The 72089-nt window shown below is 33.5% G+C and overlaps 3 protein-coding genes and 2 long non-coding RNA genes across 6 annotated transcripts; 1 reads left to right on the forward strand and 4 right to left on the reverse strand.

Annotated features, from left to right (window-relative positions):
- Nucleotides 1-15566: 15566 nt before the first annotated feature.
- LOC120179227 (RNA-directed DNA methylation 4-like) lies at nucleotides 15567-18382 on the reverse strand. Its single transcript, XM_039184873.1, has 10 exons — nucleotides 18200-18382; nucleotides 18013-18093; nucleotides 17810-17898; nucleotides 17585-17656; nucleotides 17422-17460; nucleotides 16666-16802; nucleotides 16461-16579; nucleotides 16101-16179; nucleotides 15937-16007; nucleotides 15567-15857 (listed from the first exon to the last, which is right to left on the reverse strand). Exons 1-10 carry the CDS (start codon nucleotides 18306-18308, stop codon nucleotides 15619-15621), a joined length of 1035 nt encoding a protein of 344 aa, XP_039040804.1. The 5' UTR covers nucleotides 18309-18382; the 3' UTR covers nucleotides 15567-15618.
- On the forward strand, nucleotides 16745-35380 carry LOC120179229. Its single transcript, XR_005521598.1, has 3 exons — nucleotides 16745-16888; nucleotides 16939-17098; nucleotides 35370-35380. It is a non-coding gene; the product is annotated as an uncharacterized LOC120179229 (long non-coding RNA).
- Nucleotides 19114-21876, reverse strand: LOC120179226 (putative tRNA pseudouridine synthase). Its single transcript, XM_039184872.1, has 7 exons — nucleotides 21636-21876; nucleotides 21472-21507; nucleotides 21185-21297; nucleotides 20955-21103; nucleotides 20677-20821; nucleotides 19939-20370; nucleotides 19114-19820 (listed from the first exon to the last, which is right to left on the reverse strand). Exons 1-7 carry the CDS (start codon nucleotides 21853-21855, stop codon nucleotides 19389-19391), a joined length of 1527 nt encoding a protein of 508 aa, XP_039040803.1. The 5' UTR covers nucleotides 21856-21876; the 3' UTR covers nucleotides 19114-19388.
- LOC120179228 lies at nucleotides 23505-30890 on the reverse strand. Of its 2 annotated transcripts, none has more exons than XR_005521597.1 (4): nucleotides 30645-30890; nucleotides 29855-30538; nucleotides 25161-25233; nucleotides 23505-23752 (listed from the first exon to the last, which is right to left on the reverse strand). It is a non-coding gene; the product is annotated as an uncharacterized LOC120179228 (long non-coding RNA). The 2 variants fall into 2 exon arrangements; XR_005521596.1 differs by having other exon boundaries at nucleotides 23505-24822.
- A 23485-nt stretch (nucleotides 35381-58865) lies between the features above and the next one.
- Nucleotides 58866-59652, reverse strand: LOC120179217 (LOB domain-containing protein 15-like). The gene is made up of 2 exons (XM_039184868.1): nucleotides 59350-59652; nucleotides 58866-59270 (listed from the first exon to the last, which is right to left on the reverse strand). The coding sequence occupies exons 1-2, from the start codon at nucleotides 59635-59637 to the stop codon at nucleotides 58866-58868; spliced, it is 693 nt and encodes a 230-aa protein (XP_039040799.1). The 5' UTR covers nucleotides 59638-59652.
- Nucleotides 59653-72089: the final 12437 nt, after the last annotated feature.

Below are 72089 nucleotides of genomic sequence, written 5' to 3' on the forward strand. Positions count from 1 at the left end.
AGAGTCTATACACGTTGTTTTCGATGATAATCCCCTTCCGAGGAAGTATTCTTGTGTGAATGATGATGTAGGTATTATAAATACAAATGAAGTTAGACATGACGTTGAAGAACCATCATCAAAGGAAGAAACAAAAGATGAGGTAACTTATGATCCTCTTGAGAATCCAACCATTGAAGAAAGAGAAGTATCTTATCCAAGAGAGTATAACTTTGTCAAGGATGGTGAGATTATAGGTGATCCATCCAAAGGGGTAACAACTCGATCTTCTCTTAGAAATATTTGTAATTATGTTGCATTTATTTCATGCATAGAGCCTAAGAATATTAAAGAAGCATTAAAAGATGAACATTGGATTATGGCTATGCAAGAAGAATTAAATTAATTTGAGAGAAGTAAAGTATGGACATTAGTTGAAAGGCCTAGTAATAAATATACTATAGGTACTAGATGGGTATTTAGAAATAAGCTTGATGAGAGTGGTAATATAATGAGAAACAAGGCTAGACTTGTTGCTCAAGGGTATACTCAAGAAGAGGGCATAGACTATGATGAAACATACACTCCCGTAGCTAGGATGAAAGCAATTAGAATGTTATTAGCATTTGCATGTTTTCATGAATTTAAATTATATCAAATGGATGTTAAAAGTGCATTTTTAAATGGTTTTATAAAGGAAGAAGTGTATGTGGAACAACCTCCAGGTTTTGAAGATTCAAAATTTTCGGATCATGTTCTTAAATTGACAAAAGCGCTTTATGGTTTAAAACAAGATCCTAGAGCTTGGTATGAAAGATTGTCAAATTTTTAATTGAAAAAGGTTTTTCAAAAGGGAAGGTTGACACTACATTGTTTTTAAAGCATAAAGGTAAAGATTTATTAGTAGTCCAAATTTATGTTGATGATATAATATTTGGTTCTACTAATGATGTTCTTTGCCAAGAATTTTCTAAGCTAATGCAAAGTGAGTTTGAGATGAGCATGATGGAGGAGCTCTCATTTTTCTTGGGGCTCCAAATCAAGCAAAGAAAAGATGGCATCTTCATCAATCAAGCTAAGTACGTCAAAGATATGCTCAAGAAGTTTGGACTGGAAAATGGCAAACCTCATGACACTCCAATGAGCTCTTCAACAAAGCTTGACTTAGATGAATGAGGTAAATGTGTAGATGTTAAATTATATAGGTTAATGATTGGATCTCTTCTTTATCTAACTGCAAGTAGACCTGACATTATGTTTAGTGTTTGCTTATGTACTAGATTTCAATCATGCCCTAAGGAATCACATTTACTAGCTATTAAGAGAATCTTTAGATACCTTAAGGACACTCCTAGTTTAGGACTTTGGTATCCTAGAGACTCTAGCTTTAGCTTGCATGCCTTTTCTGATGCGGATTATGGAGGATACAAATTAGATAGGAAAAGCACCTCCGATACTTGCCAATTCCTTGGAAATATGCTAATTTCTTGGTTTTTAAAGAAACAAAATTGTGTTGCATTATCTACCACTGTAGCCGAATACATTTCAGCTGGTAGTTGTTGTGCACAAGTTTTATGGATGAAACAACAACTTTTTTTATGGAATTGAAGTAGGTACCATTCCTATCAAGTGTGACAATACTAGTGCTATTTGTCTCACTAAAAATCCCTTCCAACACTCTAGAACTAAGCACATTGAAATAAAACATCACTTCATTATAGACCATGTCACTAAGGAAGATGTAGTTCTAGAATTTGTTGATACTTTGCATCAATTAGCGGATATCTTTACAAAACCTTTAGACAAGGAACGTTCTTGAACACTTAGGAGAGAATTAGGTTTAGCTGACCTATCTTCACTTAGTGTAAAATAATTTTAGCAATTTTAAGATTAAATGAAAAAAATGCTTATAATAGTAATTTCTGATTACATTCTTTACTATTAGTTAGGGGGAGTTTATAATTCTTGATGAAAATTAATTTTATGTTCAAATAAATATTAATTGATTGATTGAACATGATTAATTTTAATATATAAGTTACCAATACCATTAGAGCTAATTAATTTAGCATTTTAAGTTTTTAAAACGGATTTTTTACTTTTCCTTCATGCACCGATGCACTTAACAATGCATCGATGCATCCCTTTGAATGTGCATCGATTCATCATGTTGATGCACCGATGCATGCCTTGAATGTGCATCGATGCACAGGGTCATGCATCGATCCATCCGTCGGGTTTTGGGTTAAAATACCTCATTTTCTTCATTTTCTCAAAACCTAAAACTAAAACTCTCCCGCCGTTCATCCCTCTCTCTCTCTAAATCCTCCTCTTGCTCAAAGTCAACGATTTTTTGTCGGAATTTTCAAGCTTTTCTAAAAAATTTCTATTTTACAAATTTTTGATTTTAGAACTAGTTTTAATTAGTTCTAGAATGTACATTATGTCGGGCATTGATTGTTTGTTGGTTCTAAACTAGATTTTACTACCAATTTTGTCAAAAACAAATAATTTTTCATGATTTTTCTTTGAATTTCGATTTTTTTATAAAAAATATGATTTCGAAAATTAGTAATATTTTTGATTTAATTGTTTTATTTCATGAAAACTATATTATGATTATCAAATATTATTTTTAAATAGTTTTCAAAACATGCCGATTAGGATATGGTTTAGAGAACCTTGAATTATTGAGGACTCATTTGAGTTTTGGGATTGATTATGCATACATGTGTTTCAAATTGCAGGTGATATTCCTTATTCCGATTTCCTTTAATCATGTCTAATCCCAAACGCCCTAGAACTTTGTCTAGTCGTTCTCGTTCAAACCAACCGCCAAATCCCGTTCCTCCTCCACCAACTAGTCTATTAGGATCTTGTTTTAACATGCCTGAGCATCGTAGAGATGAACTGTACTCTAGGTACAAAAATTCTTTCTAATCCTATAGAATTCGGGAAGAACGTATTCCCTCACTTCAAGCCATGATAGATATTGATTTTGAATACCTTTCGATTATTCAATCTTGGAAGTTTGATAATTTGTTTCATCTTCAACCTGTCGTTTTCCATCAATTAGTCCGCATTTTCTATTCTAATGCGGTCTGTATTCAAAACGAAACTCAATGTGGAACTATAGGAATTAGATCCTATCTTCTAGGACAATATATTCTTGTTGATTCCACAACTATAGCTTTAAAATTTGGGTTAGATGACGATGGTGTTTATGAAGAAAAAGAAACTGTGGAATATCCATATCTCCCAAACGCTAGTGTTAGTACCCTCCGTTCTCATCACGATCGTTTTCTTCACTTAATGATCTCGTGGTAGTTTCGACCATCCGCGGGTAGGTACTCCACTCTTCGGGCTAGGGATTTAGGGTGGATGTATTGTATTAATAATAAGATCAAAATAAATCTTCCACAGATTATCTTTTGTGTGCTAGTCGATACCGTAAACATTATCGCATCCAAACACATTGAAACACTAGTTTATGGTTGTCTTCTTAGCAATCTTTTTATCAAACTCGGTCTGGATGTCTCTCTTGACAATCCTATTCCTCTCCAAAACCCAGTCAATCTCACATCTTTGAAGAAAGTGGATTGGAAACAAGACGCGGTAACCAGTCAATGGGTTTTTAGACCCGACAAGCAAACTCCGGGAGCTAGTTCCTCACGAACTGCTCCTAGCTCCTCTCGTGCTCCTCCTCCTCCGGCTCCAGCTGATGACGATGATCCTGAATTTTAACAGCTTATGCAAGACATCGATGATCACGTACCCAATGACGAGCCTGCACCAAAACCAGCTCCACAAGATGATCAAATGCCTCCATATTTTCGATCATTCTTGGAGACATTTGATCTACGATATGCTTCCATCGAATCACACTTGACTGATACTCACGAAGCAGTAAATCAACGCTTAGACACTTTGGAAGCTCGATAGATGGAGTTTCAAAGGGAGATGCTTGCACGCATGGATACTCTCTCGCTTGAGATGCAAGCCCATTTTCCTCCGCCTCCTCCCGATCCTTCTATGGACGAGTAGGTTTTGTTTTGGTTTAGGATCGTCTTTGATCTTTAATTTTAATTGTTAAAACATTTTGGATTGTCTTTCTTTGATTGTTGGATGTTTGTTTGATGGATATTTGAAATTTTATTTCATATATATTTTGGTTTGTTTCAATATATGCATCATTTACTTTTTAGTTGAAATATGACCAATTTACAATTTCACATTTTATTATGAATATTGATTATGAAACTAATGGCTAATCTCTCTTTTGATTGTGATCTTAGCAGCTTAAGCTATATATACATATATTTTTAATCAATTGACTATATTTTTAATATGAAGCTTTTTGATTTAACAAAAAGGGGGAGAAATGTTAAGTGTTGAAATGTTTTTAAAGGGGAGAAGTGTTATAGTAAGGGGGAGTAATTTTTCAAAATTGATTTCAAATTTTAGAAAATCTTAAAATAACACAAATGTTTTGTTATATCAAAAAGGGGGAGATTGTTGAAAACATTTTGATGTTTCGATATAACAAATTTAGTTTAAATGAATTTTAAGATTTTACAAATGATTTTCTAAGTATATTCGATTCAATTAATCGAATATCAAATTATTACTCCAAATCTTTCAAGATCAATTTTAAACCTTACTAAATGTGTAAAATTGTGTTTTATACTTAATATATCTTTGAAACAACTTTCACAAAGTATTTTGAACCAAAATCAAGCCTTAAATTCAATTATTCAAAGGCATGCACCTATGCATCAAACTATGCATCGATGCACCGATGATTTAATTGAACATTGAATGCATTTGATGCATCGATGCACATACCATGCATCGATGCACTCAGGGTTTTATGAAAACATCGAATGCATTTGATGCATCAATGCACATACCATGCATCGATGCAGTCAGGATTTTTCGAAACATCGAATGCATTTTATGCATCGATGCACTCTTAGTGCACCGATGCACTGAGAGTCCAACGGTCAAAATATTTGAATTTTACACTTGATGCATCGATGCACCTAGGGTATGCATCAATGCATGAGACGCTCCCAACTAATTTTATTAATTGTTTTCACACTTAAACGGCTCTATTGACTCCACTAATCATTCCCAACATTCAGAAGTGATTCAAGGTGTATTTAAGCAAGCTTAGAAGCCATTGATCAAGAACAAGAAACATCAAGCAACTAGAATCAAGAGAGAATCAAAGAGAAAACATCAAACCTCAAGTTTGAGCATTTCAAGCCTATTTTTCATTCAATATTCATTTTGCTTTCAAGAACACTTATTGTGCTCAATTGTATTCATTCTTGAGTGTTCTTTTCTTTGTTATAGAATTGTGCAAACAATCTACCTTGTGAGGATTTCCTTGTAAGTTTGCAAATTTGTATTGTTCTCTTTGGGAGAGAGTGTTCTTAAGAATTTGGGGTATAATTCTTGAGGGTTTGTAAGGTTACTCTTTGTCCTCAAAAGAAAGACAAATTAGTGAATTCGTGGAAAATCCTTAGTGTGGATAGCTAAGGTAGTGGACATAGACTTTGGTTGAGAAAGTCGAACCACTCTAAATCGCTGTGCAAATTTCTTTCAATTTTCTGCAGAAGCTTCCACCAAAATTTTAATTGCCAATTCACCCCCCTCTTGGCCATATTCGTCAATCGATTAACTCAATATCCATAAAAGCAGTTGGTGCATTCGTAACTCCAAAAGGCATAACAATGAACTCATAGTGATCATACCTCGTTTTAAACGCCGTCTTTGGGATATCTTTCTCCTGAATCTTCAACTGATGATATCCAGATCACAAATCGATCTTAGAGAAAACTTAAGCTCCTTTAAACTAATCAAAAAAATCATCAATTCTAGGGAGAGGATACTTATTTTTGATATCACTTTATTGAGCTGCCTATAGTCAATACAGAGAAGCATTGACCCATCATTCTTTCTAATGAACAACACTGGAGCTTCCTAAGGAGATACACTTGGTCCAATGAATCCTTTATCCAACAATTCTTGTAACTGAATCTTTAACTCCTGCAGCTCTTTTGGAGCCATTCTGTAAGGTGTCATTGCAATGGGCGCGGTTCCAGGCATTATCTCAATTTAAAATTCTACTTCTCTATCAGGATGTAAATCTGGCAATTCTGCAGGAAAAAATCTGGAATCTCTTTGACTATGGGAATTTCTTTAATTCCTTTCTCCTTGGTTATAGTATCCAACACATTAGCTATGAAACCCTGACATCCTTGTAGTAATAACTTCTTTACTGATATCACTGATATAACGTTGGCCAATGTATTTCATCTTTCACTGAACACTATTACTTCCAATCCATCTGAACTAGTTAATGTTACCCTCTTTAGTCTACAATCAACTTCCGCATGATAGCGATTCAACCACTCTATACCTAGTATCACCTCGAATTCGTCAAAGGGTAATTCTATAAGATTAGTAAGAAATTCAATTCCCTGAATCCGTATGGGACACCTCCGACACACTCTATTAACTCAAGCACTGTGCCCTAATGTATTTGTCATTATCACATCACTACTAGTAGTTTCTAATTCAATTCCCAATTCTCTCACCAATTTACTACTATATATGAGTATGTAGAACCTGAATCAATCATTACCACAATACATTTATCATACAGTAGGAAAGTACCTACAATTATCTCTGGATCATCACGATCTTCATTGGTCATGATGTTATACACACGAGCAGTGGAGCGTGCTTCTTGTTGAGAAGAGGACTCGGACTGACTTCTTCATCTACCCCTTCCCCTTCCTCTCTGAGACATCGAAGCGGATCGCTCTGACTGTGCAGACTCTCTGGCCCTTAATGGAAAATCCCATATGTAATGTCCTGTTTCCCCACATCGGAAACAAGCTCTGGATTTTACTCTGCATATACTGTTATGGCTTCTTCCACAAAGCTGACATTATCTGCCTTGGCCCTGATTTACTCTCCCAGTACCAGACCCTACTGATTGAGTCTGTTTAACTCGCATATGATTTGATCATCTAGCGGAGGATGCCACCGACTCAGACCTTGCCTGATCTAAAACCAGAATCTCTAACTCTCTTGGGTGGTGCAGAACTTGATGAAGCTCTAGTTTTTTTAGACGGTTGGGCTCTTTGCTCCCTAAACAGCTCATTCTGACTCTCTCTAGAGCTTTAGCATGATTAAATACCTCCTGAAACAAGAACAAGTTTAATACAATCAACATCTCCTTTAACCTTGGACGTAAACCCTCAACAAACCACTCGCATGCATATTTCTCTATAGAAGCCAACTCAGCCGCAAAACGACTTAACTTGTTGAACGCACGCTCGTATTCATACACAGTGTGATTCATTTGCTTCAGATTCAAGTATACTTACTTCATTTGCTTAATGAATTTACCTCCTATATACTTGTGTTAAATTCTTCTAAGAACAAAAACCAGGTCACTTGATCACTAGTCATCCTAAGGGTAACATTTGTCTACTAGATTCTCGCTTACCCACGAAGCAAGGAGATCACTCAATATAATTTTCCACATCAGAACAGTGGAGTCCATCTAACATAATCTTCACATCATTGAGCCAAAGGTCCGCAGCAACATGACCATCCTCGGCTTCACCTTTAAATTCTGGAGCTCCTAATCCCTTCAACTCCTTCGCAACATTCATTCTCTGAGTTAAAGAGGCAGGAGGTTGGAAACACATTAAGATGGCATCCAACGTCCTTAAGAAAACATCTTGATCCAGGCACTCCAAAAAGTGCTCGTTCTTCACCTTGCCTGGCCAGGGCAGGTGAATTACTACTCTAGGCTGGCCTATCATCTCCTGCTTCACTTTGAGAGTTATCTTGTCCGGACATCTAATATAATATAACCATATAGTTCTATTAGCAAAGCAACATACTCATTACCCTTATCAGATCAGAAGTTCTCATATTTATATTGGTATGTACACATTTAAAGACACTATAGACTTCGGTTTATGCCTAGAAATGGCTAAACCATAGCTTTGATACCATTAAATGTAACACCCTAACCCGTATCTGACCCGGATACGAATCCGAGGTGTCACATTTACTTTTCAAAACCTTTACATTTATAAATATAAAAGAAATCATAAAACATTTAAACTTTCATTAACATAAAGTTAACAATTTACATAAGTAAGATCAAAACATTACAAAATCAATCAGAGCATACTTACTTTACGAATATATTTACATGACAACATATCTATGACATAAAAAGATATACTGTGCAAAGTACTTCTGATCTGATCTTCAAGTGGAGATATGCTGCCCTGCAGATCCTAAGTTTGATCCTCTGGCTTCTCCGAACCTACGTGTAAAACACTTATACGCTAAGTTATAGATTTAGTGAGGCATAAAACACTATAATGATACACTTCCTATAAGTATGAACATGCAATGCAATTATTCAAACAACATCATAACTATCATATCATTGTTCCATCATATCACATGTGAATCATTGTAAACAATAATAACATGATAGAATATAATATTGTAAACACTTTTTGTATCTTTTATAGGCCCATGTACATTACTGAGAACCTAAGGTATGCGAGTACATTGAGGTTTTGCACATATGCTATCACCACATCTCGTATAAGGTTCCACTGAGTGGCATGTGAAATTTGTCCCGAATGACCTATGTATATGTCCCGAATGACCTATGTAACCCTCGACTCTTGGCATGCCAACTATACCTATAACTCTCATATCACATGACATGGGCTTTATCATTATATTTCATATATTCATATAACCATAATTTCACTACATATTCATGTACTCATGTTATTTCTCTTATAATCACATATTTATTATCTTCTATCATATATCACATGTACATATGATCGTCAATCTCATATAATATAACATATATTCTTTGAGTATATTTACATGAATCAGATAACATGTATCAAATCATATAAACATATATAACTCATGTATGTGTTTATAATGATCATAATATATGCATGTTCATAACTATTGGACCATGAAAACTAACATAGGAAATAGATTTATCACTAGTCTTATTTCCATTGAACTACACTTATAGTATGCACTCACCTTGGCCTCACTTGATCCCAATTACTTTTATAACTTGATTTCTCTTTCTTGATAAATTCTAACCTTTCGGTCATTCCAGAACTTGCTTGTACTCGATATCTACATAATCATACATTCCAAGTATTACAATTCTATCCTTAATTTCTTAGACTAGAAGAAAGGTTAAATTCTATTTTCCATTTGAAGTAGTATCGGTACCCAAGGTATGGTACCGATACTTCCTTAGCTATGGTATCGATACCAAGCCTGGGTATCGATACCCATTTTACATTCTGTAATCCTCATTTCAAAAATGGTATCGATGCTGACCTTATGGTATTGGTACCCTTGGTATCGATACTACCCTCTAGGTATCGATACCTTATGAATGCCTTTGTCAAATTTAGGCTTATGGTATCGATACTGTTCAACTAGTATCGATACCCCTATACCAAAAATCACTCTTTTACTCTTGAAGTATCAGTACTGGATGAAACAGTACCGATACTCATAACCCAAATTTTCACTTTTTAAGACCGAAAATTTACCCATATCATCTCAAACCTTCATGTCTTATTCGCTATTATACTCTTAACTCAAGTACACATACTCGAACCAATTTCTATTCATCTAACACATTTTTTCTTCAAAATCTCCTCATATATCTTGAATTTAGGAATTCTAAAAAATTTCCAACATGTTCTAATTTCAATTCTAACACTTTATATTTCTTAATTCAACTAATGACAAGTCAAATTTAGTTTCAAATTCTACTTATCAACTCTTTTCCAAGATTTTATTTAGAAACTCCTTATCTTTAATCCCTCTTAATTCCTTCATCTTATAGTTTTAAGATAACTTAAGCTTTCTTTAAGCTTAAGTATCATCTAAGGATCATAAATCAAACTTAATTTCAACAAATAATCAACTCACAAGAAAACTCGCCTTTATTATGGTAACTCACGACTTGGAGAAGAAGAAGAAGAAAACTCTCTGGATATTTCCTTTCCCTTTTCTTCCCATCTCCACGTGTATATATCTCTTTCATATCTCATTTTTAATTCAATAATTGATCAAATGACCATTTTTTCCTTCCATTCATCATTCTTTGCTATATAGTTCTACACAAAAATTTTTATATAAGTCCTTAAACTTTTCAATTTATCTATTTTAGTCACTAAATTCTGAAGTTTTTCAATTTAGTTACTAACCCGGTATTGAGGATGTTACAGTAATACCCTCCAATCGAACACCGATGTGAAGTTTCCCCAGAACTATATCCATAAGGACTTACCCTAAACACACAACAAATGAGCCACCCTACGGGAGTACCTTGGGGCCTATGGGTCTACCCAAGGGTCACCTTAGGTCCGTATGGATTTACCATCTTGAACAGAACTGAACCTTTGTACTCCAGACTCCTACTCATACAGTATCCAATAGGAATCAGATTCAGTAATAACTTTAATATCAAAATCGTTATCTAGTAAAATGTCGTAAAAATGACATTGTAGTTATTTAAATCATATGAATGCCCTCCACCCGTACACCAAAATACAGTCCCACACTAAGGGAGTGCCTTGGGGTCTTAGAGCCTACCTAAGGAATACCTTAGGTCCGTAAGGAATTACCAGCTTGGTCAGAGCTGAACCTCCAGACTCTAGCCCACTCAGATAGTGTCCCAATAAAACAACTCAAGTAGTAACCAGTAGTTCCGTGATCCATAAATCAGGAATGATTATATTTTCCAATGAAAACAAGTAACTAGAGAGTACATATCAGGTAGCCATAGTTCATAAATAGTAGATCAATACATCAATAAATTAGAATATCAAATAGTTAAAAGATTTAGTAAAACAATAACTTCATTAAATCACATTTCAGGACATAAAATAATCATATAGAACATAAAGAACACACTAGAGGATCCAATTATTCTCCGGAGGTACTTGGTATTTATCAGGTAGAGAACCATGAAACTTTTGTAATTTGATAAAATTTCATAAATGAGATCCCTACTAAAAAGGCTTCGATAGCTAATGGATTAATAAATCATTCGAGAAGTAATTTATCAAGATCATATAGTATTTAAATATTTTTTAGAGGCACTAAGTAATCATGAAGGTATTCAAAATCTTTTACATCAGAGTTACTTGAGATTTCAGATATGACAGGAGTGATTCCATTATTCAGAAAATATGGATATTTTAGACATTTTAATTTATGGTAGATTCTTAGTAACTTAATCCAATATGGGTAAAATGATAGTTTGCATTATTATGAATTTACATTAAATTATCATGATTTTGAGTCAAACCATACTAACCTATCTCCACCATGTAAAACTTGTCAATAATACGAATTGATATTTTTTTTAGGAATAATCACTTCTTAATATTGATTACACTGGTTGAATTTGTCACTTTCAAAGTCACCGTTGAACGGAACTAGAGGATACAATCAAGTATTCGATGGTATTATATATTTTTGTGGTGTAACAGTATCAAGAATACGCATGATACTTGAGTTATGCTCCATGACCTTTAGGGGTGATACAACATTTAAGTTTATTAGTGTTTCTAGAATTTATCCAAAGATATGCACTTATTCCAAGTCGTTAGGATATTTAGGTAACTTCAACACTCGAGGTTACTTCGGTCATCTTAGAGTTCAAGGTATTCTAATCCTTTTAGGGTTTAGGGGCATTTTAGTCATTTAAATATCATAGGTTATTTTAGTTATTTCGCAGCTCGATGACATTTTAGTAATTATTTTCAATCCAAACATATGCATTTTTTCTGGTAATTTGGTCAAGTATGTTATTTTTGTGTTATTTTTTATGTTCAGGGGAAATTTTGGTCTTTTAATAGTACAAGGGCATTTTTGTAATTTTACTCCATAGAGCTATTTTTGTAATTTCTTAGACAAGTATTCCTGATATTTAACCTTTAAAGAAATTAATTGGATCCCGAGGTCAATTTATTTACTAACTAATCACTAAATTTTAAATTATTTTCGATCGATCTACCAATTTCTTTTGCGAGCCGTCTGAGTTTTATACAATGTTATGTCTTTATTCCATATTCATTTTAAGTCCATTGATAATTAAATACACATCATTTACATTCATCCATTTACCAATTATCAATGAGTTCCAAAAAGCATACAAAAGATAGCGGAGTGTTACCTAGATTTACGAGCCACACTGGTTAACCAATTAAACTCCATTTTATCGCCCTAGAACTTTAATTTCACATCCTATGATGTCTTGGATACATTGAAAAACCAATCATATTATAAACGAAGCCTAAACGTGAAAATTCGTATTCAATCCGGAGATAAAATGTCGAAAACAACTTACCGGGATTGAATTTGGCGAAATAGACTTCGGATTCAGACTCAGGACGTCGAAAAATATAAAATATGACTTTTTAGAAATTTTGACTTTCTGGTCAAAGTCAAAGTCAACGATCAGGTCAAAGTTAGCGATTCGAGTTAAGGTCAATGGGCCAGACCGATTCGAGTTGACTCAGGTCGATTCGGTTGACTCGGACCGGTTCGAGTTGACTCGAATCGTTTCTAGGATATTCCAAGCCAGAGGAGGAGCCCCACGCACACGCGACGACATATGGTGGCACATGACGGCGGTGACAGGGCCTGGAACAACAATCTACTACTCTGAGAGCATCCAAACCTCAATATCAAGCCATATCAATACTCAAAATCAACTAAAAGCATCGGAAACAAAATCAAATGGCCGAAACGCTTACCCACGCCGGCGATGGAGGAAAATAGCGACGACGACTTAACCCAAGGGATGGGTTTTGAGCTCAAGGAGGAAAGGTGTGTAGTGGTGGCGGTGGTGAGGTAAGGGGACAGCCGTGGCGGTCGTAAAACGTAAGAAACCAAGGGAAGCCTTGACTTATCCCGGCGAAGCTTTAGCCGTTCGGTCCCGGCGAATGGCGTGACCACTTGACAAGTGACCGACTTGGTTACGATCGGATTGAGGCGGCACTTTAATTGGCGTCGACAGTGTCTTCAACGGATGAATGACAGTGTCGAATCGAAAAGGGTGAGTAGGACGGGTCTTCATGATTTCACGCCTAACAGTAGTCGGCTCATGTGATCTGAGGGTTGGGGTTGTATTGTTGGCCGTTACTGAGGCCGATGACAACGACGATGCACTCAACCGCCGACTGGAGGGTCTGGTTGGAGGGGCGACAGTGGGGTTGTTTTGTTTATGGTTTGGGTATTTGGTTCCCGAACATGTTTTTTATGGGTTAACACCTATCAAAATTATAATAAAATATATATTTTATTAATTAAAACATAAATAAGAACCTAACTTTGATGGCAGGGGTGTAGGCTGCCTTACCTGGGGGCATGGATTCGACCCTCTGCAGAATCAGCTTAATTTCTTTATTTTTTTTCTGCCAACAGAAAATGAGTAAATTTAGGGATAAGTCCCTGAATGTCCTTTAGCTTCCTAAAATGGCCTGCAAGTTCTAAAAACTTGCAATTTGGTCCCTAATTTCATTAAATTAATTCTTTTAAAATTTTGATTTATTGTTATTATTTAGGGTTGTGAAAATTAATGGGGCTGAAATTTTTTATAAACAGAATTAAATGGATGATAGATAAGATTAATAAAAAAAATACTGGTGATTCATACAAAAAATACTAACTCAAAATTAAGCCCGTGAAATAGATTTAAATTTCTTCCAGAATGAATCAAAAAAAAAATTCTTACAAATTTAGTTCCTTTTTTTTAATGACCGAAAGACCAATTTCCCTCCAAACTAACAATATTAATCGGTAGGTAAATGAAAAAAAAAACTGTCGTGAAAATGATATATTAAGATTGAGTTATTAAAATGTTTTGTGATTTGCAGTATGAACGTCTTATATATGAAAATGTTGATACAGGAGTATTGATTCTGATCAGCTTAAGATTATCTTATTTTATGTTAAATTAAGAGTTAGTGGAGTAGGAAAAGATTTGATATTCTCCTGTATCAGTATGTTTGTTTCTTAAGAAACAATTCATCACCTAATTAATTGGCCATTCTGGATAAAGTAATTTACCTGTTTAAGTTGAATTTACCATATCATTAGGAATATATTGTTTTATTTATCAACTACAATAAATTTAAGTTACTAGCATTACATGATTATTATCCGAGATATTGAATTCGAGCATAACCTTTACAAAGGTATATTAATATTCATTTAGTTAAGATCTTTAAAACAAATACTACATTATAATCGTTATATATTAATAATAATAAAAACTACAATTTTCACCCTCTTCTCCATTTCAATATATATATATATCTCTTTTGATGCTCCGTCGGGTTTAGCATCTTCAATACGTTGTTTTAAGGATTTTATTAATGAAAAAAAACATTGATTTCTTTTCTTAAGACAGTTTGCCTGCAACTGCAAGCTAAGCAGAGCATTAAATAAATTGTTGCGTATGAATTCGGCTTCAGCGAAACAATGATGCGGAGCTAAGAATCACGTTTAATATGGGGTATATATTCATGAATTGTGACACCAAAATGACAAAGCAAAACCTAAGTTTGGATCTGTAATGACCGACTTCTAAAATAAGCTTCACACAGGTTTTATAATATTAATATGGAACACGTTTTTATCTATAGGTAAACATTTCCCTCACGACTAGACCCTGTAAACGAACCGAACGCACACGAACGAAGGTATGTTCATGTTCGTTCATTTAATAAATAAACGAACACGAACATAAACGAATAAATTTTTTTTTGTTCATGTTCGTTCATTTAATAAATAAACGAACATAAATGAATAAGAACGAACGGACATAAATGAACAACACAAAAAAAACTTATTCGAACACAACAAACGAATGTAAAAAAAAGTAAACAACAAGAATAACAACTTAAGATTCATTAATATAACCTGTAACTTTAGAGTTAATTTGTTCAAATACGACAAAAACATACATAAATCATAAATAAGCTATATGAACATAATAAAGTCTTAAAGTTAATTTGTTCAACAAAATAATCTTCTTGAAATCCAAACAACTTCAATAATCTTCGTAACATATTCAACTTGCCCTCTATTCGAATATAAATGAACGAGCATAAATGAACGAACGTAAATGAACGAGCATAAATGAACGAACATATAATCGAACGTTCACGAACGTAAATGAACGAACGAGCACTTTGTTCATGTTCGTTCATTTAATTAAACGAACGCAAAATCTTGTTCATGTCATAAACGAACTTCCCGCCGCACGGTTCATGAACGGTTCGCTGAGCGTTCAGTTCATTTACAAGCCTACTCACGACTGTTCATTATGATTTAATAACATAAAGTTGGGTACCAACAACCATATCTAAATTCACTTTGAAAGCTGCTCAAGTAACCATGTACCTTAACATGCATTGTCATAATTAATTCATACTAATTATGAACAGGGTTTAACATAAAACAAAACAATCTAACATGATCTCCAAACAAATAACTCTACTTGCCAACTAAGTTCAGATTTCACCTGTAAGACCATCTCCAATCTGCACCGTCGGTATCGTCATCACTATTACCATGACCAAGATCATCGTCATCACATGAATCAACGTCATATAGAAGGTCTTCATCATAGCCTCCCGGGCTCCCAACTTCTGAAGACTTGATACTGCTAGAGGATTTACTCTCCTCATCCTCATCTTCATCCTCTTCTTCCTCATCAGATATTTCATCAGGATAATCATTTCTTGGATTATCTTCAGCTGCAAACACCAAAAAGAATATACAAGTCATACAAATATCCCCAGAATTTGGTGACAAAGACTAGACTCTAAAGATTACCGTTTGAATCTTCGCTATCATATTCTGACTCATATGGCACATCATAGAAATCCTCATCATCCACCTGCACCCTGCAACAAGATCATGCATCACTTTCAATATGTGTTGAGAGAGAGAGAGAGAGAGAGAGAGATGAAATAACTGACTAAGTAACATATACTCACAGTGGGAATGGATTTGAAGCCATATCCTCATCTACATCCGGATCATCCTTCACAGTGTAGTAGTCATACACATATTGTTCTGCATGTTAAATAGAAAAGGAAATAACACATCAGATGGTCTCAAGAACATAAACCAAATATCAGCTACACTGACGTTCTAAAGAGGACACCAATAATACTAATTCTCTAATGAAACAGCATTGCGGGGGAAACCAATGAAATCAACTGCATAAAACCCATTTGAATTTGAAAGATCAAACAATATTGAAATTTAAAGCCAAAAACAATAGCAGCTTAAAGGCCAGACATAGTGCAGTAAATAGTGGTTCTTCATTAAAAAACAAATTCACAGTTCACAACCTTTTCCAAACACATATTCTCGCATATCGGATTCAAATCCGGCAACAGCTTCAGGGATGAACTTTTTCAATAAAGGCAAATAACCTGACAAAAGCTTTTGATCCTCCAAGGATCTCTCTCTGCAGTAAAAATCAAGGCAACTTAATCTGTTTCACAATAATTCTTTAACATACAACAAGTTAAATAAATTTTAAGAAAAACGTACTCAAATTGCATGCTATTAGACTTTTCTTCAACATCAACACGAACAACATCGTAGAAATGGCACATTTCATCAACCGCCTCTTTTTTACCTCTTCTGCTCCTCCATATTTGTTCAAAACGAGCACGTTTTGCATTTTCCTGAGACAACAGACCCCATAAAACTACAAGAATATGAAAGTAAAAGCAAAAAACAAATCCTTTTTCCCTACATCACAAGATAGCTGGTTGTGTTAACCACAGACATAGGATCCAAATAATGCAGTAAGCTGCTTAGCTCCTGTTTAAAATTGTACTTGATGCAGACAAACTTCTTAAGATTGTTCAGATTCTCCATATTTTGGATTAAAACAATAATATGAACAAGTTTCTACAAGGAAAAGAGTAACTCTAAGCAAACTTGGTCAGTTTGGTTCTCTTAGCAACACCAGCAACTTGTCCCACTTTAGTTTGTTACCCAGTGAGAAGCATTTCCACATACACCAGTAAATGTGCTCAATTGGTATTCTGCTATCAGTAGTAAAGTAATTATTTAAGATGACAGTAATTTCAACAAAAAGGTAAGATTATAGTGAAGGGTATAAACAAATGGAGTTTACAAGGCATTATTCCATGCTTAGACACATTTCATAAATCTAGATTTTAACAATATGTTTGAATCATAGACAAATCAGCAATTGCTATCAGATAGACAAAAACAAAACGATGATGACAATCTTTTCAAAATGAATTAGGACACCATTGCCGAACATTAAATTACCACTTGCTTTTGGATGGATTTAGATAGCTGCTCTTGCCGCTGCAGACAATAAAATCAAAATGTCAAAACATTAGGCTACATAAAGGAGAGACAAGAATCACCAGCAAATTTAAGGGAGCAACCATGATTGTGTTGCGTGAAACAAAACAGTATGAGTGATTACATAATCAGTTTTCTGATGGCGCCTTCCTTCCTGACTCCTTGTCTGACCATTAGTAGCATCAGCAGAATTTGGCTGTAACAGAAACCCGCAGTTAGAGCTTCCTTGAATGCAGAAGTAAATGACAATAATTTAAAACAAAAAAGGACCTTCAAAAAGAAGACTCTATCAAAAGAACAGGATAAAGAAAAACAGTACACATATTTACAGCATTTGATCACTACTTACCATAAAAGATTGCACAATATCAACTGTATCCCGAGAGCTTTCAACTGTATCAACATGCTGCACAAATACCTTCTTACTCTTCAATTCCTCTAATACAGAACAACATCATCGCGTCAGTTTTAGAAGATTTTTGAATTACGGAACATGCAAATTAAGAACGATCCTTCCTAACTTCTTTTAAAGAAAATAAAAGAACTAAAAACCTTTTTGGGACGATTCCGATATCGATAGATTCTGAAAATCAGAAAAGGGGCGTTTCAAAGGTCGCTCATTGATTTCGAGCCCTGTAAAAGACACAAAAAGTGTTCCTTGAAGTTTCAGAATTGCATTTAAATTTATATTGGCAGCAAAAGAAAACAAAAAAAGGGTAAGATAAAAGAAATAACATACAGAAAGCATCGAGACGAGACTGGGAGACTTTGCGCTTAACCCTAACAATCACAGGCTTATCGGCCGTCGATTGGGGCGTTGCTGAAGAGCTTTCGCCGTTACTGGCCATGAGGATTTATTGGTTGCGGTTAATTTTGCTTGCAAAGAGGTTTTGGGTTTTTGGTTTGGGAGATGAGGGTTTTAAGACTTTAACTAATCTTTCTAATTCTTCTGCTTGTACAGAATCGGGTGAGAAAAGCTTTAATAGCAAAATTGTAGCCTTTATTTTTAGAGAACAAATATGGTTTATTTTATTTTATTTTATTTTTACAAACAGTTTTATTAATCAGTCTAGTATGTAAAGGTTTATTTTGGATCTACAGTAATTATTATATCTTTTAAGGAACTCGTTACAATGAGGTAATGGGTTTATTTAAATAATATTTTTATTTAAACTTATAATATCAAGATAACAAATGTTAATAAAATATAATTTTTTATTAAATTTTATCACATCAGAGATAAAAAAATTTAAATAAAAAATATTTTTATTAAAACTCGTCACATCGACATCACGAGTTCCAAATTCATGTAACAAATGATCTCTAAATTAATTACTTTGTATCATATTGGACTAAATAATTAGTTTGTCTACTGTTGGGCTAAAATTGCACAAATATAAAGTTTTTTTGGCTCAATAGTTCATTCAGATTTTTTATTTAGCCTATTAGAGCAGTAGATTTTTATTTTGGAAAATACGGCAAATGCTACAGTGATGTTGAAACTCGCACGTGAATCCACTCATCCGAGTCCATTAAAACAATATTTTTTAAATATATTCGTCACCTTCAGGTGACGAATTCCAACATTACTATAACATTTACCGTATTCTCCAAAATAAAAAATCTGATGCATTATCCTAAACCTTGCAGGTCCAAAAATAGAAATGGGTATGCATTATCCTAGCTTAGCAGAACGCCGGTGATCCTTCTGATTTTTCCGAACTTCCGTGATCATCCCTTCCTGCATCAATTACCTCAAATAAGTTTTCTGACCAAGCCATAATTCCAACTTCAATACCCTGAACTTTCAGGATTTTTGATTCATATGATCCGGCAGAGTAACAAAGAATGACAGTCCATTATCATCATGTCGAAAGAAAGAAGAAAAAAAAAACTTTATTATCCGTTTGTGTGAGCACTACATTGTTTTATAGGCTCACTTCTGATGCAGAAGTTGTTTGTCTAACAGGAAACTTTCCCTTCCACTCCTTCCAAGCATTCCTGACTTCATCCAACTCCGAATCGGGAATGCCCGTGTTAAAATCTAAATTTTCAACCCATTCTTTCCAGGGAGATTTGGAAGGGTCCAAGAATTTCGAAACTTGTGGTAACATTACAGGTGAGTAGAACTTGTCGACTTCCTTGAGGATTTCTTCCGATTCAACCATTGTCAGCATTTCAGGTCTTGTTACACTACCAGGTACATTCCTCAATATGAATGTGTTGCCCCTCAAAATCAGAACTTCAGAGGGAGCAAGTGGAAGGACAATCCGTGAGAACTTGGCTAGTGATAATGTTAGAATATCTCTCGGGAGCAACTTGCGCTTCACAGCTACGGCGGTACCGACCATTTTGCGGATCTGCACAATATACAGCATTTAATGTTATAGACTTTGTCAAACAGATTGCGAAAAGAAGCGCATGCCACCCTAAGCAACATACATATGCTTCCTAGTTCAGTGATTTAAAAAGCTTTACCTGATGCAACATGAAAGACTCCCCCCATATGGAAATTTCAACGTAATCAAATCCCATTGAATTCTCCAGCTTTCCACAAGAACAACGAAAATTTTTTCTAAAGTGGGAAGCGGTTATTCTATCAGACTCATCAGGTTCATATAACCATCTTGCTTTAATTACCTTGGGCTTTTGATCCTTCAAGCCAGTGCCCCGACTGTCGCTAGAGCCAGCCAGAGGTTCATCGATACCACTTGACGTTTCCTCACTATTTACCATAGTTGTTTCATTAATCCTGGAATCTTCTTCGACATCACTTTCATCCGACTCGGAAGTTGATGCTTCTCTATGAGATTTAACTCTAGGTGGACGACCATTTCTGGCAGTTTGCCTTGGAGGAACTCGTCTTCTGTACTTGGCTCTTTGAGTATAATTATGGAAAGGATGTTCACCCTAATAAGTATCTAAAAGATGTAAATATTGACAAGAGAGCAATTTCTAGCATAACTGAAATAATAGACATGAATGAGTAATAAATATCCCCCAAAATTATTCGTCAAAACACACACCAGAAAAATGAATCATAAGAGAACACTGAACTAAAATAAATGTCTAATGTGGGGCAAACGTAAGCGAAACAAAAGATTAAAGGTGGTTTTCAACTGATTCCATTCAGAATGCACTCTCCTTTGAGAAAAAGCAAATGGGAGTCAATGATGGCAAGAAGAAGAAGGGTAAAAGAAAGAAAACAATTGATACCTCAAAACAATTTAACACACTGTTGAAATCTGATATATGATAATTAGTTTCAGCTTCTGTGAAGTGACTCTTTATTCCAATGATTTCAGCTGGTAGAAGGTACGAATATTTCCGGAGATTGCATTCCCTTCTAGGATCAAAACTCCTGAAAGAAGGGGCAAAAACTAAATAACTATGTATAGAAAATGAAGCAAAACTCAAAAGAAAATGACATGAAAATCGGGAACTTTATTCCTGTAGAAACTAAAAAGAAGCAGACAATAAACTGAAGCTCTCACCTTTGAGAAGGTAATATACCGAAGACTCTAATATTATCCGGAAGATAAGAGTTAACGCAATTAGCCAGAGCAATGCCATTGGGATCTCCCTTCCAAGCATCTTCAGGTATCTCCAATTTCAAGGAGATCATTGTTGCCAAAGAGTGAACCTAAAATATTCATATAAAATACAGGTTTCAGAACCAGCAACCTCAAATCAATCACATACAAAATGCAAACGAGAAACTAACTCCTTTATCGGTTCGACTGCTTCTGGCCCAGGCAATTTTGTGCAGGTTCCCGTAGTTACTGTCACGGATTCCTCCAGCCTTGAAAATTGCAGTTTCCAGTTCTTTTTCAACAGCTACAATACAACATTTGCAACCTTTAGTATGTTCCACACCTCATACTAGTTAAGTTCCAAACAAAAAAAAGACCCTTTTTTCCAAGCTATCCAAAAAGAAGAAATTAGACAATAATTTTCAAAAGTAAACAGATAAATTTAATTCCAACCAAATGAAGGGAAAGAGAAGCTTACTAGATAGCTCGTGTTCATCTCGCTGCAACTGAAGACCTGTAAAAGACAAGAAAAAACAGTGGCAAATTGGCAATGATGAATTGAAAACAAATTCAAAACGAATTTCAATGATTAGGTTATGTTTATTTAATGATAAAAAAGCGAAGGGAAGGGTGAAAAAGGACCTCTGTAGTCGGTACCGACGTAGCCGACTCTTATGACGACCTTCTTCTTGCGAAAAGGTTGCCATTTGGGGGCGGAGAGAGGGAGGGGCGGCTCCTTTTCTTCTACAGAGGATTGAGCAGTGCAAAGGATTCGAAATGGTATTGATTTCAAAGGAGGCCTTGGCCTTGGCGTTTTCGTGATCCATGGAGCCAACGATACTCTCAGACAAGAGATGGTCATTGGCTTTAAGTTTCGGCTCGACCTTTTTCAGTTCTTTTTTAAGATTAAGCAGTTCGATTGCGTTTCCAGGGACACAAAGACACATCACAGAACGGATATGGCGTCTTGTTTGTTCTTGTTGCAGTAAACGTACAAACGGCGCCGTTTAATTAAGTATCTAAAATATACTTTGTGTCTAATTTATCAGTTTTATTTTGTTATCGTCCCGTTAAAAGCTTAATGTAAATGTTGTCCATGCTACCTTTCTAAGTGTAAATTGTATTATTCATAACTCAATTACCTTTTTACTCTCATTTTGGTCATTAAAATTTAATTTTTTTAATTTAATTACTTAACTTTTAAATTACTCCTAATATAATCACTTTGATTTTTAAATTTATTTTTTATTTTAATTATATATTGATAAAATAAAATAAAAAAATTCATGTCATAAAAATTATTAATAAAATAAATTAGAGTGATTAAAATATGAACAAGAAAATTGAATAGTTAAATTAAATTTTTTGAATTATAGTATCAAAATAAAAATGAGAAGATAGTTGTAACAACCCGAATACCAGATTAGTCATTTTAAATAAACCGTTTGGGCTTAGAGTATTTGTGTAGGCCTTCATGAAGAGTTTGAGTTGAGCATGACTTGGGGTTGGGCTTGAGTTGATCTCAAATGATGATATTTTTTATTTGAGGTCAAAAGAGGAAGGGTTAAGAGAGCAATTAGACCCTGATTTGAAAATAAGGTTGTTTTGATACTTTCCCGACACCAATAAAAGCCCTGCTAAAACCAATGTCACAACAGTTAGCGACGTTTGTGAACAAAAAAATGCCATAAAATGTCAAGGTTTACAGTGGTACAAACGCCGTAAAATGTCAAGCTCTATAATGACTTTTTCTTTTAAAACACAGATAATTACCTTGTCTTAAGTGGTATTTATATTATCAAATGCCCCTATTTACCCTTCTTTAGTGACGTTTATTTTGTCAAATGCCACCATAAACATTACAAATGTTTACGTCATTAGTGGCGTTTCCTGCACAAAACGTCGCAAAAGAAACTGACTTCTAGTGGTTTATTTGCAAATGTTGCTATGTTAACTGATTTTGCTTATATCATTTTCTACTTTATAATACCTAAATTTAATATTCTGTAGTATTATCTAATAAATAAACTTAAAATTTAATTACGACACAAATCATGTAGAAAAAAATAAAAAATTTATAAAATTAAAATGAAATATAACATATTTCAACATTGTTCAATAAAATTTAGTATAGATTCTTTCTCTTTCTGGATATAATTTCACATTCTTGTAAACACGAAAAGCAAACCTGTAGTATATAACTATTATAAAACTACTCAAAATATCATACGAACTCTATATACCTCTTCTGAAACACAACAAACGTAACTGGTGGTGAATAGTTTTCATCGAATGAGGCATAAGCCTAGAGGAAGGAAGAAAATTAAAAGTGTCAGAAGCCTAAGTGAACTCTATTATCACCAACTCCATTAACACGCTGCTGTTGGCATATAGATAAGGTTTATTCAAAAGATGGTAAAAGACTAAAACACATTTATAATACAGTGCTGTTATTAAATGTCTAGATAGGATTTACTCAAAAACTTATGGAAGCTACTTTGTCCAATAAATAACACTGTTCTACAAAACACCACAAAACATAACCCTTTGAATACTTTACGAATAGAAACCACTTTATGGAGTAAAGCTTGACTGAATTGACCTTCACTCACACCATCTCTGTCAGATTAAGTACCAATTATCAGAAACAAAGCTTAAAAAAAAAAGGAATTGGACATAGTCAGAAACAATATTATCCTGTAGAAAATAATCCTTTTAGCTGTTTGGTTGTTTGACCTGTAGAAAGCAAGAAGAATTCCCTGAAGAGAACAAGAAATGGTCAATAAATGAAGTAGAACGCTTGTAATCTATGAATTATTTCCTGGATTATTTTCTTCCGATGAGGCTGTACGGAGACAATGCGACAGTGCTTAGTTATCTCTGGCTAGTCCATATGTATTCTTTATGTGGTATACAACTTTCTAAGGGGGGAAAAACAGATACACGAGTTAATCATGAATATCATACGAACCATGAAAGATCCCGATTCGATAATTTTAAAGAAAAAAATCCAGCATGGCTAAAACTAAAGCTTTTATGTTAGTTAAAATTTATGGATTGAAGGAGCTTCGAGGAGCCAACCGGGGCCAATTACCAAATGAAGTAGAACACAATTACTTGGAACAAAGCATAGGAACACAATTACTTGGGGCAAAACGAGCTCACCCTATAAAATGCTATACTGGTAATTGTTTCTTTTTGACAAGATTATTTTGGGTCTTTTTTTCAACTTGGATTACTTGTCAAATGGGCTTCACACTTTAAAAATTTGATTCTGGTCCCTCTTTTATGTAATAGGTTGTGCATAATCTTATGCTGATTCACAGAGCTTATGTGAGGGGTCATAGAACGGATTTGCATGGATTTGATTTCTGATTCCTTTCCTTTTTCTAGCCTTAGTAACATGTATAGATTTTTAACGTCTAAGATGAATATATATATAGAACCTAACTGTATTCATCTCTCTACTTCAGTTTTTATTATTACATTCTAAAATAGCATTATATTCTTTCTGAAGTTTATTTCTCACAATTGTGCATATTTACTTAATTTGCTACTGTCATTTGATTTGAGTAGTACTATAAATAAGAAGAGATATTAAAAAGAACAGGGTACACCGTCTTACAAACAACACTACAACCCAGAAAAGAGATACCCGCTAACCAACACTTTTGATCTGTACACATCCCTGACCAACATGAGCGAAACTGTTACAATAACTAGAGACCAAAAACACTACAACCAGCAAGCACTTTGACCAAATACAGCCACAAAATGCAGCGAACAAAAAGGATATTCAACTAAATAGGCACCTACAAACTTCGCATCTCTGCAGATCGAATAGAAACACCCAATAAAGCAGTAGACAAGCTATACAAAACATAGAAACAACGAAAAATCCATTCGTTCAACATAGAAATCTGTTATTTTCTATATAGACTTGTTTATTTAGTTTGATTGAAAAATCCATTCGTTGTACATTCAAGTCAGTTTCTTATTTGTTTATTGCTAGTTTAATACTCATTTTTTTCAACTTAAATCTCATAGTTACTGAGAAAACACTGAAGATAAAACAATTAAACATAATCACTCAAAATCTCTAAATCTCTCTTCACAAAAAAAGCAAAGAAAACATGTAACCAAATCACAAGAAGTTTAATCACCTACCAGTTTTGACTGGCATGATGTCCTCCATAGTAAGTGGCTCCCTTGTAAGTGTAACTACACATTTCCCATAATCCTAATTAAAACAGAGAAACAAACATTCTATCAAAACGCAGCTAATTCCGTCAAAATTACTTTAAAATCTTTTTTTAAAACGTGAAATTTCAGATTTTTTTTTGGATAAGTAAGAATTTTATTATCCAAACATCAAAGTTTTGCTACATATCATTCAACCAATCAATACAAAAAGGGAACTATGCACACCTAAACAAAGACAGTGAATGGCTGAGCTATAAACCCCAAGCATTACAAAGCTTAAGATTAGTACTATCTAGCCTATTAATATTTTTTCCCCTAAGACAAAACCGAACAGCATCAATGATTTCGGTTAGCAAAATTGCAGCAGGTCTTGACCAATTTTGGAAAATTCGCTGATTTCTTTCCTGCCATATAGTATAGATAAAAGCAGACCAAGCTATCTTTAAAATGAAGGTGATAAGAGATTTCCCTTTCCATGAAGTGCTTGCTGTAGCAACCGTTTCTTCCCATGATAAGTTTGTAGGATTCATTCCATTCAATATCAAAACAGAATTCCATAAGCAGACTGCTAGTGAACACTCAGAAAATAGGTGGTTTCTTGTCTCGTGAGATAAGATGCAGTTTACACATGCTGTATCAGTGCTAATTCCCATTCGTTGCAGGCGGTCTCTGGTCTGTAATCTGTCATGTAGAGCCAACCAAATGATTAAGCAATGCTTCGGGATATGCATTGGAAACAAAATAAGTTTATGCCATGGAACTTTCTGCCCTTTTGGTCTAATCTCATCCTAAACTTCCTTCATGTGAAGAGAGTTTAAATAAAAAGAGACTGCATCAGCCCTCATTTTTAAAATTCTTTTTGTGTTCCAGCTGACATTGGAGGCAGGTTCAAATTGCCAGAAATCGTTCTCTTTGATGACATAGCTTTTAAGCTATGCAACCCAAAGGGATCCATCACCAGCCAGTATTTTTCTTATGAGGTGAATAATACAAGCTCTATTCCAGCTTTTGATGTTTTTCAGACCGAGACCACCTTCAGATTTTGAGAGGCAAATCCGTTCCCAACTCACTCGAGCTCCAGCAGCAGATTTGTCACTTCCTTTCCAAAAAAATCTGAAGCATAGTTGCTCAACCTTTTTAAGATAGAAGCAGGCAAAATTAGTTGTCTGCACCAGTAATTGCTTACACTGAAGAGAACATATCTAATCAGTTCGAGTCTGCCAGTATAGCTAAGGTTCCTTGCAGACCAATGATGGAGTATTTGCTTTATTTTTACAAGAAGAGCTTCACAATCTTTCTCATTAAGCTTGCGTGTGACCAGAGGAATACTGAGATATCTGACAGGGAGACAACCAACTTTGAAGTTGGTTAACTTTGTGATGTCCTCAATGGATCTTGAAGATAGACATGCAGCAAACAACTCGCACTTGGCCGAATTAATTTTGAGACCAGAAATTTCATGGAAAAGGTCCAGGACACTAAGAACATCAGAAACAGATTCAATGTTACCCTTGCAGAAAATCAGGAGGTCATCTGCGAAGGAAAGATGCGTGAGTCCTATCTTCTTACATTTAGGGTGAAAACCAAATAAACCCTTAGTAGCAGCCATGTTAAGCATTCTTGATAGGACATTAATAGCGAGGACAAAAAGATAGGGAGAAAGAGGATCCCCTTGCCTTAGACCTCGAGCCCCTTTAAAATAACCTATTAAAGTTCCATTGAAAGAAATGGAGAATCTTGCTTGGGAGAAGCAAACTTCAGTCCAATCGATGAATTTTTGTGGAATATGTAAGGCTTTGAGAATGACTGAAATAAAACCCCAATGAATGGAATCAAATGCTTTGTGGAGATCAATTTTAATAGTGCACCTAGGAGAAATGGACTTCCTACCATATCCTTTTACCATCTCCTGGGCAAGAAGAGTATTATCAATGATGTTTCTGCCTCTAATAAAAGCTGTCTGATTTAAAGAAATGATATCAGGAAGAACATCAGTCAGTCTTTTAACCAGAATTTTTGAAATGGCTTTGAAAATGACCGAACAACAGGATATGAGTCGAAATTCTTTAACAGAACTGGGGTTAGGAACTTTAGGAGCAAGAACAATAACAGTAAAATTAAAAGCTGGAATCAAGTAGTCATTTAAGAAGAAGTGTTTGACAACAACAATAACATCCTTACCCACTATAGTCCATGCTTTCTTGAAGAAGAGAGGAGTATATCCGTCAGGACCAGGGGCTTTGTCGTTACCTTGGTTGAAGATTGCATTTTTGATTTCTTCTCCAGTAACTTCTTTGACAAGGTGTGAAGAAGCTTCAGAGGGAAGATTGAAATTAAGGAGAGATTGGAGAAGATTAAGGTCAATTTCTTTAATCGAGGGATCAACGGTTACAATAAGATTAGAAAAGAAATTGATCACTTCATTTGCCATAGAATCAAAGGATTCAAGTCTGTTACCTCTTTCATCCACGAGGAATCTAATTGTATCCCTCTTGTTTTTGAAGGCTACTACGGAATGGAAAAATTTAGTGTTTTTATCGCCTTCTTTAATCCACTGGATTTTGGCCTTTTGCCTTAGGAACATACTTTCAGCTTCTTCCATATTATTCAACTCATCTTGAATAGCAAGTTCTTATCAATAACATCCTGTCCATTTAAAGTGAGAAGTTGTTGTTACTCTAAGGCTATTCTTTTAAATTTAACCCACTCCGAAATGTTACTGAAATTATCCTTATTGAACCTCTTTAGGCACTCTTTCAATCATTTTAATTTGGAGAACAAAATCTTCATAGGATCGCCTTGAGCACTTTGATGCAAAAGAATGCCTGACTTCATTCAAAAATCCATTATGAGAAGTCCAAAAATTAAAAAACTTGAATGGCTTTGGTCTATTTGTAGGGGCCTCTTTAGAAAGCCAAGCAACTATACAGTGGTCTGAGACTCCTGGGGGCAGAAATTCCACAAACGAATGGTGAAAAGCAGTAGCCCAACTTGAGTTAATCATGACTCTATCAAGTTTTCTCGCCAAGAAAAGATCATTTTGTTTGTTACTCCATGTATACATAGGTCCAAAGAATGGGTGATCAATAAGTTCCAGCTCACGAGTGAATTCTTGAAACTCTTTCATATCTGATGTTGTATATTGACCAAACATATCATGATCAAAACTTTCGCTAGAGTGCAGAAAAATATGAAAGTCTCCACCAAGAACCCAAGGATCATGATTGACTGTATTTTCGACTTCTTTAATATTCTGCCATAAGTATCTTCTAGCAATCCCTTCATTACTTCCATAGATAGCAGAAATGAACACTGGAAGGCCAAGAAACGAACCTTTTATAGTGATACTTTGATAAGAGGTTTGAATGATGGAAAAATTTAATCCCTTCCTCCACAATACCGAAATCCTACCATTGATAGCATGCTCATAATTAGTGCAAACATTCCAGTTTGAAAATTTTGTGCTAAGAATAGCTTCTGATTTTTCAGCCTTGACTCTTGTTTCTAGAAGACATAGAACATCAACCTTATTTAGATTAGCACGATGAATCACTTTATTCAGCTTGAGAGGACTGTTTAGTCCTCTGATGTTCCAAAAACTAATGATCATTGTGTAGAAGAACCCGAGAGCCCTCCCTGACTTCCAACCGAATTACACTTTGCTTTATCAAGACTTTCTTTCTTTTTGATTTGAGCGTAGCTACCAAATCTGCAACTCCCTGTGCAGCAGCTCTGGGTTTCCTAGGCAGATTTTCAATATTAATAGGATTTTCATCAACTGAAATTAGCACTTCATATTTGTTTTTAGATCCTGTTAAGAAGGTCCTAGCCTTATCCTTAATAGGCCCGCCTCTTCCTTTTAAAGGAATTGAATGCTGAGCAGAATTTTCAACATCAACAGCTTCTTGAAGAGATGAATTGGCACTTTCAGTCACAGAGATAACATTATTATCTTGCACTGGAACAGCTTCTTTAAACACGTTTTTAGGAGCAATATCTTCATAGCCGCCAATATCATTAAATTTTCCATGATCCTCATTATTAACTTCCTCATTCGGAGGATGAACTTGCACAACATTGCAAAGATTGCTTGTTGTTTCCAGTATTGCTTCAACTTCTCCCTCCTGAGCGGCAACCTTAGTAGGTAAACTCTCTCCTTTCTTGACCCAAATTTGAGAAACTGCAGCTTCTTCGGTTGTTTTCATAGGACAACCTTTGTCGTGCCCAAATACCTTGCATTTCTTACAAGAAATAGGTAACCAAGGTACTTCCACTTGTATCGATGTAGACTGTCCATCTCTTAAAACAACTTTAATGAATTTAGGAATGGCTTCGTTAACCCTAAATTCGATACATACCTTAGCAAACTCGAGCCTAGATTTAGTAGCAGTTATGGAGTCCATTGAGATAGGGACTCTAATGGCACTGGCTATGTAACTTAAGCCCGCTCGAGAATACAATTATAAAGGAACATTATACAGATTGAACCAGACTGGAATTTTAGACAAGTTGAAACTAAGGTTTTTCATATTTGGTTCCCATTTTCGCAGGATAAGGGGCTTATTATGAACATGCCATGGACCATTTTCAATTACACAGTCACGAGCAGATTCAGAAGTGAAAGAGAAAATAAACAGGTTATTGCCAGCAGAACTAACCTGTACTCGTGAACCTTGCAGAGCATTTCCCCAGATGTTGTCGACGATTCTTTGCAAAGAGGCAAAAGAAGGTGAAACTCCCAGGAACTGACCCACGAGAGACATTTTCCACTCGGAAATTCCAGCTTCTAGAACATCCAAAGGCGGAAGAACAGTCAGGTGTCCATCGTAAGATTTAGGGGGGAAATAATCTAGGTCTTGATTTTCTGAACTGCCGAACAATTTTGTCTAATCCATCAGTATAAACAGACACTAGAAACAGAGGAGAAACGTTTGAAGCGATGATCGGAACAGGAACGCCGGCGACTCGACGGGAAGACTCGGTTTCCGTTAGTCCTGCTAACGTGCATCCAGAACAAGCAAAAGCAGATTCCTATACATTCCGAAACGGATAAAACTAAAATCAGACGGTCGATAACACTAAACGCTTGAGCTGCTCCTTGTGCTATCCACGAGTTTGAACCATTTAAATTTCAGATTTACAGTTTTATGACTATCCTTTTTCTTTTTAGCTAGAAAATGAAATTTGAATGTAAGTTACTGAGAAACCAAACATAAAACCTAGAAATTGTTTTCCAAAGGGGTAGATAAAAAGAGATGAACCGCACTATATCTCTCGATTAAGCGTTTCTCATAAAGCAATTCAGATATTGACGATGAGATCTACTAGAATCTTGTCGGAGACTGCACAGAGAACCCAAAATCTTGTCTCATATAAAAAATCGACAGTGTTTAACAAATTTAAAAAAAAAATTAATAAATGAGAGATGGAAAGGAGAAGAGAGCTTACTTGAACAGTTTGTGGTGAAAAATAATGTTTTACGGTTTTGATTTTTCTTCTGTTTGTGAAGTGAGAAATTGATGGAGAAATCTCCAACGATGCTTCCAACTACGCGAAAGGGAGAGAGAAAATTGGTGGAGAGCAAAGCTTGACTTGGTTGCAACCTCTATTGATGGTTATAATGCTTCGAGAGAGCATTATTTTAGAAAATGAGAAGAACGAAGAACCATATTTAATGAGGCTGCTCCACTGTTGAAGATGGAGGAAAAAGAGGTAGAAAAGAAAAATTAGGGATAGTACACGAGACAAATGGGGATACATGAATCTTATAGCGGCGTTTTCTAGAAAAACGCCACCAATTACATATCTATAGCTGCATTTGTTATAAAATTGCCACTAATGTACATGTATTTACAGCTTATAGCGGCGTTCTTCCCAGAAACACCGCTAAAAGTACATGACTATTGCGGCACATTTACATAAACACCGCTAATTTTGCTATTTTGTGGTTTTTTTTATGTAAACGTTGTTAAATACCAAGTTTTCTTTAGTGAAACTCCTAAGTCACCTATATCACTTATAGATCATCAGGGGTGATTTGTTTGCTTTCATGTGTACATGTGTGCATTTTGGGTTATGGGTGATTCATGAGGGAAATAGGGTGTTTTAATGTTCATTATTCTCTAAAAAGATATTATGATTCTCTTAAACTCTCATTAGACTTAAATAATGTTTAAGGGAGGGACATGTGGGAAAAGTTGGTTGTTATTTTCATGCTCAAAGGAGAGCACTTATGGGTTTGAGTATCAGCACTATATGAAAAATACCAATATTGTTCTTTTGATAGCCTAAAATATAGGATTTTTTGCTTGTGGTATCGATACCCAAGGATAGGGTATAGGTACCATCTTCAGACTTTAGATTCCAATAGCCAGTTTTAGTATTGATGCTCATGAGAGTATCGCTACCATATGAAGTAGGGGTGTTGATACTAAAATTGATTTTCTCAAACATATAACCTAATTTTGGTATCGATACTTAGGATGATATTAAAACCCCATAACAGAAGTACCAATACTCCAAATAGGGGTACCAATACTATCAATTTTCTTCAAATTCTAGTAGCCCATTTTGGTATCGTTACCAAGAGTGGGTATCGATACTGAAGGGGTCATTATTGGTACCCATTCTGAATTGGGCAGCTTTAGGAAGTGTTTCAAATCACCATAATGACTCTAATAAACTTGAAAGTGAAAACCTCAAATATTGTGTGATAATTACGAACGTTATAAAGGAATGATACATAGACATAAGCTTTGTTTCTAATAAATGTGTATGAGATATTTATGTTTTCTTCTATCAATGAAAAGACACTTTATTATCAATGCAAATGCGCTTCCGTATCAATATCGAGACACTCTAGTATTAATGCTAAGACACTTTCATTAATCGATGGCAAAGCCACAATATACATATCGTTTCATATATACAATTATATTCGATATTTTTCTATGTCTTATGCTTGATGTATTTCATTTGCTCATGACCATACTTTCTAGCATACACAATTAAAGGATGAATGTATTATTATAGAGTTACCTGTATGACATTGAGCTCGTAGCTTAATAATCAGAATTTATTTTTCGTTCGTATGTCAGTAGGTGCCAATTGAGGAGCTTATTGTCATATTATGGAGTCCATATTTCGAAGAGTTTCAGAGTACGTCTTAGTTATTTTAGAGGGCATTTAATTCATAGACCTTATGTGTAATTGAGTCATAACTCTTTTATTAAAATTGGATGTTATATTTGAGATACTATTTTTAGAGCTCCCCATTTGTAAACTTAAACGTTTTTATTTCTTTTTATTTAAGGATGAGTACTTAAATGTTGAGAAATATTTTCAAAAAAATGGTTAGCGACTTATATGGTCCACTGTAATATCCAAATCCATCGAATGTTGGTTCTGATAAGATTTAGGTATTACATTTATTGGTATCAGAGTGTCAATTTTAGTTGTTCCTAGGACCCGTGGGTTAGAGTCAATAAGTGTATTAAAGTACATGTCTCTAGAGTGTTAAGAGTACTTAAACATCTAGATTAGCAATAATGACTCCTTTTTTCTTTGAATTTTGTAGGATATGTCTGATGATCTCGCTTGTAGTCAGGAGGTGCGAGACGAGATCCATGTTTCACTCATTAAATATATTGACGATGAGGTTGTCACAACTTCGAGGATAAAGGTATCTTAGAGGTTGCGAGAATTGATGAGGCCACATTATTTAGGAGCCTCACAACTGCTCGTAGGTATATCGTTAAAGCCATCTCAAGAGCGTCTGTCGTAATCGCACCATACGTTCCACCACTTGTAATACCCTATTTCACAGAGACTCTGTCGCTATAAGAGTATTGATTTATTGGGTTTGAGGGTAATGATCCTATTTTTGCTGAACAATGTCTTTGTGAGACTCTTCGTACTCTTACACAGTTACACCTTACCCTTGAGGGTAAGCTTGAGTGTGTCACCGTATTGTTGAAGTGTGATGTCATCGACTTTTGGGAGATAGTCGAGTTGGCTCTAGAGCTAGAGAGGCTGGCACGGGAGTTCTTTTTAGTAGATTTTAGACATAAACATAAGGAGAGGCACACACTAATAACTAGAGGGACCAGTTCACACATCTAGTTCAAGGTGATTGGTATGTATTTGAGTTTGAGCATGACTTTATCTGTTTGAGCAGTTATGTACTAGAATTGTTAGTGACCAAGAGCCTTCACTGTATAAGGTTTAAAGAATGATTGCACATGGATATACTTACCCACATGGCAGTTGATCCCCTTAAAGTCTTTACAGAGAACTTTCCAGACTAAGGCAATCGAGAGGGTGTACTACCTAAGAGCCTGTCTGATAGGTAGTTAATAAGGTCAGAGATATAGGGCATTATATTCAACTAGACTATCTCAGACTTCGACCAAAAGGGTCAGGGTCTCCAAGGAGCGAGAAGATCCCCACTATCGTAGTCTTGGAGGGTAGGGAAGAGTTTAGGACGTTGGTAGGGGACAGAGCCTTGTAGGATGCCTCTAACTTCGACCTTTGTGGCGGGCACTAGAGGATCAGGCTAGGTTTCATAGCCTTATTTGTATGGGAACTATGGCAAGTGACATACTAGATAGTGCCACTGACTTTCTATAAGTAGTTGGTGCTTGTGCTGGTATTATTCTTTCTATGTATGTTCAGGTGTAAATTCTATAAGCTTTTCTTTTTACTATAGTTTTAGAACTGGTATGGTTATTATTCTTTTGCAACTTTGAAACTTTCAGACCTTTGGGTAGTATAGAAAAGATGAAGGTTTTGTTGAAAGAAAAGCACCATCTATTGATCTGGTTGCCTCCCTTTAGTTTTTCTATTCCCACCTCTTGACAAAACCTAAGAGCATCAAACCTAGGAGGCTTTTCTTATTTCCCAAATATAACCGTTAGTTTTATGGGAACTTAGTCTTGTCTCACTTTTGTTGATTCAAATTCTGAATCGTGAATGCATAGAAACTTTAAACTTATCAGTGTATAAACTGGCTAATTAGAGTCTTTCATTGTTTTCTCAACAGTAACAAGGGGAATTTGTTTCATCAATTAAAACCATTTCTTACTACATTCCTTTTTTATGTTCTTTGTATTGGTTTACTAGGTTTCGGTCCATTATCTTTGTAATTCACTTTACATTGTCTTTTAGTTGCCTAATGCTTGTTTCTTGTGTTGTTTGTGTTCAATCTTTAGCTTACTGCATTGAACCGAGGAACATACTTGGTTTGGGTAATAAAGAAGCAGAAGCTATCATACTTGATGTCACTTCGAAAGTATATCAGAAACGACTTTCACAGGCTTTTCAGAGTGGTGACCTATAGATGGCAGATAGCAAGGTTGCCTTCCTCCAAAATCTTTGTGAAGAATTGCACTTTGATCCAGAAAAGGCTAGTGAGATCCATGAAGGTATTAGAAGCGGGATTGGGAAAAAGAAAAGGCTGATACTTTTTGTCTTCCCTATTAGGGTATCATGTTTCTATTTTCAACATTATAATACTATTTGGATTGGAGTATCCGAAATGTCTATTTTTTCAAGAAATCTACCGGAAAAGGCTTCAACAATGTGTAGCTAAAGAGGAGTTGGAAAAATAAAGTACTTATTAGAAATTAAAGGTTGAAAAAGATAATCGAAAAAAAAGAACAGGATATGAATAAACAATATCCTTATCTATTTACATCATGTACGTTGAAAATCTGAGGATGAATTTTTTTAAGGGAGAATAATTGTAATACCCCAAAATTTTAGTTATTGACTAAAATATAAAATTTGAAAGTTTGGTAGCCCAAGAAAAAAATTGGAAAAAATTTAGGGACCTAAGTGGTAATTTTTCTAAAAGGAATTTTTATTCCATAAATGGATAGTTTACTCTTGAGAGTGGGGTTTTATTGAAATTAGATTCTTGATCTGGAAATTGTGTTAAAAACTAGAATGTGTTAAAGTCCGGTAAAAATTAGGTAAATCAGATCGAATAAAATTTTCATGAAAATTTGAAGGATGATAAATTAAGCTTAGCAATATTATTTCCACATTTTAAAATGATAGAAAATAATATGAATCATTGGATTTGAAGATTTATTTACATGTTTAATTTAGACCGTTGGATCAAAGTGGTAAGATTGCAATTTTTGAAAAGTTGTTTGGTAAAATTGGAAAAAGGTAAAATTTTTTGTTCATTTTTTACTTTGGAAAGATGATAAGGTTATGTGGCTTGATATTGTGGTAAATATCAAGTTTCATTAATGGTAAAATGAACATTTCACATTAAATAAATAAAAAATTTATTTAAGCTTAGATAAATGCTAAATTAACATGAAATTAACCAGAATTTCATAAAATAAGCCATTTTTCAGCCAATATTTCGTTCTCCTTCATAACAAGGTAAGAGAATTTTTATTTTTCATTATTGAGCAATTTTCTTTAGTTTTTTTTATCATGCCGTGAAATAGAAAATTGTTCTATTCGAAAAACACTATCATTTGATACCATTATTGCTTGCTAATTTGTTTTGTATTCATAGATCCCAAATTTTAGGGTTTATGTTCACATTAGGTTTTATGAAATTGATGAAGTATTTTGATGTTTTTGAGGACGTAGAATCATTTCCAAGCATGATTGATGATTAAAATCACTTGTACATGATTATATGAACATGTGAAGTTTTGGCCTAACCCTAATCTTTAGAGAAAGATGTGTTTTGATGAAATAAAGTTAGGGGTTTGATTGTAGAGATTTTATAAGGTTGAATTGAAGTTGATTTCAGGTTTGAATCAAATCAAAATTGAGTAAAATCATGAAAACCCTAATCTTGAACATACAAAGCATTTGGCCATGACTATAGAGGATGAGAAAAATTATATAAAAATTATGTAGTGGCTGGAAATACTGTAGAAAGTATTCTACAAGCCTTAGAAAAATTTAGGGACTATTATGTAATTTTTGAAAAGTTGGGGAACCAAATCAACAATTTTGGAAAAGTTATGGATTATTGTGTAATTGTTCAATATTTGATGTACTATGATGCAAATTAATGTTTGAGTGTTGAAATTGAAGTTAGGATGTGAAATTGAATTATTTTGGAAAGCTTGTAAAAGTTGAGGTTTAAATCAAAAATATGGAAAGGTTAGGAGCTTAAGTGAAAATGTTATGTGAAGTTGGGATAAAAGGAACTTGAGCGGTCAATTAGAAATATTAAGGTCAATATTTATGTTGTGACATGAAAATTGTATCGAATAAGCATCGACAAATTTGTTAGGAATTTAATTTCCAAAGTATACATATGTTAGTAAGATTCTAACATTTGGTTTGAATTTGTATATGTTTGGTAATGATATTCATTTATAGATTTAGTGCTTGAAATCAAGATCAAATATTATTAAAGCTAAGGAGAAGCTTAAGGATGAAATGAAAAATTCTAAGGAAGGTTGCAAGCTAAGGAGACTATGTGAGTGCAAATTTAATTTGTACTTATGTTATCGAACAAACATTGGCTTACGATGAGCCAGTGACGGAGTTACTATAGTAAGGAGTGACTCCTAAAATGGTATGTGATTTGTGATGCATGCATATATGTGCATTAGCTGAGAAAATAGAATTAGTGAACAAGTTGAAAAATGCAAATTGGTTAAATCTACTTAGAATTTATGTTCTGGACAATAAGTTTAAAAAATACTATAAATTATAAAAAAATGATTAGTAGGTGATTTCTATATCGTTTGATTATTATACCAGTCTTGTTTTATTTAGAACAAACAGAAACTTATTCTAAGGTGTATAAAAAAAGATATAAATTTTTAATCGAGGATAGGTCAGAAAATGGGACAGCAGATTCTGCACAAAACATATTCTGTCGGTTAACTTTGAAAATTCACCATATATTGTACAAATTGAACTAGAAGAAGTACCTTATATAGATAGATTCATATTTGATTCTAGTTTTCATTGGTATAAACATAATCATTTTTAAATGTTAATATTTCTTTAAAGGTAGTCCAAACTACCGGAATATGAAATTACGACAAATTTTGGGATTTAACCAAATTAGAAGCAAATGATCAAGTTAAAGCTTAGTGAGGCTTACTTTTGACTTGCATATAATGTAAAAATGAGTGCAATGCATACATAACATTATATATGGATTTTTTATACATCATTTGGTAGGACTTGTGATAAGTTTACCTTACTTATATTGACATGATATTTATGTCATATATCATATATTTAACATGTTCTAAATATGTCAAAAGTTAAATATAAAATGCATTGATCACTGATCGTTACATACGATGTTTATCATGAATATATATGATATTTAACATGAATGATATTTCAGGTATGAACTGTCCAATGTTAAATTATGATAATATACTTTGCTATGGATGTATCAAATAAAATAGACTATATGCCCAAGTAAGTCATTGAAGGACAAGGTATAGTTGGCATGCCATAGAGTATAGCTGCTACAGGTTTATATTAGCACTAGTGTGTAAGGACACTAGGTTCAGGTGTGGGCACAACCTTATGTGTCATATTGAAATCATCACTAGAGTGTAAACCTAGTGTAGGTGGTGGGCACGACCTTATGTGTCATATCCAGATTAACACTAGAGCGTAAGCTTAGTGCATGTTTAACACTAAAGTGCATGTGTTTGACTCAAATACGCAGGGTCTCAAGGTTAGTTTGGGCTATGGTTTATTAGTTAATAAATGGTAAAAACAAATAAGCTTACGAGCTTGTGGAATGAATGACAAGGATATTGGTAAGAAACTTGATAGCCAGTCATATCATGTCAATATATGGTAACGTGGTTGGAATACATGTAAAGTGATCATATTGCATTGAATATGGTTATTCATTTAAATTTATCTGTTGCATTGTTTTAAATATTCATATGATTGCCTCGCCAAGTGTATACTTAGTGTGTGATGATTTTCACACGTAGGAAAAATGAGGAAGGAGCTGAGCTTAACATCAACCACCAAGGAAATATTTACAGGTAATAGTGATGACATCTTACTGTGTTCTAAAAGCCTTAGCTGGTATGAATACGAGAATGAATTGTCTACAATTTCTTAATATAGTTAGTATTAAATATAATTAATAGTATGAATAAAATATTATGATATTAAACTATGCTTAGCAAAAATTAATTTGGGTTTTAAATCAAATGTGTTTGATAGTTTTATTTATTTTATGAAAATAGAACATAAGTGTCTATCACTGCTTGAAATTGGTTTTGAATTGGTAACCAACAATATTATATTATGATTTTACTCTGAATAATTATTTTATAATAATTGTTTATGTTATGAAGCTTGAGATGTTTGAATGAAACAAAATTTCACTCAGTTAAATTAAAGAAATGTGCTAAATTTCTGATGTGACATCTGTAACTCATATTGGTTTGCGTATATGGGTTATGGGTGTTACATTTATTGGTATCAGAGCTACAAGTTTAGCTGATTCTAGGATCAAACCAAGCTTCTTTTGAGTTAAAAAGGGTATACATGCTACTAGGATGTCATTGTTACTGACTTGGTGATTATAAGGTTTGATTGATGCCCCTCCTTACTTATATTAGTGAATAAATATAGTGAATGAAAAATATGTGTTTATTCGAGGGTTTGAAGTACGTGATTGAGCAGAATGTTTAAAAAATAAGCTAATAGAGATAGTAATGATGTTAACCATCATTCTACTGTTTAGTCTAACAAGATGATGTATTGGCACAATAGGAAATGTCAATGTTGGATTAAAGAAAACCCTCATTTATGCATAAGTAGAGTATTGATGAAAGAATGAAGCATTCTGCTACAATTGATCCTATGTGATATGTGTACGATTAACCTTTTTTGTCTAGAGTACGAGGGTGAATCGTATTAGTAGACAATAATTTCCTCATAAGGATTCAATGTGTTAATTTATAATAGACTTGATAGAATTACATTTCAAAGGTAATTTTTGGAATGGATTGGTTACCCCTACCATGTTGCATTAAATTATCTCTTAGAGCGATTGAATTTTATAGAACTCAAAAAGTTTCGAGCTATTTGTGGTAGGGAAAGAGAGTACATTTGTTTTCTAATGTGATTTTAGCATCAATTGCTATAAAGTTATTGCTACTAGGTTATTAAACCTTCTTAGTAAAGGAGGTGGATACTCAAACTTTCTTAGTTAAGTTGGAAGTTATTCCAATTGTTTGAGAGTATTCAATTGTGTATCTGTAATAATTACCAGAATTACATCTAGATTGAGTTGTAGAAAGTAAAATAGAGATGCTTCTCGGTATTGCAATTTTTCTATAGCCCATATTAAATGGTTTTTAATGAGCTCAAAGAATTAAAGACATGGTTAGTAGAATTGTTAAGAATGGGAAATTTACAAGACTAAGCGTGTCATTTGGGACGTACTAGTGTTATTGTGAAAAAGAAAGATGAGTCTATGAAATTATGCATAGATTATCGTCTATTAAATAAGGTAACAAAGAAGAACAAGCACCTTCTTCCGAGGATTGATATACTTTTGATTAGTTAAAAGAGTGATTTGGTGTCTCCCAAGTTGGATATTCCTAAGATAGTTTTCAGAATTCGATATGAACACTACGAGGTTGCGATAATGTCATTGAGTTTAACGAATGTTCCTGCGACACTTATGGATTGGATAAACCAAGTATTTTAGTTATAATTGGATTAATTGGTGGTAGTGCTCATTGATATTATTGTTATATGTTATAAGACCAGGGGAGAATACAATGTTTGTTTTTGTATAGCTCTTCTAACTATTCGGGAGAAAAATTGCATACTAAGTTGACCAAATGCAAATGTTGGTTGTCTAAGATTGAATTCCTTGGCCATGTGGACTCAGCTAAGGGGATAAGAATATATATATAAAGGAAGCACGAGATAGAGTCGAATGATAAATTCCAAAGAATGTTTTTAAATTTCAAAGTTTCTTGGCATTTGTTGGTTACTATCGAAGGTTCATAAAGAAATTTTTGATGATTATATTCCCTCTGACTAAACTATTGAGGAAAGACGTGTTATTCATTTGGACTGTTAAGCGCTAAGAAAACTTGGAGATATTAAAAAGAATATTAACATAAGCTCCAAGATCACTATAATTAGAATCTGGAAAAGATTATGTGAATTATAGTAAAGTGTCTCATAATGGTTTGGGATCGTACAAGAGGAAAAGTTTTGTTTATTCTTTAAAGCAACTATAGAATCATGAAAGAAATTATCTGACTCACAATCTCGAGTTGGCAATAGTTGTGTTTACTTTGTTGATATAACTCCACTATCTATATAGTGAGTCATGCTATATCTATGCGGATCTCAAAAGTCAAAAGTATGTGTTGACTCGAAGGAGTGAAAATAAAAGGAAATGGATTGAATTCCTTAAAGAATGGTGATGTGCTTATAAATTGCAAATAGGAAAGGCTAATGTGGTGGCTGATACTATAAAGACGAAAGACATTTATATTCTAAGAGTTTTGAATACATGATTTTCTTTAAAGAAGATTAAATTTAAAGCCTATGTTGCTAGATCGAATAAAGGATCGTTAAAGAAAAAAAATGAAAATTATCCTACTTGTCAAAGATAGAACAAGAAGAAAAATGAGAAAGTAAAGACTTTAAGGTTAATTCTGATGAATGTTTATATTATCGAGGAAATAGTTTATAAACAGGTATGAAAAGAGTTATCATCGAGCTTGTTTCTAAATGGCTGACATGTCAGTGAGTTAAAGTAAAGTATTAAGTGCCTTCTAAATTATTTTAACCGATTTCTATCCCTTGGTGGGAATAGGAACTAGTTACAATTGACCCTATAATGGGAAAAAAATCATTTAAAATAATCTCAAGATAGTTACTGATAGACAAAAGTCTTGTGCAGACTTAAAAAGAAAAGAGATCGAATACCAGGAAGGTGATAAAGAAATATTTCTTAAATTATCACCTTGGAAGAAAAGTAATGCGGTTCAAACGCAAAGGAAATTTGAGTTCGATATTTATTGGACCATATAAGATCATAAAAAAGAGGCAGATCAATGACTTATCAGCTAGAATTACCTCCGGAAATGGACAAGATCCATAATGTTTTTCATGTGTCGATGCTCAGGAAGTATCAATCAGATCCTTCACATATTATCACCTCGGAGAAAATAGAGATTTGACCAAATTTGACTTATGAAAAAGAACTAGTACTTATTAAAGTTTGAGAGATAAATTAAAGGTTGAAAAAATTAATCGAAAGGAAAAAAACAGGATATGAAAAAACAATATCCTTATCTATTTAAATCAAGTACGTTTTGAAAATTCGAGGACAAATTTTCTTAAGGGGGAAGAATTGTAATACCCCAAAATTTTGGTTAGTGACCACAATGTAAACTTCAAAAGTTTGGTGGCCAAAGTAGAAAATTGGGAAAAGTTTAGCGATGTAAGTGGTAATTTTCCCACTTATAATTTTTATTCCATAAATGGATAGTTTACTTTTGAGAGTGAGGTTTTACTGAAATCAGATTCTTGATCTAGAAATTGTGTTAAAAACTAGAATGTGTTAAAGTTCAATAAAATTCGGTAAATCAAATCGAATAAAAATTTCAGGAAAATTTGAAGGATGATAAATTAAGCTTAGAAATATTATTTCCAAATTTTAAAATGATGGAAAATAATATGGATACTTGGATTTGAAGATTTATTTCCATGTTTAATTTGGACCGTTGGATCAAAGTGGCAAGATTGTAATTTTTGGAAAGTTGCTTGGTAAAATTGGAAAAGGGTAAAATATTTTGTTCATTTTTTACTTTGGAAAGATGATAAGGTTATGCATCTTGGTATTATGGTAAATATCAAGGTCCATTAATGGTAAAATGGACATTTCACATTAAATGAATTAAAAATTCATTTAAGCTTAAATAAAGGCTAAATTAACATGAAATTAACCAAAATTTCATGAAACCAAGCCATATTTTAGCCAACATTTCGTTCTTCTTCATACCAAGGTAAGAGAATCTTATTTTTTTTTTCATTTTTAAGCAATTTTCTTTAGTTTTTTTTATCATTACGTGAAATAGAAAATTGTTCTATTCGATAAACGCTATCATTTAGTGTAATTATTGCTTTCTAATTTGGTTTGTGTTCAAAGATCCCAAATTCTAGGGTTTATGTTCATATTAGAGTTTATGGAATTGATAAAGTATTTTGATGTTTTTGAGGACGTAGAATCATTTTCAATCATGATTGATGATTAAAATCACTTGTACATGATTATATAAACATATGAAGTTTTGGTCTAACCCTAATCTTTAGAGAAAGATGTGTTTTGATGAAATAAAGTTAGGGGTTTGATTGTAGAGATTTTATAAGGTTGAATTGAAGTTAATTTCATGCTTGAATCGAATCAAAATCGATTAAAATCATGAAAACCCTAAACTTAAACATACAAAGCATTCGACTATGACTATAGAGGATAATAAAAATTATATAAAAATTATGTAGTGGTTGGAAATACTGTAGGAAGTATTCTACAAGCTTTAGAAAATTTTGAGGACTATTATGTAATTTTTGAAAAGTTGGGGAACCAAATCAATAATTTTAGAAAAATTGTGGATTGTTGTGTAATTGTTCAATATTTGATGTACTATGATGCAAATTAATGTTTGAGTGTTGAAATTGAAGTTAGGATGTGAAATTGGATTATTTTGGAAAGCACGTAAAAGTTGAGGTTTAAATCAAAAAAATGGAAAGGTTGGGAGCTTAAGTGAAAATGTTATGTGAAGTTGTGATAAAAGGAACTTGAGTGGTCAATTAGAAATATTAAGGTCAACATTTATGTTGTGACATGAAAATTGTATCGAATAAGCATCGGAAAATTTGTTAGGAATATATTTTCCAAAGTATACATATGTGAGTAAGATTCTAACATTTGGTTTGAATTTGTATATGTTTGGTAATGATGTTCATTTAGAGATTGAGCGCTTAAAATAAAGATCAAATATTATGAAAGCTAAAGAGGATTTTAAGGATGAAATGTGAAATTCTAAGAAAGGTTGCAAGTTAAGGAGACTAGGTGAGTGCAAATTTAATTTGTACTTATGTTATCGATTAAATATTGGCTTGCGATGAGCCAGTGACGGAGTTACTATAGTAAGCAGTGACTCCTAAAATGTTATGTGATTTGTGATGCACGTATATATGTGCATTATGTGAGCTAATAGAATTAGTTAACAAGTTGAAAATGCAAATTGGTGAAATCTGCTTAAAATTTATGTTTTGTATAGTAAGTTTAAAAAATCACTATATATTCTAAAATATGATTATAATATGATTTCTATACCGTTGGATTATTATACCTGTATTTGTTTTTATAACAAATGGAAACTATTTCTGAGTTGTATACAAAAAAGATATGAATTTTTAATCGATGATAGGTCAGAAAATAGAGCAGGAGATTCTGCTCAAAACAGATTCTGTCGGTTAACTTTGAAAATTCACCATAAATTGTAAAAATTGAACTAGAAGGATTGCCTTATATGGAATGATTTTTATTTGAGTCTAGTTTCCATTGGTATAAACATAATCATTTTTAAATGTTTATATTAATTCATAATAATATTTTTTTAATGGTAGTGTAAACTTCCAGAATATGAAATTAAGACAAATTTTGGGATTTAACCAAATTAGAAGCAAATGATCAAGTTAAATATTAGTGAGGCTTAGTATATAATGTCAAAATGAGTGCAATGCATGCATAACATTATATATGGATGTTTTATACATCATTGGGTAGGACTTGCGATAAGTTTACCTTATTTATATTAGCATGATATTTATGTCATATATCATATATTTGACATATTCTACATATGTCAAATGTTGAATATAAAATGCATTGATCACTGGTCGTTACATACTGTGTTTATCATGACATATATGATATTTAACATGAATGATATTTCAGGTATGAACTGCCCAATGTTAAATTATGATAATATACTTTGCCATGGATGGATCAAATAAAATAAACTATATGCCCAAGTAAGTCATTGAAGGACAGGGAACAGTTGGCATGCCATAGAGTATAACAATAGCAGGTTTATATTAGCACTAGTGTGTAAGGACACTAGGTGCAGGTGGTGGGCACAACCTTATGTTTCATATCCATATCAGCACTAGAGTGTAAACCTAGTGTAGGTGGTGGGCACGACCTTATGTGTCATATCCAGATTAGCACTAGAGGGTAAGCTCAGTGCAAGTTTAACACTACGGTGCATGTATTTGACTCGAATACCCTGGGTTTTCAAGGTTAGTTTGGGCTATGGTTTATTAGTTAATAAATGGTAAACAGAAAAATAAGATTACGAGCTTTTGGAATGAATGACAAGAATATTAGTAAGAAGCTTGATATCTGATTATATCATGTTAATATATGGTAACATGGTTGGAATACATGTAAATTGATCATATTGCATTGAATATGGTTATTCATTTAAATTTATTTGTTGCATTGCTTTAAATATTCATATGATTGTCTCACTAAGTGTGATGATTTTCACTCATAGGAAAAAGGAGAAAAAAGGAGTAAGGAGTCAAGCTTAGCATCAATCAATAAGGAAATATTTACAGGTAACAATGATAACATCCTACTGTGTTCTAAAAGTCTTAGCAGACATGTATACGAGAATGAAATGTCTGCAATTTCTTAATATAATTAGTATTAAATATAATTAATAGTATGGATAAATATTATGATATTAAACTATGCTTAGTAAAAATTAATTTGGATTTTAAATCAAACGTGTTAGACAATATTATTTATGAAAATAGAACATAATTGTCTATCACTGCTTAAAACTGGTTTTGAATTGGTAACCAACAATATTATATTATGACTTTTCTTTGAATAATTATTTATAATACTTTTTCATGTTATGAAACTTGAGATGTTTGAATGAAACAAAATTTCTCCTAGTTCAATTAAAGAAATATTTCGAATTTAGATGCATTTAGGAGTATGTAGTTGCATTTTGTAAATTTATTTTGCCTCGATATTTTATTTTGTGAATGGTGCTATTTTATAGGGAAGGTTTGGTTTGGGTGTTGTTGTACATGTTCCAGGAGCAAGGGCGTGTGAGGAGAATATTTGTGGCAAACTGGGATGCTAAAGCAGAATGAAAATGTCGTGGCATTTTTTGGCACAGAACAAGACAACTGTCAATTCCTCACATCTTTTTTCGCTGACCACCCAGAAGGGGCCCACTGCCACCTATTGTACTACCCCTCATGTGGGGAATGTACCTTAGGGTACCTTTGTAATTTTGGTAAAAAATCCTAGGTATATTCCCTTGGCATTTATATATTACGACACCACAAAAATCATATCATATATTTTTTGTGGAAAAATGAGTTGAACAAGAGAAGAAATGTGACAACAAGCTTTCAACTTTCTTTTTTCTTTTACTCATCTCTTTCGTGGTGTTCCTCTATTTTCAAGCTTGAGGGAGTGGCGAGCTAGGCATCCAAGAGGAGCTAGCTCTGCTAAGGTGGTTCGTGGTGGCCGAGGAGCTCCGATAACGTGCGTTGGGAGTCTTTCTTCACCCTTATGCTTTCTTTTTTATTCATGTTTTATGGATTGTAAGGAACGGATGATTTTCATGGATTATTCGAGCCCCACCATGAACTAAACTTTATTTGGTGGGATTCATCATGGATGATTAAGTGTTTTTCTTTAGTGGATGGTTAATACTTTAATGTTTATTACTTTTTTATCTTATTGTTTTTAATTACTTCAGATTGTAGGAGCTGTGAGAGTAGTCTTTTCTTAAGTATACTACTTAGTGTTCGAGAGAAACTAAGTTATTGATTTTTAATTTTCGAGAGAAACTAAAGGAAGATTGACATAAGCAATGAGATTTAGCTGATAACTAGAGCCTAATCCACCGTCATAGTTGATGTTAGAATTTCAACGACTAAAAGGAGTAATGCTAAATCGATAGGTTAAATGTTGTTACTCAGGCCAAGAGGATTTATCGTGGTATTCACATCTATTATATACCATGACTAGAGATAGCATAGGGACACTCGTAGTAAACTTTTTTAAGCAAGAAAGGCATATAAGGTTAGACCATCTTAAAAGATAAGACTTAAGATTCTTAAGTGACCCCATCATTCATTCCCATAATAGCTTGTTGTGTGAGGATTATCAAGTCATCTTACTTAATTTCCAAGTTATCAATATGTTTTGCCTTAGCATTTTCATTTGATTGCACTTCACACAACTACTTTTTCCACGACATTCTCATTTGTTACCCACTCACACTACCATTTTAACTCCACATATATGCATTTCATTTTACATCGTCATAACCATTTGTGCATACCATTAGCGATACTTGGATAAATTATTTTTTTTCTTTGACTTAACTCGTAATTTCCTCTAATCCATGTGGAGACAATACTCAGTCATCACTGTATTACTTTCTCGATTGTGTATACTTGCACATAATTTTCGCGTAATTGATAGCACACACAAAAAAACGAACACACTTTTTATACCTCAATGGGAATTTATTTCCTCATATGGGTATAGGGAGGTGGATCCCCTCGAATTGAACTCATTCCATTTAGAGCCTGTAATGGGTGAGGATCGTGGGTTTAACAGCCTAAGGGGGCACCGACATCAAGGACAATTCGAGTACCTTTCCCAATAGAGTTAAAATCATGCATGTAGAGAACCATAGACTGGTCACCTTAGGTAAAGCCATGTTGATCCTCTATCCGTTAGTAGGTACAAGCTAGGTGTACACAAAGGAGGAACAATTTTGAACCTTTTCCCTTTGCTTTAAATCCATAGAATAATATTTTTTCGAATGAAAGTTTGTGAACTAGATATCATGTGATTAGAACTTAGTTCATGAGATAAAACCTCTCGAGTAGAAAACATGTTTGGGTAGGATCGCTATCTATTAAAAGCATGTTGGGTAGATACCTTGATGAGGTATGTGTTATATTCATATTTGAATAGTAATTTTATCTTTGTTGATTATCCTACACGTGCTAACATATTTCTCTTTATTTCATTTTTTACCTTTTTGCATTGCATCATCATGACATAATGCAAAGGTGTTCATTTTCAATTGAATATCTAAGTGAAAATGTTTCGAATGGAGAAAAAAAGTTTCCAATCAAGTAGTTACATACATATACATGCACCAATGGCTAGGAGAAGCTCAGAGAAAACAAGGAGGAAGCTTGCTTGAAGAATCAAGCATCAAAGTTGATCAGTAGAATGCCATCTAAGATTTGCGAACATCGTAGAGGCATCATCTAAGATAGGCAATATTATGAATGAAGCCTCTACACAAGTCTAATACGTCATAGAGCATTCGAAGGACATAATTTTCATGGAAGAAGTTTCGAGATGAAACATCGACTTACTTTAGATATTGTAACCAAGAAAAAACATGTATGTAAAATGAACTAATTTGTAAAGTGAAGACTTTTGTCTCCAATGAGATTTGTTATATGATATTCATTTTTGGGATCAACATCATTTGCATTCATATCCTTGCATATTTGCGTTTGCATCTATATGCACTTACGCTTATTGAAGCGTTACAATATTTATTCATTTAATAAAACACTGAATAATAAGGAAATATTTTTTTATCATAGTGATCTCTTCCTCTGCTAAGAGTAAGAATACTCTACACCCATACAATACAAGAAAGATTTCTAAGGAAATAAATGACAAACTAGCTAAAGTTGATAAAGAGTAGAAGGAATTGCAAAAAGAAATAAGGGTACGATTCACTAAGATCGAGGCTGAAATCGCTAATTCTTAGCTTGATTTGTTGAACAAGAAGAAAGAAAATGTTCAGGAGGCATGTGACTACAGGAAATAGTCTTGTTCAAGGCCCTACACATCCCTTGGGTTTTACACCTGTTCATATTCCAGCGCCCACCTCGGTGCCTCAGGAATCTAGACCTCAAGCTTCGTCGCAACATTAGGTTGAAACTTCTTGCATTAACTACTCTGTTGCGCCTAGAGTGAGATCCATTATTTTTCATGCTAACAATGAGGTCCCATACCTTAATAAAATGTTTGAGAAGGAAAAAGACAAGGATGACCTTACCCAACAGCTGAAAAGTTTATAGGATAAGATAAAATCTAAAGAGATGGGACTACCTGTTCTTCATCCCACATCACCATATTCTGCAGAAGAATGGTTGGTCATTTGGGGAATCAGAAGCTACTAATCCATTGCTTTTAACACAACCTAAATTGACCCACTTACAAATGGTATAATAAGCTAAATCATACTCAAATTAACTATTGGAAGGACTTAGGTCAGGCCAACTTTGGTCAATACAAGCACATGATTGATATGACCACTGACCGAACAATGTTACAAAATATAAAGATGAAGTATAACGAGAGCTTTCGATAGTACATGTAATGATGGAAGGACGTTGCATCCCAAGTGCATCCACTAGTAATTGAAAGGAAAATTACCATTTTGTTCATCAATATATTAAAATCTCCCTATATTAATCACATAATAGGGAAAACCACTAAGAGTTTTTATGTCATCGTCATGTTTGGAGAAGTGATCGAAAGAGCTATAAAAAATAGTAAGATAAGTGACATTAGCAATGCTGAAATCAAGGAAATAGTTGATTTCAATATAGTGGGATCTTATTCAGCTAATCATGGGACCAGATACCATAAGGTGAACCGAGAAAAGACTTATATTGACCCAATTCCAATGAAGTATGAAGAATTGCTCCCAATACTTGTTGAGAAGATCCTGATGACTCCAGTGCAGTCTAATTTGTGGGGCATTGAAGCGAAATGTTCAAAATTTGATCGATTTAGGGGCATGGACCTTTAGTGAGTAACGTGGCATTCTGATGCAACTCGAGAGAAGGCTACTACTTCCATCAAGATCTTTATTGCACTTGCAAGCATATTGTCTTGTTTGAACTTATTGTTCTTTCTTTTGATGTTTAAAGGTTTGTAAGTCACTTGACATTCTAACTTATTAAATAAAATGCTACATTATGAGGTTATGAGCAATGAGTAAAATTCAATCTTGAAATTCTCTAGATATCAATTGAACTAAAAGCTTTTAAATAATTAAGTTTAAAAATCTTTAATAAAGTGACAAAATTGAACCCTTGTAAAACAAGAACCCTTGATTCCACTCCAAAAGATACACCAAAACATCATACCCTTCTCTTGCAGGGATCAAGATAGTCTTCTCATTTCACGAAGAGACAATCAAAGGGCTTGTCATTCAGGTATGTTTAGGTCAATTGAAGGGATTGACGGTTAATTTCCTCTTCTCCGTCATCGACGAGCGGTGGTCGACGTCGGTCTTTGCGGTAGATGTCCAATAGATTTTGGAGATTGAAGAAGGTCGATGGGTTTTGGGAGAGAGTTTTTAAAATCTCTCTCAACTTCTTTTAAGATAAAAAAAAGAAAGAAAGAAAGAAAGAAAATGTTATATTAGGGTTTTAAGGCTTAAAAGGAGGCTTTTATACCACCTGTGCAACGATGTCATTTTGGCCCCTGGAGAACCCACGGTTTAGGTGAACGAGTTATTTGAGTGGTGAAGCCTCCTAATTGTGTAAGACTTTCAATTTAGCTATTGAATGAAATTTCCTTTTCTTCTGATTTCACCTTTATATCTCTTTTTCATCTCATTCTCATCCCTATAAGTTTGTTATTACATTAATGCATGTATTTTAATTTCATCTCCTGGTTTGCTTTATTTTCATTCCTTTTTCATTCTCTTTTATTAAAAATTTTCAATGTATGCTTTTAGACCTTAAATATGTTTCTGTGTCTATTTTAGTCATTATCCTTAGTTTAGTACTTAGGATTTGGTGGTTTGATTACATATATAATCCCTGCACTCTTATTATTTTATTTTTGTCCCCGTGCTTTTATATATATATTTATTTAATATATTTTTGACACGTTTATGTTTATGTATATATTTTATTTCTTTTGAATTAATATTTTTTGGAAATCACTAAATGCGTATTTTGTTTGTTAATATTTTAATGTCTTTCGCTTGAATATTTTCAAGAACATAGATTGTAGAATGGGTGCGAACACTACTTGATCGAAGTGGTACGATTCAATATAACATTCGAGCGAAAAGTGATTTTGAAATAAATCAAACATTTTTAATGAAAATATTACTTTTTATAATATAAAGTGATTTTATCTTCTATGATGGCATGTCTAAATTTTTAATTCTCTATTATTTATCGTATTTATTATTCAATTTGTGCAAATCTGGTGATTTTAAAGAGGGGATATTCTATCATAGAGAAGAAATAGACATGATAGACTTTCTATTGGTGGATGAGAAAATCTCGTGATTTATTCTCAGAATGAGGATTTTCCCTTTAACAAATAATTCAAAATAAATTAATCAATGTTTGATAAAATGATCACATTTTAAACTTCAACTCGAGTCTACAAATTCCACTACCACGACAATGTATAAGCGACAAAGTACCAATTTCTGGTGTTGTGGGTAGGGGTGAGTGTTCGATTGAGTTGAGTCAAAATTGTTTTGAGTTATTCGAGTTGACTAATCGTATTTTATAACTCAAACTTAACTTGAAATTTTTTCGAGTCGAGTCAAGTTTAATAAATTCAAGTTGAGTTATTCGAGTTTCTATACAATTTTTATTATAATTATTTGTAGTATTATGGTAAGGAATTGTTATAATTATCTGACTTTCTCTAATCATGTAAGATATATATATTCTTTTCACATTATAACGTTATTTAATATATCAAATGTAATATAAAATTATGGCATATATTCATAATATTATATTTTAAAGAAAGTATTTTGAGGGTAAAATATTGATGAGTGTATAAAGGAGCCAATGAATTGATAGGAAAAAAGAATTTGCTAACAATTGTAGTCAAAAGACCAAATTGAGTAAAATACAAAGTTATGAGACTAAATACAAGAGAGAGAGTACATTTTTAATAAAAAAAAGTAAAAATTGAAGTTACATAGGTAATCTTTTATGGTGTATGAGCATGTGGTTCAAATTTGGTAAAAGTGAACTTAAAATAAATAATGAATTGAAAATTAAGGAAAATATGAAAAATTGAGAGAATAAATTGAAAAATTAAAAAATATTTATCAAAAAGAGGAATTGAAATTATGTATGAATTCTGCAATGGTTTAGAAGCACGTGGTTCAAATTTGGTAAAAAAGAACTTAAAATGAATGAGTAATTGAAGAAATAATAATCAGTGACTAAATCGTAAAACTGTCAAAATATTTAGTCAAATTTTTAGTTTTTCTAGTAACTGAAATTCCAAAATATCAACTCATCTTGAGCTCAAAAATCAAATTGATAATTCGAGTTGACTCTAATAACTCAAACAACTCAACTCGAATAACTCAATTGAAAAAAATGATTTTTCGAGTAGAGTTTTGCTCACTCTTAGCTGTGGGGGTGATAATCCTTCCCCGCGCATAACCGACTCCCAAGCCCTCAAAAATGAATCATTGGTTAACACATACTAATTTTTTTAAATGATTTTTCTTAAAATTGTTTTCAAAGAAGTTTTTAGATATTCGACATACCTAACCCAAAGGTCGTTGGTGACTCCAAATAAAATAGATTTCAAAAAATCAATTTTTTTTGCCAAATAAATTAAAAAATCATTTTTGTTTTGAAAAACAATGTTACGAAATATTTGTACGATGACATTTTTTATTTTAATTAATTATTCACTTTATTATTAGGAAAAATTGAGGGAGAAAAAGGAAGAGTATCATGCTACTGCTTCGAGTCAAGGTATTGTTAATGATGATGACATTGAAAACCAAGATATTAATAACGTTTTGGGTCCTGAAAGATATGGCCGGGTGCGCTGTCAAGGATCATTCGTTACTCCCACCAAATATTTTGAATCCAGTTCATCACAGTACATGTCATCACAGGCTCGATATTCTCAATTAGAAGTTAGTCGTTTAAAAGACAAGTTGGCTGAGATGGATCAACAAATGGCTAACTTGAAAGCGAAAAATGAAGCAAGGGAAGCAGAGAGAGCAGCAATGGAAGCAGCCAGAGCAGCAGTGGAAGCAGTTGCAGCACAGAGAGAGGCAGCAACAGAACAGAGATAAGCAACATATCAGAAGAGATGTAAAGAATTTGAAAAACGACTCAATGATATGATGGTGATGATACAAAAACGCAACCTCAAAATCCACCTTCGTAGTCTCATTTATGTTATGAGCATTCTATTAATGTTACTGAACCGTGTTTAACTGAACTTATATTACGTTAATGAAAATTTTTATTTATTATATTGGATTTGATGTTGCTTGTTATGGATATATAGTTTGATGTTATTGCTGTTTTGTTTGTTGGATAATGGAACAGGTTGAAATAACAGATTTGGGGTAATCGAACATAATTTTTAAATTGGTTAAATTATGTGTTATTTAGCGGCGTTTGTAACAAAAAACGCTGCTATATACCGGTCCTTTAGCATCGTTTGTATCCTAAAAACGCTGGTATATAGCAATCCTTTAGCGGCATTTGTGGAAAAAAACGCCGCTAAATCTCAACACTTATTGCAGCGTTTGCGATAAAAACGCCGCTAAACATCAACAACTACTGTGGCGTTTGTGGGAAAAATGCCGCTAAACATCAACACCTAATACAAACGCCGCTAAATATCAACACCTATTGCGGCGTTTGGTGAACAAACACCGCTATATATCGTCACCTATTGCGGCGTTTTTTCTTCACGAATGCCGCGACCTTTAGCGGAGCTTTTTGCGGCGTTTGTAAACGCCGCTATAGGTAAAGAAACGCCGCAAAAAACCAGTTTTACTGTAGTGTGTATACATGTAGAACATGTACATATGTATATATAATATATACATGTATGTATGTTGTATGCATTACACGGATGTATGTATGCATGAATATATATAGATATTTATGTACGTATATCATACCTACATACATGTATCAATATCATATATACATACATACATGTATATATGAATAAATTATACATAAATACCGAGAATTAATAAGTTATATATAAATACATATCATGTACTGATAAATTATACATATATACATGCCATGAATAAAAAAAATCAACCTACGAAAACTATTAGACTGAATTACAATAATTAAAAATAAATAAATATCGATTTCGTTTAAAAGCTTAAACTTTCTCATAAGCTTTGATTAAATGTTAATCTATAATATAATATAAAGCAGAGAGAAATACATGATTTATGTTAATTGTTAAGGGACAAACTTGAACATATAAAATTTCAGGGGCTAAACTTGAACTTATAAAATTTGATAGGACGAAAATAGATTTTCAATAGAAAATACATAGAAAAATAAAAAATATATGATAATTTTAAAATTTCAGGAGGCGACTGCCCCATCGATCCATCTCTTCACTCATACTTTTTAAAATTTTAGTGAATATTTAAAATGAAATCATTTATCTTCTCTAATACCTCCCTAGTTTTTAAAAGTTTAGTAAAATTTTAAAATGGAAATCTTCTCGTATCTCTTTACTCCATATGTAACACCCCAACCCGTACCCGACCTGGATACGAGTCCGAGATGTCACATTGACATTTTCAAAACCTTTATTCTTGTAAAATAACTGAACATTTGAATTTATATTAAGAAAATACAATCATGTATTATTCAATTATGTTTGGTATAAAATTTTGAGATAAAAACGTGTTTATGAACGGTGAAATACGATATGAACAGTAATACAGTAACTTGCTACAGTGATTTTCGTAAATTGTACATAACACTCGTAAAAATTTAACAGTTCATTTCTTTGCATTTGTACTTATATAAATATGTTTAAAATATTACAAAACTCGATCAGAGCATAAATACCTAATTTACCTACTTTATTTACATGCCAACCTATTTATCACATAATAATACATACTGTGTAATTTACTTCTGATCTGGTCTTTGAGCAGAGATATGTTGTTACTATGAACTTAGCTTTGATCCTTCTGCTTCTCAGTACCTACGTGTAAATCACTTACACGCTAAGTCATAGGCTTAGTGAAGCAAAAACATAATAATAATGCATTTCTCATAAATATAAACATTCAATCTATGAATTCAATCGAGTCGCATATAATTCAGTATACATGATAACATGAGATAATACAAGTACTTTTAGTACCTTTTTATCGTATAAATACATATATCGAACATTTCTCTACATACCATGGAACACATATACTACTTCACAACAAAACATACGTAGTAGCAAATCAATTTATTTATTTACTCTCTGTAAGGACCATGTATTAGCCCATGTATACTTTTGAGAACTTAAGGTATGTGAGTACATTGAGGTTGTGCACCACTATGCTGTCACAACAGCTCGTATAAATGTCCCGAAGGACCAGTCCATAGATTCCGAAGAACCTAGGTAATCAGTCCATATGTCCCGAAGAACATAGGTAAACAGTCCATATGTCCCGAAGAACATAGGTAAACAGTCCATATGTCCCGAAGAACATAGGTAAACCCTTGACCCTTGGCATGCCAACTATACCCCTAGCTCTCATATCACATAACATGGGCATTATCATTTATAACGGTTCACATTACTTATTCATATTCTTTTTCTTATAAACACATATCTTTTCTTTTCAGTCACGTATCACATGTACGTGTAATCATGGATCTCATAATCACATGTTCCTTCTCTTCTATCACATACCACATGTTTGTGTAAACATATATCTAATATCATATGTTGCATTTTTCACGTAAGCATGTAAATCATGTAACATATAAACCTACATCCATTTCTATGTACTAATGCACATGTAGTAATCACATAACATTATATAAGTTACTTCTTACCATAATAACTCTATCATTGACTCATCGCAAGCCAATGTTTGATCAATCACATAAGTACAATTTAAATTGCACTCACCTTAGCCTTGATTTGATTCGATTATAATCCTTTGATTATTCCGGAACTTGTTTAGGCTCAATATCTACATAAATATATCATTTCAAAACAACTATCAGAAGCCTAAACTTTAAACTTGATGTTAATAACTTAAACCGATTTAATGAATCAAATTCTATATTTTCATTTAGGGGGGAATCGATATCCCCCCCAGGGGAATCGATACCCCCTGAACATACTGGAATTTTTCGTTCAAGAGGGGGAATCCATTCCCATTCATAGGGTATCGGTTCCCTCTACCCAGAAATTGTATTCTAAGCTCGAAAATCATCAATTTTCAACTCAAACCTTCCTATTTCACTTCCTTTAATACTCCTAACTTTAATACACATACTTAAACTTATTTCTATTCCATAATCACTTCTTTAACTTCAAATCTAGTCATTCCTATGTAATTGCAAAAATTATTCTAGTTTTGCAACATGTTCAAATTCCTATTCTAACACTTCCTATCCCTTAATTAACTTGATGACAAGTCAAATTCAACTTTCAATTCTCAATATAAACTTTATTTCGATATTTCATTCAAAAACTCCAAATCTTTAAATCCTCATAAACTCTTCATTTTGTTGTTTTAAAGCAAATTAATCCTTCCTTAATCTTACTTAGCATCTAATAATCAAAACTAAACTTAAATTTCAGCACATAATCAGCTCAAGAGAAAACTCACCTTTGCTTGGCTTCACACGTGGAGAAGAGGAAATGAAGAAGAAAAGAGAGAAGAGATTTCTGGAAAATCTCCCATCCTTATCCATATATATATATCATTTAATTATAATTTTCAAGTCTAATGACCATTTTGTCCTTTAATTCTTTGGATAATTACTATAACTTTTAGGAAATATTTCCAAACAAATCATTAAACTATTAAACTATTATACTTTAATCACCATATTCTGAAATTTTACAATTTTGTTCACCAACCCGTATTTTGGGATGTTACACCATACCTCATTAATAATAGTTCACACATATTGATATTTTAAAATCATTTTATATAATCTAATAAAATTAATAATAAATAAATGAGTCATTATCAAAAATAATTTAAATAAAAGAATTAATAATTTAAAATTATTATTATTAGTAATATAAAAATATAAACGATTTATTATTATAATATACAAGAACAATTTTTAACCTAATGGTCATAATTAAACTTATTATTATAACAGTCATGATTAATTATGTGCCTTAAATGGTAAAGAATTATTTTTTATTATATATATCAACCATAAATTATTAATTTAATTAAACTATCAAATTTATTCATATATTACATTATAAAAATAAATTTATTAATCTAATGATCATAACTAATCATTTGCTTCAAACGGTGAAGAATTATTCTATCACTTATCGTATTATAATATCAATTGTCAATTAAAAGTTTACAACTTACAAGTAAAGTAATTATTAATCAATTATTACATCAAAATAACGATTTAAACTTATTAGTATTTAAAATCATTTTATATAATCCAATTTCTAATGTAATAAATTTAATAATTAATAAAATAATCATTTAATAAAATTAATTTAATGGTTATAATTAAAACTTTTAATCTAATGATTGTAATTAATATAGAAAGTAAATTTATTAACCAAATAATCATTATTAATATATAGAAAGTAAATATATTGATCTAATAATTATAATTAATAAATTATTCTAAATTGTGAAGAATCATTTTTATTAACGTTATCAATCAAATTTATCAATTTAATAGAATTTTAAGTATATTTATAGATTACAATTTATAAATATAAAGAGTAAATAAATTAATTTAATGATCATAGTGAATCATGTACCTTGAATAGGGAAAACTTATTTTGTCACACTATATTATCATGAATTTATAATCTCACAATTTCATCAATTACAACTTACAAGTAAGGTAAATATCAATTAGGATCAAAATCATATCAATGTAATAACAAGTCAGATCATATACAGGTTGAATCAATTACAGATCCGATGATAATAGGTTGGATAATATTAGTTATTTACAAGGTTGATTTCGGGTTCGGGTTCATATCAGATCAGATGCAAGTCGGGTTCAGTTATGACATTATTAGGTTCAATTAGAGTCCAAGTCATTTTTCGGTCTGGTGCATGTCGAGTTAAGATCCAAAATTATCAAATTCAACTCGGATTCAGGCCAACATCAGTTCAAACTCAAATCGAACTCAGATCATCACTGTCTCAGATCACAAACAATTTTAATTCAAACCGATTTTAAAATCGGGTCAGTTTTTTACCTCCCTAAATACCATCACAATTTCAAAGTCCTTTAATTTGGTATTTTATATATATTTTATTATCATCTACATTTCTTTCTTATATTATACATTATATAAATGAGGGGGCTATTCATATTTTTCTAGGGTTCGTCGATCTTGTTGAGCTCCACTGGCCAAGGAAACCATAACCTTTCAATTTCATCCATGAGAAAACTACCATTATAACAATTTGAAAATTATGAGTTCAAATGTATTTAAATATAAAATAAGATTATGGATACTTTAGGGATCATATAAAAAATTCAATAACAAAATTACCAATTTTAAATTGGTTAGCATTTTTATGCTGTTTACCTCTACAAGTTAAAACTGTACTATCATGTACATAAAGACAGGATATCGAGTAAGTCAGATATCTTCTCTAACCTTATTTCAGAAATGCAGTAGAGTAGCCCAGGGATTTTAGGGTTAAAATCTGGTTATCATTTTCTATGACTCGGTAGAAATTAATTATGAGGATTATCAAAACGATGCATGCAAATTTAATATAAAGTCATCACAAACTCAAATCTCGAGAAGTGGGACACTGGAAACAAGGTAATTTACATGGAAGAAAAATGAGTTTATGACAATATTCCAAATTAATTGCAAGCTTTCAACTTCACATGGGAGGATCAGGATTTGCATGAGGCAGCATATGTTATTTGTCTCCCCTGCACACGTTCCTATCCTTTTTACAATACAATAAGAAATTTTCATGGATTTAAATTGTGGCCCGTGAGTAGAATAAGGATCGTAATAGAGTGATAACGATACTGTATAAATAAAATTATTATTCCATAACTGCGATACTTGCAATGACCATAATAATATTCGTAATGGTGATAAATACAATTCAACCAAAAACTCGAATTTAAATCCATGCTAATAGAAGCTTAGTCAAACTCCAATCTTGTTACCTGCACGTGTGATAATCAATGAAGGATCTTGTCCACCTTCTTCTTGTGGAAAATAGCTATACTGCACTGTAATTAACATGAACGCCTCCCGTGTGTAGTTGAATTTCTTGCCTAGGCGGATGGTGTTGACTTTTGTGGTCATTTGCTGGCAATGGGAAATGCCCCATACTTCTCATTTCAACAATTAATGGGTTGACATTTTCACTACATTTTTTAACTCGGGAAACCAAGTAAACAACAAATTGCAGCTTGAACGACGAAGCTATGAAAGTTGGGTGCTAGGGAAGATGGAACAAGATTACTACTCTGCTATAAGTTTTTTTTAAAAAGACGAAAACTGGAAATCTGATAGCAAATACTTGAAATAAAGGGGGGGGGGGGGAATCGGATATATAGCTTATAGAATTAGTCGAAATATGGAACGTTACTATATCCGGTTGCTGTGGTTGACGATGTATACAGAGAATTAGATGCGGAAGATGAGGAAGATGATGAGACAACAATGGAAGGAAGAGGCCGTGGCGGAACAGGAGGAGTTCGCGGAAGAGGAGATGACGGAGCAGCAATTGGTACCGCCCCAACAGCAGAAATCACAGCAGCCTGAGTGTGACTAGAAGTAGTAGTAACTTCTCTAAACTTGTATTTCAGTATCTCAGCTCTTACAGCGTTCAATTCGGCTTGCAAGGTCTGCATTTGTTGTTGCAAAGTCACGATTGCACCCATGCAGCCATAAACCGGATCTCTTAGCCTCAAGTTCGCCTCATACACCAGACTGTTCGCCGCATCGGCTCTTTGGCTCTCCGGCACCTCCTGTAAGGCCCATAAAACTGCATACATAAGAAACTGAACTTGGCGGCCATCAGAAAAAGGAAAAGAAGGTTTAATTTACCATTAACATCTTGGAGACATTGCTTGCACCAAAAACTTTGTGAACGGCGGCAAATTTGTGCGGCTCATGTGGGGAGAAATAAGGAGAGAAAGGACACTCTTCGGCACACTTTCTCCTCAAGAGCTTACATGCGGCACAAGGTGTGATGGTGTTCAAGGTCCCTGGAGGACCCAACAACCGTCTCCTCCCCATTTCGGAACATGCATCTGTCTTTATATTCTTCCCTGTCTCATCAATTCTTTCCCTGATAACAGATACATCGGTTTTTGAATCATCAGATTCTTCCATAGGAAGATTGTTCTGTTAATTGGACTAACCCAGGAAAGATTTTTACGTCTCTGGACATTCAAGCATGGTAGTGGGATTCCCCGGATTAAAGGAGGGGAGTTGTTGGATTGAAAAAGGAGAGTAAAAGAAGCATGAAAATGGGGGAAAGGGCGATTAAAAGGCAACGTGATCTAGGAAGGGTTAATTATAGTTAGGATGGATCGAAATGGATCACTGGGACAATTGTCCCCTAAAATTCTCAAATTATTATATATTTTATTTTTTTTATATGTTTCTATTAATAATTTATTTCAGATCTTCTAGAATTTTAAAAGTTCTCTCTTAAAATTTTAAAAATTTATTCCTCAAACATAAAAAATTATTCATCCCTACCGTCAAAGTTGAATCGAGGGGCTGATGGGATTACTGTCTGAAAATTTAAAAACTTATATATATATATATAATTTATTTTTGTTTCTTAAAATTTTATAAACTATTTTTCTTTAAAATTTTATAAACTATTTTTCTTTAAAATTTTATAAGTTTATCTCTTAACATAAAAAAATATTATATTTATTTGCAATTATAACTAAAGTCAATGCTTTCTTTTCTTGAGAGAAAGAAACAAAAGAGAAAGAAATGGAAAAGCGAATGTGATTTTATATTTTTCTCAAGTTGATGTTGTTTATTATATATTATAGCTGAAAGATTAGGTTAAGATTTAATGTCATGCTAATAAATAATAATAATACAAAGATATAAATATAAATTTAGTTAAATAAATATTTTTTGTTATTAGAGATCACATGTTTGAGTATCAACAACTGTAGTAGGATGATTAAACGTTTATTCTTAAATGATTAAAAGTATTTATAACATATATTATTTTGTAATCACCTTAATTTAATAAAAATGTATAAATTTGGTTTGGGAAGGTGTGAAACCTAGCGGCCATTACCAAAATTAAGCAGCATCAATCCGAGTCTGACCTAATTATATGACCATGCTATTTTTCTCCTTGTTGCTGCATGGAATAATATATCATGATATCTTTTATTAGTATTTTATTAATGTATATATCTCATTAATAAGTATTATTAATCATTTTTAAATAAATTTAAATATAAAATTTTCATTATAAATTTATAATTGTATAATGCAGTATTTAAATAAAAAGATATATTAATCATTTTTAATTGGAATAATATTTAATTAACCAATAATGTTATGGGTAAAGAACACAAAATGGTTCCCGACTATAGGTATACTGCTTTATTATGTCCATGGACTATTAAAATTTACAAAATGATACTTCAACTATGAAGTGTTGCTTTGTTGAGTCCCTCAACTATTAAAAGTACAAAATAGTCACCCGACTATTCATTATGTTCTAGACTCGTCATTCTCTATTAAAAAATTGGCGATTATTTAAATTGGACGTTAACATGATGACTGAGATATGATAGTCGTTTGAGATTTTGGGGTCAAATTTTATCATACCACAATCAATAAAGTTAACGTTCAACTCATAATATAGTCCATTTTTTAAGGAAAAATGACAAGTTTGAAACATAATAAATAGTCGGGTGATTATTTTGTAACTTCCAATAGTCGGAGGACTCAACAAAGCAACAATCTATAATCGAAGGACCATTTTGTAAGTTTTAATAATTGATGGAATTAATAAATTAGTATCCTATAGTCGAAGATCATTTATGTTCTTTACCAAACTCAATGCCAAATCCACACATATCCTCTTTTATACTCTTGCCAAACTCAATATATTTTTGCTCTAATGCTAAGGAGATTTGATATAAATTAGAGGTGACCCATGAAGGAACAAGCCAAGTGGAGAAGTCCAAGATTGACATTCTTACTCTAAGCTACAATGTGAGTGAAGATAAAAATATGGTCAAGCTCTTTAAAAGATTCACAAGATTCATGTCTTCCAATGGAAAAAAAATGAAGTGTGAATAAAACAAGAAGAACAGTCTCCTAGTGTGCTTTGAATGCCAAAGAACGGGACATGTCAAATATGATTGTCTCTTCCTAAAGAATAAGAGATCAAGCAAAAAAAAAGGCATTTGGGACTGCTTAGAGTGATGAAGGCAACTCCAATGATAAAGATGAAGTAGTTAATTTATGTCTCATGGCCATCGATGAATATTCAATAACTTTTAACTCTTGTGAGTTAAATTCTCATTCTTTTTAAAGAGTTACAAGATGTTTATGAAGAATTTTATTGGGAATTTGAAACCATGAATTCTAAATGTAAGAAATTGATTTCAAAATTCAAAAATGAAAAATGATTTTATTTTGAAAGCAAAGTTATATTTTGAAAAACAAAACAAAATCTTGAAAATTGATTTTGAGTTTTCATAAATCAAAATTGAAGTTTTAGGAAAAGAAAATATTGATTTGAAAGTTAAGTTTGAGTGTTTAACAAAAGAAAAATAAATAATTTCCAAAAACAATTCATTTATTTTAAATTGGAAAAAATCTCACATTGTCATTTTATGGTCATGATGTACATACTTGTCCTATTAAAAATAGAAAATCTTTTAAAATTAGACAATATGGGTTCCGAAGGGAACTAGAGACATTGGTACTAACCCTTCAAGACCCAAAGCAATTTGGGTACAAAAATCCAAATGAATGTTTGTTACAGGTGTGTTAGAGCAATGATGATAAAGGTAAAGAATTCCAAATGCTTTAGTCACATAAGAAAAAGGATGGGTAGCCTCTAAACTTAAAGCTTTTTTATTTTTTATATTGGTTGCCTATTGATTTTTATGCATACATGAGTGTTGAACATGAATTTTTACACGTTGCTTGCTATCTCATGCATGTTGAAAGTATGGTATGATGAGCTTCTTTTAAAAGTTAATTTTTTAATGTTTTAGTGCATCATAATGATTTTTTGTTAATTTTTGTTTTTATGTTTTTAAATGAAATTTTCAATCTTGACCTTAATGTGAATGTTAATGCATATGTTTTCACTTAAATGATATCTCTCTAACAATGGATATCGATTTTTTAAATACATAAATGCATAAAAAGGCTATATTTTGTTCCTTTTTTACTTAGGTTATTTGTTGTTTAAAAGCCTATTTCATGGCATATAGTTTCATTTAGACCCATCTAGTTGCATATGGTGGTGTTTTTTTTGCTACAACATTTTATTCATGAAATTGGTGCTGCTTAAGGGAAATGTGTGTTTTCTGATGATGTGCATGTGAATAGAGCTGAAGAAGAATTGGAGAAATGCTACAACATTCCGGAAAACATTCTTGGGCATAGAAAATGACAAAAAGGACAAAGATATTTTGATGAATTGTTTCCAGTTATCCATCCCACACGTGAATCCCTCTTCTAGTTGTCTTTGTGAGCCCTACTAATAACCGTTCCTACCCCTTCACGTGAAGGGAATGATCTCTTATGGTAAAAATAGAATTTGGGCACAAAACCATAGGAGCCTTTAGTATAAGTAGATAAGGATGCCTCATTTTAAAAGAGCTTTTGAAAAGTATGAGATAAAAGAAAGCTGCAATAAATTCTCCATTTTTCTTCCTTTCTTCCTCCGTTTGTGGTGTCCTCTATAGCCAAGCTCCAAGAGGATAGCAAGCTAGGACTTTGAGAGATGTTAGTTTGCTAAGGTGATCCAAGGCTCAAGACAACTCACACTTGCGAGTTTTCTTTATCCTTTAGTTGATTTTCATTCTTCTTTCCCAATGGGTTTGTAATGAAACAAATGTTGAAGATGTTTTATTCTAGCCCCGCCATGAACTAACTTATTTATGGATGATTATGCTTTTGTTGAATGAATGGTTTAGTGTTTTTCATATTTAAATATTTGCTTTGTTCATTTCTTAAATGCTTAGATTTTTAAGAGCTTTCAGGAGATAGTCATTATCTATGTTTAATACTTGATATTGAGAGAGTTAAGCTTAGATCAACGTGAACAATGGGGTTGATCTGAGAGGCAAACCTTAACTTACCCTAAAGATGAGATATAATTTCACCGAATAAAAGGAGTATGAATTATTTGATTGTATTTTGTTGTTATACTTGCTAACATATATTGTTGTTTCATTTTCACTATCAAGTTTCTTACTAGAGATAACCTAGAAACACTTTAGCAAACTCGTTCGAGCAACATACTCGTGGAAGATATGAACTATTCTAGAAGACAAGTAATAGGATTCCTTAGTAAAGCCAACCATTTATCATTCTTGTAGCTTATTTGTGAGAGGTTTTCAAGTTTTATTTTCTCATACCAAGTGCTCAACTTAACTTTGCTATAGCATTTTTTACTTTACTTTTTGTTACATCATTTCACCTACCTCAATACTTTGTCACAGCATTCACATCCAATTGGTCATATCATTTTACATTTTATTGTTTATAGTTTAAGTGCATAAACTTTATTCGATTTACCTTCAATCCCTGTGGAGACAATACTCACTCATTACTATATTATTTGTTCGATTTGTATACTTTCACAATTTGAGTATCAAATATAGTAAACTCACATATGCAACAAGTTTTTAGAACTGTTGTCGGTGATTCACAATTGGTGATTTTAATTTTAGTTTTTGCACTATTATATTTCTTATTTTTGTATAGATTTACTTGTTATTTTTTATTTACCTTTTCAGGTGTTATGTTGTTGTATGACCAGTGCAGGATTTGAGAAGCCATTGTTACCTTTGGTACCTGAGATCGAATAACTTTTTCATTAAAGATATGTGCTCAAAGAGCTTAAAGAGCCATATGCAGAGTTCAAAACTGAGAAGGTCAACATGTTAAGGATTCTAACAATCCTAATGTTGAAAAAAATTCAAAATGAAGGAATTATAGCTCATCCATGTTCCATTAGAGGTCACTTAGCTCCAATCTTAGACGATCTCATCCTTGGTATTGTAGCTGATAACCCCGTAAAAAGACTCAATTTCTAGTATTTTCACTTAAGTTATTGCTCGTCTAAACAAAGTATGCACAACATTTTAATTTCATTTAGTTGCATTTAGATTATATTTGCTTGTGGTGGATAAGTTTTACTTCGGCAAGATTTATTTGGTTTAACGGATGCTACTGAGGAGAAAGGGTTTGTGTGGATTGTGTATGTGCAGGAAATTTATGGAGGACAAACATTTCAGTCGCGACAACGTAATTTTTAAGGGGTCAATGAAATAAAGAATTTAAAGAATGTGAGGAGCAGATTTATCTCGCCAAGGCAATGTTTATCTGGAAAGTCTGAAGCGGATATGATGAAATTTTCTATGTCACAAGCCAGCTGTATGACTTCATTCACATGCAAGCAAGCCCTCAAAATTTTGATAGCCACCAGCCGCTTTTTCTTTTTAGTATGGACAAGACAACAATGGGTATTTAAGGAATATCCACTTATGTGAAACCCTAGGAGATTCCCCTCTATAAATATACAGCCGTAGCCGCCAAAGAAAGGAGGCATGGAAGTTAGAGCTTTACTGAAAGTGTGAGCGAGAAACTGCAGTGCTTCCCCACCTTTTACCAACCGACCTTCCTTGGTGTCCTCTATAGTCAAACTGTAGCAGAGCGGTGGTCAGGTCTCGAGAAAGGTTGATCACCAAGGAAGGCGCAGTGCTGATCAGAATTGTCATGACAGAGCCCCAGTTTTGGGAGTCGTTCTTTCTTTGTTCTTAATTTTTTTATGTATTTGGGGTTATTTTAAAATGATGATACTTGGATGACTTTTTGATAGTACCATGACTGTCTTACTTGGTGTTAATCTTTGTGTTGCCTAGACAATTATTTTCTGCTTTATGAATGATGAATTATGATTTTGCTCATGATTGTTTTGTTCATTGTTTGAATATTTTACCTTTACACTATAAGAGCTTCGAGAGATTACCTGGGGTCTTGGTGAAACATGTCTTAGCAATGTAAGAGCATCGAGAGATTGCCTTTTGTCTAGATATTGATTCTTAGATTCGAGAGAATTTAGATAGATCTACGTGAACAATGGAATGGATCCAGTATGGTGATGTTCTAACTTGTTTACCTTAGAGATAAGGAGCAGGTTTCATTTGACTAAAAGGGATGGACGCTTAAGTAGGATAGACAACGACTATAGTTTAAGCTGAGAGGTATTGCTACAACAATAGTTTGACAAACCAAGGGTTGTAGTTAACACTGAGGAGTATTGCCATAGCAACCGTCTAAGAACACTTAGTAATCCTGTCGGGCAGCGTAAGCATGTCATAATAATTCATTCTGGATTTAGAATAATTGTTTGTCAATACAAAAGATTAACATAAGTGCTTTGTGATAAGTTTGAATATGCGAGGTTGTTTGAATTATATTTAAATCAACATTTGTCTTTGTTTTGTTTTGTTTCAATAGTCTGCATATTTATTTTATCTCGACCAAACTTTTCTACAATCATACTTTATAGTATTTTATTGTTTTATTAATAATAGTTTTCTAGTTTGAAAAGATAGTAGGAATTAGATTGTGACAACTAGTTCTGGTTGTGGTGAAGCTTAAAAACTTTCGACCATTCCCTAAGGAGACGATAACTCACTTACCCTATATTACTTGATTCGATTGTGTATACTTGCACAGAATTGCTTGACTTAGCTTATACATTTACAAGCGATCAAGTTTTTGGCGTCGTTGCCGGGGATTTTCAACTGACGAAATTTTTATTTTTTGCCATAACAAGCTTTTCTCGTCACCTTATATCTACCTAGTCTAATGTATTTTATTATTTACTTTTGTAGGTTTTTATTATTGCATGACCCTAAAATCTGCTGGTAAACCATTGTAACCATTCAACCCTGAAGTTAAACGATCGTTCAGACAGAGGCGACGTGACCAATGAACTAGAGAATATCTAAACCAACTATAATTACAAGGCAACAACATGGGAGATCACGAAGATTTCAATGAAGCAATTAATCTTCATGTTGCAAGACCAAGAGCAATACGAGATCATTTGAATCCAATTCTTGATGACCTCAATCCAGGCAACATGTCACTTGAAATACAAGCAACTCATTTTGAATTTAAACCAGTGATGTTTAATATGATAAATTCTATCGGTCAATTTAGTGGTTCACCTAATGAGGATGCTAGATAACATATTCGTGCCTTTCTTGAAGTGTGCGATTTATTCCGACAACAAGTAGTGCATGAAGATGTGCTTAAACTAAAACTTTTCCCTTATTCCCTACTTGATAGAGCGAAAGCTTGGCTCAGTGGAGTTCCCTCAGGCTCAATGGAATCATGGGCAGATTTATGCAAGAGTTTCCTACTTCGATACAATCCTCCCAATATGAATACACAGCTTCGCAATGACGTTGCAAGTTTTTTCCAAGGAGATGATGAATCAATGTACGAATGTTGGGATAGGTATAAAATTATACTTCGAAAATGTGCTAACCATGGGTTTCATGACTGGACTCAAGTAGTGATGTTTTACAACAGAGTTAATGCACCTACTCGAATAATGTTGGATGCCTCAACAAATGGCACCTTACTTGACTAATCAACCGAGGCAGCCTTTGATATCCTTGACAGGATAACAAATAATGACTATCAATTCCCAAATATAAGATTTGGAACCGACAGAAAAGCATCTGGAGCATATGAATTAGAGGGTAAGGATTTAGTAGCTACTCAACTTTCTGCCATAACTAATATGTTAAAAAATTTGCAGCGTCCTAATGAGGTAAGAGAAGTCAAGGTGACCAATAACGCATGCATATTTTTCACGGCAACCATCATGATAGTGAATGTCCGGAAAACCATGAGTCCACCAATTTTGTGGGCAATTACAACCGGAACAATAATAACCCCTATTCAAACACGTACAATCCTGGTTGGAGACAACATCCGAATTTTTCATAGAGTAATCAAGGGAACAATAACAATCAAGGAGCAAGTTACAATATGCCACAACAAAGTAACTCAGACCATCAACATTTCCAGAAAGCATCATCAGTTTCCCTGACAAAACACTAAAGGTATAGCTTCTTCCTCTAATACTAATTCCAATACTAAATCCTTGGAAGTGTCATTGCAGGAATTTATGGCCTCAACAAAAGATTTAATGGCTTCAACAAAAACCTTGATGCATGAGCATTATGCAACAATAAAAAACGAAGGAAATTTGTTACAAAGCCAAGCTACACTTTTGCAAAGCCATAGTTCATCTCTAAGAGCATTGGAGAATCAAGTGGGCCAAATTGCTACGGCATTACATTCTTACCCGCAAGGAAATATCCCTAATGATACTGAAATCACTAAGCATCATGGAAAGGAGAAATGCAGTGTGCTTACACTAAGGAGTGGAACATAGGTTAACCAAAACTACAAGTTTGGGGGAGAACACCTAGACAGTTCTCGCTATGGCATAACATAACCAGAGGATTGAGCTGAAAATGAGAACCATGATGAATCGCCTGAAGAGAAGGAAGAGGATGAAGGCTGAGAGAAACATCATCCAAATAACGAGAAATTCATGGCCAAGGGCAGAGATTCCTTAGTACCAATAACAGATAATGTGAGACCTCCACCACCGTTCCCTCAACCACCGTTCCCTCAACGATTGAAGAAACATAATGATGACATCCAGTTCAAGAAATTTGTTGATATTTTGGACCAGTTGTATATCAACATGCCCTTACTTAAAGCCATCGAGCAAATGCCTTCCTATGCCAAGTTCTTAAAGACATCATTATAAAGAAGAAGAAGGTAAAACATGTTGCCACGTTAACAGAAATTTGTTCTGCAATAAGCAAACTCCCATCAAAACAAAAAGACCCTAGCAATTTTATGATACCATGTTCAATTGCTAATAACTTTGTAGGACCAGCTCTCATGGATTTAGAATTTAGTGTAAACTTGATACGAAAGTCCATATTTCTGAAACTAGAGGGGTATCATGCTTGTCCAACCACAGTTATCCTACAGCTGGTCGATCGGTCTTATGTGCGGCCTGAGGGTAGAATAGAAGATGTCATAGTAAAGGTAGACAAATTCGTATTTCCAGTTGATTTCTCATCTTGGACTGCGAAGCCGATGAAAATGCACCTATCATCATGGGATGACCCTTTTTAGCCACTGGAAGAATCCTAATAGATTGCGAAAGGGGAGAATTCACAATGCGGGTAGGAGAGCAAAGCGTTACAATCAATGTATTCAACTTCATGAAATATGTGGACGACTCAGAAGAATGTCAATGCATTAGAGAAGTGAATTCAATAGAAGAGGAAGAAAAAATAATTATTGGCCAAGATGAACCTCTAAAGCTAGATGAATACAACACTTTGTGCCACGACCCTATAATCGTGAAGCACAAACAAGAAAATCTTGGCCTAGGTAAATTATTTTCAGCAGATGATTCTGAGAGTTATAGCCCTGGCAACAGAAATATGAATAAAACACACAATGGGTTCCCTGAAAACGACACCAAGGCAGAACACGAAGGAAAGTCAAAGGAACAATCAAGTCTCCTTCATAATAGATCAAGTACGAAATTCGAACCCTTAGATTTTGATGAAGTTAATTCTCGAGAATCATCTTTACAACATGCACCCAAATTAGAACTTAAAACTTTGCCATCACATTTGAAGTATGCATACCTAGGAAGTAACAAAACTTTACCAGTAATAATCTCTGCCAATCTAACCTCCGAACAGGAGAATAGTTTGTTGAATGTATTGTTACAGCACAAAAAGTCTCTCGGATGAACAATGGCAGACTTGAAGGGGATTAGCCCTACCATATGCATACACAAGATCAATCTAGAAGATAACCATAGTACTTTGGTAAAACCCCAAAGAAGGCTCAACCCGATCATGAAGAAGGTAGTCATGAAGGAAATTATAAAATGGCTGGATGTGGGAGTGATTTACCCTATATCCGATATATCTGATAGTTCATGGGTCAACCCGGTATAGTGTGTGCCAATGAAGAGTGGTGTGACCGTGGTTAAAAGTGAACATGACGAGCTTTTCACTACTAGAACAGTCACGGGTTGGCGTATATGTATGGATTACAGGAAGCTTAATAAAGCCACAAAGAAAGGCCGTTTCTCCCTACCCTTTATAGACCAAATGCTCGATAGGTTAGTAGGAAAAGTATTTTACTACTTCCTTGATGGATACTCAGGATATAATCAAATAACCATAGCACTGGAGGATCAAGAGAAGACTACTTTCACATGCCCAAATGGTACCTATGCATTTAGACGAATATCGTTTAGGTTGTGTAACGCTCCAGCTACCTTCCAAAGATGCATGATGGCCATCTTTTCAGATATGGTGAAAGAGTGCATGGAAATATTTATGGATGATTTCTCTGTCTCAGGTGATGATTTCAACCGATGTCTCGTCAATTTATCCAAAGTACTGAAATGATGTGAAGAAGCCAACCTAGTACTAAATTGGGAAAAATACCATTTTATGGTAACCGAGGGAATAGTGTTGGACACAAAATTTCATGTCAAGGCATTGAAGTTGATAAAGCGAAGGTGGAAGTAATCGCAAACCTTCCCCTATCTACCAACGTGAGAGGTGTACGCAGTTTCCTTGGACATGCAGGGTTCTACAGGCGGTTCATAAAAGATTTTTCTCAAATCTCAAAACCCTTGTGTCTTTTACTTCAAAAAAATCATCCATTTGAGTTTACTAATGATTGCCTGAATGTCTTTACAGATTTGAAGAAAAAACTTTCAGCAGCACCAATTGTTGTCTAACTTGACTGGAATGAACCTTTTGAGCTCATGTGCGATGCTAGTGATTACGCAGTCGAAGCAGTGCTAGGGCAACGGAAAAGTAAAATCTTTCATGTTATCTACTATGTGAGTTGTACTCTTAATGATGCACAAGTAAACTATACCACCACTGAAAAAGAACTTTTAGCAGTAGTATTCGCATTCGATAAGTTTAGGCCATATCTCATAGGAACTATGCATATAGATCATTCTGCCATTAAATATTTGATCAATAAAAAAGATGCAAAGCGTAGACTAATCGGATGGATATTATTACTACAAGAGTTCGATTTAGAGATCATGGATAGAAAGGGTACAAAAAATCAAGTAGTAGATCATTTGTCTAGCCTAGATAACAAAATTGATTGTCATGACATAACAGAAATTCAAGATGATTTCCCTGATGAGAAAATTTTATTTGTCACGGCTGTACGTGATATGCTGACATAGTTAACTTTATTGTTAGTGGTATTATTCCTCCTAATTTATCTAGCCAAGGCCAAAAAAAGTTTTGACATGATGTGCGACACTACTACTGGGATGAACCATTCCTATTCAATCAATGTGGAGACCAAATAATTCGAAGAAGCATCCCAGAAGAGCAGCACAAAGAAATCCTTCTCCAATTTCACTCATTACCATATGGAGGGCATTTTGGTGGCATGAGAATATCGGTGAAAGTCCTTCAATCTGAATTCTATTGGCTAACCTTGTTCAAAGACGAGCATTGATGAAGCACTATGGGCTTATCGTACAACATTCAAGACTCCGCTAGGAATGTCCCCGTTCAAACTTGTCTACGATAAAGAATGCCATCTACCTGTGGAACTTGAACATAAAGCCTACTGGGCCATCAAAAAGTTAAACATGGATGCTCAGCTTATTGGAGAAAGAAACTCTTGGAACTGAACGAGATGGATGAATTCAGAGCACACGCATACGAAACTGCCTGCCTATATAAAGAGAAAACAAAATGATGGCATTGCCTAGGCAATTTTATTATGGGCAACAAGTACTACTCTACAATTCACGTCTCAAGTTATTCCCAGGCAAGCTAAAGTCACGATGGTCAGGATCGTACATTAAGTTCATAACAATGGAGCAATAGAAATCAAGAGCCGAGAAGATGGTTCCATTTTCAAGGTGAACAAACAGAGGCTAAAGGAATACAAAGGAGCCCCAGTGATGCGGGACAAACTGACATTAACAACACATGATGCCCAAGAGTTTGCCATACTTGAACAAAATTCGTTGCCTAGGCAACGAAAATCTGAATTCTGTACATAAATAAATTAAGTTATTTTATGCACCCATTATCCGTTTTGCTTTATTTTAGTTTTTTTTATTTATTGTAGGCATGCAGAGTACACGTGGCAGTATGGGGAGATATTTCACGCATGAAAGGAAGAGAAACCCTAGGGCAAGAAAATTTGGTCTGCAAAATTAAAGAGGGAAAGTATCTTTTCCCCATTTTACGTCTAATCAAATATCACACAATTAATGTTATATCTTTTCCCCTCTTATTTTGACCGAATTTCCCTAAAGAAACTACCCATTAACCTTCCAGTAAAACCAGCCTCAATCCCATCTTCTTCATCGTGCTTCACTCTCTGTCTACAATAAGAAAATCTTTTTTCACCAAAATTCTCCATCGTTGTCGCTAAACGCATTGCATCAAACAAGTATCATGGTCAAATTGAAGAAAAACCCA

The sequence above is a fragment of the Hibiscus syriacus genome, unplaced genomic scaffold (assembly GCF_006381635.1).
Source record: "Hibiscus syriacus cultivar Baekdansim isolate YM2019G1 unplaced genomic scaffold, ASM638163v2 tig00112408_pilon, whole genome shotgun sequence".
Classification (NCBI taxonomy): domain Eukaryota; kingdom Viridiplantae; phylum Streptophyta; class Magnoliopsida; order Malvales; family Malvaceae; genus Hibiscus; species Hibiscus syriacus.

Coding starts and splice junctions, on each gene's coding strand:
- LOC120179227 (XM_039184873.1), bottom strand. CDS start 18,308: ATGGCCAGTAACGGCGAAAGCTCTTCAGCAACGCCCCAATCGACGGCC. Junction 18,094..18,199: donor GTCTCGTCTCGATGCTTTCT/GTATGTTATTTC, acceptor TGTCTTTTACAG/GGCTCGAAATCAATGAGCGA. Junction 17,899..18,012: donor ATCGGAATCGTCCCAAAAAG/GTTTTTAGTTCT, acceptor GTTCTGTATTAG/AGGAATTGAAGAGTAAGAAG.
- LOC120179226 (XM_039184872.1), bottom strand. CDS start 21,855: ATGACCATCTCTTGTCTGAGAGTATCGTTGGCTCCATGGATCACGAAA. Junction 21,508..21,635: donor CGTCGGTACCGACTACAGAG/GTCCTTTTTCAC, acceptor TGTCTTTTACAG/GTCTTCAGTTGCAGCGAGAT. Junction 20,822..20,954: donor GGTATATTACCTTCTCAAAG/GTGAGAGCTTCA, acceptor CCCTTCTTTCAG/GAGTTTTGATCCTAGAAGGG.
- LOC120179217 (XM_039184868.1), bottom strand. CDS start 59,637: ATGGAAGAATCTGATGATTCAAAAACCGATGTATCTGTTATCAGGGAA. Junction 59,271..59,349: donor ATGTCTCCAAGATGTTAATG/GTAAATTAAACC, acceptor TGGGCCTTACAG/GAGGTGCCGGAGAGCCAAAG.